The sequence below is a fragment of the Mustela putorius genome, unplaced genomic scaffold (assembly GCF_011764305.1).
Source record: "Mustela putorius furo isolate JIRA1106 unplaced genomic scaffold, ASM1176430v1.1 tig00003949_pilon_pilon_pilon, whole genome shotgun sequence".
Taxonomy (NCBI): domain Eukaryota; kingdom Metazoa; phylum Chordata; class Mammalia; order Carnivora; family Mustelidae; genus Mustela; species Mustela putorius.
In genome coordinates, this window is record NW_025422093.1 from 154165 (window position 1) to 226253 (window position 72089).

General features: G+C 39.8%; 1 protein-coding gene and 2 non-coding genes across 4 annotated transcripts; 2 read left to right on the forward strand and 1 right to left on the reverse strand.

The window, feature by feature from the left end:
* The first annotated feature begins 3133 nt into the window (after positions 1 to 3133).
* On the forward strand, positions 3134 to 38754 carry DNAJC12 (DnaJ heat shock protein family (Hsp40) member C12). Of its 2 annotated transcripts, XM_004777823.2 has the most exons (5): positions 3134 to 3369; positions 14556 to 14634; positions 25713 to 25852; positions 30017 to 30221; positions 38215 to 38754. In XM_004777823.2, the coding sequence occupies exons 1-5, from the start codon at positions 3292 to 3294 to the stop codon at positions 38307 to 38309; spliced, it is 597 nt and encodes a 198-aa protein (XP_004777880.1). In that variant the 5' UTR covers positions 3134 to 3291; the 3' UTR covers positions 38310 to 38754. The 2 variants fall into 2 exon arrangements, with proteins under 2 accessions (XP_004777880.1, XP_012904076.1); XM_013048622.2 differs by lacking the exon at positions 30017 to 30221.
* A 24456-nt stretch (positions 38755 to 63210) lies between these two features.
* Positions 63211 to 63315, forward strand: LOC123389130. Its single transcript, XR_006603658.1, has one exon. It is a non-coding gene; the product is annotated as a U6 spliceosomal RNA (small nuclear RNA).
* Positions 63316 to 69767: 6452 nt separating this feature from the next.
* TRNAS-UGA lies at positions 69768 to 69849 on the reverse strand. Its single transcript has one exon. It is a non-coding gene; the product is annotated as a tRNA-Ser (tRNA).
* Positions 69850 to 72089: the final 2240 nt, after the last annotated feature.

The following is a 72089-nucleotide window of genomic DNA, read 5'->3' on the forward strand; positions in this document are numbered from 1 at the left end:
TCTGAGTCGGGCTCTCTGCTCAGCGGAGAGTCTGCTTCCCTCTCTCTCTCTGCCTGCATGTGATCTCCCTCTGTCAAATAAATAAAATCTTAAAAAAAAAAATAAAAGATAGATGCCTTCTTCTTATAAACTCACAATACATTTTTCATAATATATGATTTGAAACATGTAGGTTAAAGTAAATCTTAAAAGTTAAATATTGTGAAGTCGTTTGATCATTTTGTATATTAGCAAATAATGAAAGTGTTACATTTAGGCATTTGATTAATTTATATATAATATATATACTCTAATTGCATGTTATATATACATATATGGACCCAAACTTATTTTTATCATTTTGGATTGTCATTTGGTGAAATTTAGGGTTGGTTTTTGTTCAGGCCTATGGTATATGATATATTCTATACAGTATATGGCATATTCTTGCCATTTTTCTATTTTTGATCACAACTTTAGTGTAGATAAAGCAATGCAATACTTTACCCTTAAAAGAAGTTCTGAAGTATTAAAAAAAAAAAAGAAGTTCTGAAGTATAAACATCATTTAGGAACAAAAAACAGGGTTTGGCGTTGTTTACCTTGCATTATGATTCTTGTAACTTACCAATCAGAAAAGATAGTAGCTGAGACACCTGTGAGAGGGGAAGCCCTGTGATGGGTGCATTCATTTTATTCTTCTTTGTCAACTGTACAGCACAGTGTTAGCTTCCCAGGATGAGTAAACTGGTTAATTACACAGCAGCACTAGGATGTACAACAAACCAAACTAAACCAAACAAAGAATAAACCTTCCGAGTTATCATCTCTATTAAGGCCATAAATAGCTGTGTGCTGTTTGTCATTTTGCAGTTTTTACTGACTTGTTTTTTATTGCTCCTTTTTTTTATTACAAGAATAATACCTGTTTATCTTAGCAAATGTAGATGAGTAAAAAGAATAAAATGTAAACCACTTGTGACCCTATTATCTAGTGATAACTGGTCTGTTTTGGTATATATGCGTTTTCATATTTTGTAAATACACATAACATATATTTATAAAACTGGCATTGTACCATATATATTTTTAAAATTTTACATGTTTTTAGGTTTTAAATTGAGATATAACTTTGACCCAGTGACATGTACAGTCTTCATGCTCAGTGAATTTTGACATAGTACATACTGGTTTCTAACTGTTTTTTCACGAAAAATTAGATGGTGAACATCACTCAGGCATTATTGATGTTTCTACATCATTTTGTTTTTTATTTTATTTTATTTTTTTAAGATTTTATATATTTATTTGACAGACAGAGATCACAAGTAGGCAAAGAGGCAGGAAGAGAGAGAGGAGGGGAAGCTCTCTTGCTGAGCAGAGAGCCGGATGTGGGGCTCGATTCCAGGACCCTGAGATCACGATCTGAGTCGAAGGCAGAGGCTTTAACCCACTGAGCCACCCAGGTGCCCCCATTTTGTTTTTTAAAGAATTTTATTTATTTATTTGACAGAAAGAGGGAGAGAGAGAGAGCGTGCTCACATGCTTGCACAAGTAGGGGAGGGGGAGGGAGAAGCAAACTCACTGCTGAGTAGGGATCCTAATGCAGGGCTTGATGCCAGGATCCTAGGATCATGACCTGAGCTGAAGGCAGACACATAACTGACTGAGCCACCCAGGTGCCGCTATACTTCATTTTATTTTTTCCTGTGTCAAACACTCGGGCTGCTTCTACCTTTTCGCTGTTGTGAATAACAATGTTATGAACATGGGTGTACAAATACCTGTTCAAGTCCTTGCTTTCTGTTCTTTCTGTTCTATCCCTAGAAGTGGAATTGTTGGATCATATGGTAATTCTATATTTAATTTTTTGAGGACTTGCCACCCTATTTTCCATAGCAGCAACTTCCCATGATTTTAAGGCCATTTGTCAGTTCTTCTGGTCAGTATTTTGTGATACCCAAGTAGGCCTCCGAATACCCCAAGGGATGTAAATTCCCCAGAACAAAAATAACTATACTTTTTAAAAACAAATTCCACACAGAAACGTAGTAAGAGAGGATATATAATGAAGACTTTGTAAAAATGGTGCTTCGGCATTTTATTTATTTTCCAAAATAAACCTTAAAGAAGATGTATATAGGTGAGCTCAAATAAACCATTTCTTTTTTTAGGTGATAATGTTTAAAGGGGTAAGGTGGTTAAAATGTTGCATCTGTGACCATTCACCTTCTTCTCTAAATCCTAGACCTGATCTGCAAATCATCCTAGGGCCAGATCGAGCTGAAACAAGTTCCCTAAACCCACCTTGGGCTGGACGCATGAGCCTGGAGAGAGCTCAGGAGGAAGGCTACAGTGAGACAAACCTCGTCAGCATACAGTTCTTCTCTCCCTGTCCTGTTTTATTTCCTGCAGAGTATAAATCACTATTTTAATTGATCTTGTTTGTCTGCATGTTTCTTGTCTGTCTCCCTCCATCAGAATGTAAGCTCCTGAAGAAGTGACTGGTGTGTCTGAGTGGCTCAGTTGGTTAAGCATCTGCCTTCAGACGCTGATGTCAGGGTCCTGGGATCGAGACTCTCAGTGAGGAGCCTGCTTCTCCCTCACCCTCTGCCTGATGCTCTCCCTGTCTGTGCTCTTTCAAATAAATAAAATCTTTAAAAAAAGTAAAAGAACTGACTGACTGACTTATCACATCTTTTCCCATAGTCACACTGGGCACAAATCACATTCTCAATAAATACTTGTTGAATGAATAAATTACCAAGTGATTGAAAATTTGCTCTCCTAGTCTATTTCCTTTTACTCCCAAACTATTTAAAAGATTATGAAATATTTTAAACACTCAAAAAATGCCCCCTACTCAGATTTAACAATTCTAGGAGTTTGATTATATTGCTTCAAATTTTCTTCTATCTCTTAAAACAAAAGGAAAAAAGATAAAAATACATAGGGAATGGAGAAATGGGTAATTTGGGGAGTACGTAAAAATAGTCAGTCTTTGTCAACCCATAAAATGAATGGTTCAAGTGCATTACTTACTGTAAACTCAAACTACAGATCCCAGGCAGCTTTGCAACAAACAGCTCGGCACGTGGCCTATTCTTTTCTCTTCCACAAACAGCCAATGAAAGGTAGAGTTTACAAAGGTCTAGGGTGACATCTGGTGTACTGACTGTGACCAGCCTTAAATCTCATTATTGCCATTTGGAACGTGCGGCTGAAAACAAGATCTAAAAAGGCTTTTCCGATTAATTCACAGCTTATTCTGTCTCTTGTTTCAGAGGGAAAAGAAGCTGATTTAGTAATTGAAATGGATGCAATACTAAATTACAGTTCAGAAGACACTGAAGATTTCTACATGCTGCTGGGATGTGATGAACTGTCTTCGGTAAGACTGTGGATAATGCTCTTCTTTTTCAAGTTTTTATTTAAGGTGGTAACTTTGAACTTTTAGTCAAATTGCCTAAAAACCTAATCTTATATTCTTTTAAAGCACATTTGACTTAGAGAAAGTTAAGGATTTAAATCTTGGGTCCTTAGTGGGGTAGTGTTCTTTTGTGATTTTTAGAGGTTTCTGACCAAATTTGTGTATTCTGGCACAGGGCCATAGACTCTACTTCAAATACACTAAAAATATGTATTTGAAATTTTATTGTAATGCTCTTGGCAGTGTTTAACAGAATACCTAAGTTGTATCTTCATTATGGTAATTTATACTAAAATTTAGATGAAATGTAATTTTCTAGTATTAGTGTTTTTAAAATGTTTTATTAAAATATGTACTTTTACACGAGCAGTTAAATTATATAAACCAAGAAACATTCTTTTATATTAACATTATAAATCATGTGTGAGAAATTACTTAAAAGGGTGGCTTCTGAAACAAAATATGTGAAAAGCTCTGTAGTTATTCACTGGATCTATAATAAAATAATATTTTTAAAGGACATAAAAAATGTTTTGAAGGCAGTAAAAGTTTTTTAAATTATGGAAAACTCATTTATAATTCTATTTCCCAGGAATAATGCTATTAATATGTGATTTATTAATCTTTAGTCTTTTTCTTATGTATATTTTTGGAGATATGTTTGGGAAGATACTATATATTTACTTGTTGATTCCTGCTTTTTACCCACTCCGGGATTTCTCCATATTATTGAACACTCTTCATACATATTTTAATGTTGCACATTTCATTTTATTGTTGTATCACAATTGATTGTTCCCTTATTGTTAAATATTTCATTTATTCCTAGTTTTTCAATGTTTTAAATACCATTGAGATGAATAGGAAGTACCTTTCAACATATTACTAAATATATTATATTTTATATAATAATTATTAAAAATTTTTTGCTAAAATATAGCTATTAATATCAAAATATTTTAAGGCAGAATTCTTTTCTATTTATCTTTGTTTCATAAGGCTGGAGTTTAGTAATAAAATATGCTTAATTTTGTTTGGAAAATAAAATGTGATGTTGGACTAAAGGATTAAAATCTCTATCTTCATCACACTGAGGGAGTTACCTTATGTATCTTGTAGTTAAACACACACACACACACACACATGCACACACCAGGTTATAATACTCCTTTAGCTGTATATTTCTTCTTTAGGGTAATATGTCACTCTTGTTTACTTTAGTGGTGGTTTACTTAATAGCTATTGAGAAAGCTTATTGACATTTTTACCACCTGTGTTATGAGTTATGCTATTGCCAAATAGTTTTTGAAGGAGCTTTTTAAAATCAAAGGAATATAATTTAACTTGATAAGCTTCACAAATTGGATTTAAAGAAATATTGTTATTCTAAGTTATGAAGTAAAGGTGATTATATCCCCATAATAAATATCTACACCCTTTTAGTCAGTCTTTTGTAGGTATGTTATTGTTTCCTCAGTCTACAAAGAAGGAAAAGGAAGATAAGTTTTGAATAGACTGAAAAAAATGATCCTATTGTTTATTTATAATGTTTATGACAGTCTCTTTCATTATGGCTAGCAAGTTTGTTACCAGTTATAGTCAAACTTCCCTGTATGTACTGTAGCATATATTAAAAGGAGAATAAAAGCATTGCCTTGCCATTCCTTCTTTACTGATTCTGCAAATGACATACCATGTTTAGATTACAATCATTTATCTAAAATGATCTGTCACAATTTTGTCAATTCTTTTTATATGTATCTTTCCCCTGTTTTCATATATATCTTTCCCATTAAAAATATTTAATTTTTCTTATTTGTAAGTAATCTCCACACCCAGTGTGGGGCTTGAACTCACAACCCCAAGATCAAGACTCACATGCTCTACTGACTGAGCCAGCCAGGCACCTCTGAAAATATTTTAATTCCATTTTTTGAGTATTAAGTGTGACGTTTCTTTTAGTTGATTTGTAGTGGATGGATTTCTTTTACTTTAGATATTCCTTGATATGATACTTTAAAAAGTTGACCAGAACTATTCATACTCAAAAGCAATTTACCAATTATCATTTCAAAGCAACTTATGCAACTTATATTTTGATTCTATTTATAACAACTGTGTTGACACACACACATATAATTCTTTTGCTTTAGTATATAATTCTTAAAATTTAAAGCTTCCATTGAAAATTAATGAAATGACATATATAAACCCTGGGACGATTTCCACAGTGTTGAGTGGAAAACAACATACCCTCATTTCAAAAACATTTACTGAAGGTTGATTCCAAGTTAGCTTTTTTGCCTTGAATCAGATTTTACACAAAAGACACATGTTATGAAATCTTCTAAAGTCCTTATTAATATATACACCACTAGTGTGTAAGGCATCCTCTGTGGTTTATACCTTACTTGATTTTTTGATATTTGGTTACCATTTCAGTAGTATTGATAAGAAGACATCCTGATTTCAAGATTTCACAGACTTGAAAATTGAGCATAAACTTGATAGAAAAATGGAGACACCTATTTTTTTCTTAGCATTTACTAGCTATGTGATCTTGGGAAATGGTTTAGCTTTTCTCTGCCTTTGTTTCCTAATCTTCAAATGGAGATAATAATAGTACCCACCTCATAGAGTTGTTGTGGGGATTAAATGAGACATGATAAATAAAGTCCTTAGAATAGTGCCTGGCACATTGTGGGTGTGGGCGTGGGTATGACCATTGCTTTAGCCTCGCAGTAATACTCTACACTTGGAACTTTGTAAGTTAGACTACTCCATAATTGACATTTTAAAAAATGTTTTATTTTGAAAAAGTTTTTCCTTTTTAAAAAATTTTTTTGAGTAAGTTCTATGCCCAATCTGGGACTTGAACTTAGGACCCCAAGATCAAGAGTCATATGCTCTACCAACTGAGCTAGTCAGCCAAAATGATCTCTTTTTAAAAAAATTTTTTATTTTTAAGTAATATTTACACACAATGTGGGAGAGTCCCACATTCCACTGACTGAACCAGCCAGGCACCCTCCAAAATGATTTTTTCTTTTTAAAAAAATTTTTTTAAAAGATTTTATTTATTTGTCAGGGAGAGAGAGAGAGAGCACAAGCAGGGGGGAGCAGCAGACAGAGGGAGAAGCAGGCTCCCTGCTGAGCAGGGAAGCAGATGTGGGCTTTAATCCCAGGGTATGGGGTTTGATCCCAGGACTGTGGGATCATGACCAGAGCCAAAAGTAGATGCTTAACTGACTGAGCCACCCAGTCATGCCCTAAAGATATTATTTCTTTATTTGAGAGAGAGAGAGAGAGAGAGAAGGAGAGAACACAAGGAGGAGTAGGGGAAAGGCAGTGGGAGAGTGAGACGCAGACTCCCCACTGAGCAGGGAGCTGGATATGGGGCTCCCTCCCTCCCAGGACCCCAAGATCACCACCTGAGCTGAAGGCACTTAACCAACTGAGACACCCAGGCATCCTCCCATCCCCCAAATGATTTTTAATACTCTTTAAGAACAGTTTTAGATTCATAGCAAAATTGAGGGGAAGGTATAGAGCTTTCCCCTATACTTTCTTCCCTCCCTTCATGCATAGATGCCCCTCTCCACTTGTTATCAATATCTCCACTAGAATAGTTCACTTGTTACAATGATGAACCTACATTGACACGTTGCTATCATCCAAAGTCCAGTTTGTATTATGGTCCACCCTTGGGTTTGTACATTCTATAGGTTTTTTTTTTTTAAAGATTTTATTTATTTATTTGACAGAGAGAGATCACAAGTAGGCAGAGAGGCAGGCAGAGAGAGAGGAGGAAGCAGGCTCCCCGCCGAGCAGAGAGCCTGATGTGGGACTCGATCCCAGGACCCTGAGATCACGACCCGAGCTGAAGGCAGCGGCCTAACCCACTGAGCCACCCAGGCGCCCCTGTACATTCTATAAGTTTGGACAACGTATAATACCATTTATCTTACAGAGTAGTTTCACTGCTCTAACAGTCCTCTGTGCTCCACATATTTGAATAATTTTTGATTTACAGAAAAGTTGCAAAAATAACATAGAATTTCTATATACACTGAATCTGGCTTCCCTTGGTGTAAACATTGTATTTACAATTATTGTGCACAGTAAAATTATGCAAATCAGAAAATTAACATTGGTACAAAAGTATTAACTTAACCAGGGACCAACAGGCTTTTTTTTTTTTTTTTTTAAAGAATGGATAGACAGTCAGGAATGGAGTGAAGAAAGAAGGGCACTTAGGACACAAATTTTTTTTCAAGGTTTTTTTTTTCCCCCCAAAGATTTTATTTATTTATTTGCTGGAGAAAGAGAAAGAAAGAGGGGGTGGGCAGCAAAAGCAGGGGGAGTGGCAGGCAGAGCAGGCAGAGGGAGAAGCAGGTTACCTACTAAGCAGGAACCTGGGATCAGGACCTGAGCTGAAGGCAGCTCTTAACCAACTGAGCCACCCACGATACAAAATTTAAGGATGCACTCTCACGGTCATGCAAGTGCAGAAACCTAAGAGAGAGAGAGAGAGAACCTCCTTAAACCTAAGCATCCTGCTTGTCTCACCCTGGTGCTGTCCCTGAGATAGCAAACATTTTACTTTATTTTATTTTATTTTATTATTTTTGAAAAGTAGGCTCCATGCCCAGTGTGGAGCCCAATGTAGGGCTTGAACTCATGACCTCGAGATCAAGACTTGAGCAGAGATCAAGAGAATGATACTCAACTGACTGAGCCACCCAGACACCTGAGCCACCCAGACACCTCCCCCCTCTTTTGAGCTAACAAATATTTTAGAGACTTATGGTCTCTGTCACAGCTACTCAGCTTTGCCAGTGCAAGAAAGTAGCCATGGGTAATATGTGAAATGAATGACTATGGCTATCTTCCAATAAAACTGTATTTAAATAACAGGTGACAGGCCAAATTTGGCCTTTGGGCCAGAGTTAGTCAACCGCTAATCTAAGGATAGTTCCCATTCTAATTTCATCAGTTTTTCTACTAATGGCTTTTTTTCTTCCAAGATCCAAGCCAAAATTCTTTATTACAGTCAGTTGTCTTGTTCCCTTGGTTTCCTCCACAGTGACAGTTTCTCATACCTTTCTTATCTTTCATGACCTCGACATTTTGAAAAGTAATGTTATTTTGTAGAATGTCTCTCAATTTTGTTTTGTTTTAGATTTTCTCTTTATTAGACTGAGGTTATGTGTTTTTGCAAAGAACACTGCTGAAGCCATATTATACTTTTTTCAGTGTATCACATCAGGACTACATGATGCTGTTATGCCTTATTGACCTGAACACATGGTTAAGGTGGTATCTGTCAGTTTTTTTCTACCAGGATCTTGCATTGTAGAGGCACTGGTTCCCCTTTTGTAATTAAAAAATATTTTTGGTGATGATTTTTTGAGACTATAGTGTGTCTCTCAGGCTTTTAGCATTGTTTGCTGGATTTTTTAAAAAAGATTTTATTTATTTATTTAAGAAAGAGAGAACAAGAGAGCACAAGCAGGGGGAACAGCAGACAGAGAGGGAGCAGGGAGCCCGATGTGGGATTCGATTCCAGAACCTCAGGATCATGACCCAAGCAGAAGGCAGATGCCCAGCTATGTGAGCCACTCAGGTGCCCCTTGTGGATCTTCTCTGTAAAAATTACTTACCACTATGGTGTTTGCCTATGGTGACTTTCTATTTTCCTCATTCATTTTACATTTATTACTAAGAATTCTTCCATAAAGAAAAGTTATCCTTTTCCCCATATTTATTTATCAGCTGTTTTTGTCCCTATGAATTAATAGTTATTGAATTTTTCTGGATTATAACACAATACTACCATTATATATTTTGTGGCTCAAATTGTTTCTCTGGCTTACGTTTTAATTGTCATTTGATTAGAATGATGTAGGATCATCTCATAGGATTTATTTCAGGGATATCATTAATATTTGGAGTTTTATGGGAAAAATCCAGTGTCACATAAGTGAACTGAAATGATGGATACTAATTAACTCACTTATTAAAATGAGCCTTCTCTTTTCTATAGCATATCAATTCCCATCACTAGAATCAATTCATTCTTTTAATGACTAAATCACAATTACCAGAAGCTCCTCTTATGCTATAATCATATTATTGAAAGAACTTCTGTCAGTCAATAATCAAGTATTTATTCAACACTTGGCATCTTGCCAGTACTGGAAGTGATGGGGGTAAAACAAAACAAAACGAAAAGGTGAGAAATAGTGCACGTGTGTAAGACACTTGGCAGCCAGCCGAGGAGGCAAAGCTAATACAAAGGAAACAATTTGAGAAAAAATAAATACTGTGCTGTGTGGTACTATTTATAAGTGCAACAGGAATTAAAGGAAGACTACCTGAAAAAATTTCGGAGAAGAGATGAGGGTTGAAGTGATCTTCCTAGGTCAAAATTTAGACACATGATGGGAGAGATGGAGGGCATTTGTGTGGCCAGGGAAATGTGGAGAAGATCCATTCAAGCGGGAATCAGATTAGTGCCTATTGCACAATAGAGTATTTCCTGACACAGATCCAAAGATTGTGCTAATATGCTATGGAAAAGGTACATTTTTTAAGTTTTGAAACTTCATTTCTAAAACTAATCTATTTTCTTCTTTTTTAAATTTTTTATTTTTTTAAAGGTTTTATTTATTTATTTGACAGATCACATGCAGGCAGAGAGGCAGGCAGAGAGAGAGAGAGAGAGGAGGAAGCAGGCTGCCCGCGGAGCAGAGAGCTTGACGCTTGACGCGGGACTGGATCCCAGGACTCTAAGATCATGATCTGAGCCGAAGGCAGCGGCTTAACCCACTAGCCACCCAGGCGTCCCAAAACTAATCTATTTTCAATAAAGAAATGTGCAGTAGGAAGACAATGGAGAAAAATGTTAACCTAATGCTTAAAATCTGGGAGTATGCCATATGCATGTGTGCACATGCGCTGTATTTATGTTTTTTTAAAAGATCTATTTATTTATTTTAGAGAGAGAGGAAGGGAGGAAGGGCAGAGGGAGAAGGAGAGAGAAAAACTCAAGCAGACTACATGCTGCGCATGGACCCCGAGGTGGGGCTTGATCTCATCACCCCGAGATCATGACCTGAGCAGAAACCAAGAGTCATACACTTAACTGACTGAACCACCCAGGTGCCCCTATTTATGTGTTATGTAAGTTCACGCACATATGTGTAAATATATTTTAAAAGATTTATTTACTTGAGAGAGAGAGAGGAAGATGGAGAGAGAGGGAGAGAACATGCACATGAGTTGGGGGAGGAGCACAGGGAGAGTGGGAGAGAAGTAGACTTCTTGCTGAGCATGGGGTCAAAACAATGACCCTGAGATCCGGACCTGAGCTGAAATCAAGGGTTGGATGCTTAACTGACCCAGCCGTCTAGGTTTCCCATGTGTGCATATTTGTAAGAGCATTTCCATACATATTTAGTGTCAGACTACCTTCATTCAAATACTGGCTGTGCTACTATGTGTATGGCCTTGGGACAGTTACTTAACTTTTCTATTTCTTGGTTTTCTAATCTGTAAAATGGGAAAAATAAAATAAAATATAATAATAAAATAAAATAGGGGCACCTGGGTGGCTCAGTGGGTTAAGCCTCTGCCTTCAGCCCAGGTCATGATCTCAGGGTCCTGGGATCGAGTCCCACATCGGGCTCTCTGCTCTGCAGGGAGCCTGCTTCCTCCTCTCTCTCTCTCTGCTTGCCTCTCTGCCCACTTGTGATCTCTCTCTGTCAAATAAATAAAATCTTTAAAAATATATATATGTATATAATATAATAAATAAAATAAAAAATACTACTCCCTTCATTGAGTGATTGTGGGAATTAAATAAGATATTATATACATAGTGCTTAGAGTAGTGTCTGGCATATAAGTCTCAATAAATCTTAGCTTGGGGTACTTGGGTGGCTCAGTCAGTTAAACTTCTGCCTTCAGCTTAGGTCACAATCCCAGCCTCCTGGAATTAAGCCCTGCATTGAGCCCCTTGCTCAGCAGGGAGCTGCTTCTCCCTCTGTCTGCTGCTCCCCCTGCTTGTGCTCTCTCTGTCATATAAATGTATCTACACACACACACACACACACACACACACACACAACATAATCCCTTTTAAGGTAAAACACTATGGTTTTATGCTGCATATAATGCTTTGTAGTTTACATTTCCTCATAGAAATACGTTACATAATTTTTCTCAGATTATTGAAAGTCTTCTACTACAAGATGATTTTTTAATGACTGCAACATATTTCAGCCTATAACAATATTTTAATTAATTTTAATATTTTACTACTGGACACATAAGGTTTTGTTTGAAATTTATAATATTTTATTCATTGAACCTTCTTATAACTAAATAATTTTCCCAACTCTATCTCCTTAGACAAATTCCTAGAATTGGAATTGTTATATCAAACAGTGAAAAAATTATAGGCTTTTCATATACAGATATACATATATATGTATATATTTTTATTATACATGTATTACATATTTATTTATTTATTTATTTCTAGGAAGTCTGCATCCTTACTGGGAGAGCAGGAAAGTGTTAATTTCTTTGCAGCCTGAGTGACACAGGTCATTATTATGCCCTGGATGTTTTGATTTATTTGATTTTGAGTAAAGTTGAACATTGTTTGTATGTTTATTGGCCAGCATAATCGGCAGTTTTCCAGACCATTGAGCATTGGGTCAGGAAGGCAGGACTCAGTGGACCTTGAAATGAGAGCCTCACTGGTCCAGGGGCTGTGGTTGGCACATGGGGTGGGGATGCTAGGAGATAGATAGAACATTCTCAAGACAAACTGACCCGCTGTACTCATTAGTTTACTCAGAACCAGCCCTACATAGGTGGCTTTGATAAATTTTGTGACACTAAAACTATAAAGAGTAATGAAAGACAGATATAGAGTATTCTTAATTTTTTAAAATATAAAATTGGCAAAGTAAAAAAAATATAAAGAAGAAACTAATAATCACGTACATTAGCACTTTTAAGAATTAAACATTTTTATTCATTTGCTTCCATGGGCTGTTACTAGAATGTTTTCTAATGGGATAGGAAGGAAAAAATAAAACAATAACAACAACACTCCCCACCCCAAGTTTCTACCTTTGATACATAGGTATAATTTTATCTATTTAGCTTATTAAAATCCTCCAATATATATACATAAATATGTGTATAAGTATGCAAAAAAAAAGTCTTGAAGGGGGGATGTTATTCTGGGGGGATGAAGAGTAAAGGGACTTTTACTTTTTGGTCTGTATTGATATAAATTTTTTCAAAGAGAGATTGTGAATATTTATAAGTAACCTAATTAAAAATGCTTACTCTCTTAGAATCTTTTGAGTTTTTAATATTTTAAAATTTAAAAACAAACTTCATTCTCACTTTTCTTTGTTATACGAGCAGTTTATGGTAACTGCTTTATGGTTAAAGGGAGTACCCAAGGAGAGGAAACACAATTAACTAATTAAGAGATAATTTACTTTCATTGATTAGTGGATAGTAAATATGGAACTTATAATAGGTCCCTAAGTCTGAAGAATTTGACTATATAAAACAGTAGTTAAGATTATTGGATTTGAGGGGTGCCTGGGTGGCTCAGTGGGTTAAAGCCTCTGCCTTCAGCTCAGGTCATGATCCCAGGGTCCTGGAATGGAGCCCCACATCTGGCTTTCTGCCCAGGGGGAGCCCGCTTCCCTTTCTCTCTCTGTCTGCCTCTCTGTCCACTTGTAATCTCTGTCTGTCAAATAAACAAAATCTTTATTAAAAAAAAAAAAAGATTATTGGATTTGAATCCAATAAGTCCAACTAAGTCCAGCTGCTTAGTTAACAAAAAATTCAGCTTTTTTAGCAACTAGCTAAATGATTTCAGGCTAGTTACCTAGCCACTGACCTTTGGTTTTAGGTATCATTGAGCTCTTACTATGATCAGGCTTTGTGTTAAAGGCCCTAATTCAATCCATAAGGAAACTGAGGCACATGGAAGTTACAAACTTGCCTCAAGTCTGGGCAGAAATGAGGTTTAAAAGAAAGCGATCAGGGGTGCCTGGGTGGCTCAGTCAGTTAAGCTTCTGTCTTCCACTGGGGCCATGATCACAGGGTCCTGGGATGGAGCCTGCATCAAGCCCTGCATGAAAGCCCCTCATGGAGCCCTTCATGGAGCCCCTCACCTGGTCCTGTATTGGGCCTCCCTGCTCAGTGGGGGGTCTTTTTCTCCTTCTCCCTCTGCCCCTCTCCACCTCTTGTGTTCTTTCTCTCATTCTTTCTCTCTCAAATAAATAAATAAAATCTTAATAAAAAGAATAAAATGAAGCAATCAGATTGCTGAGCCATATAACCATTGTTGTCTCCTGCTGCTATCACTGGAATTACAATGAACAAAGACAAGTCTTGCTGATGCATGGTAACAAGGATTAGAGGGCTGAGTGAAAGCAAATCAAATAAAAACACCTCTCCAGCCTCATGTTAGTTTGGGATGAAGTTTCTCTTTTCCCAAGGCTTCTAGCCACACTGTTAATTGGTAACAAAATTAACAGGTTTGAATTCTGTCCTTTTTTTAAAAATTGCAAAATCCTCTCTCTCTCTCTCTCTCTCTCTTTTTCTTTTTTGCAAAGTTCTTAATAAAGAAAAAAGAGGGGCAAAGGCAGAAAGAGGGAACTTATAATGGATAATTTATAAACTAGACAGTCATCCTTGAGTAATGAATGATGGCTAAGCATATTCTAAAGAGCTCAGATGATGAAAAAAAAAAGAACTCAGATGAGTGAACACATCTAAATTTATATATTCTTAGGATAGACATATCTGACCATTTTTGACATTTAAGTATATATTAGAGTCACAGGTGCCTTGGGCCATCATCTAAATGCAGTAGAAAGTTCAATTGTTATCACGGACTACTATTTGGATAGAAGTTTTCATTGGATGCTTTCTGAGTTTCATTATAGAGGAAATTACTTCTTAGAGTAAAAAGAATACAAATATAAAGATCAAAAGGAAAATTTGGGTGGAATATGGCTGTTTTGAGAAGGAATGATGCCCAGCTTCTTCCTTTATGCCATTTAAATTGGATTCCTTATTTTAAACATCGATTTTTATTTTAGGTTGAACAAATCATGGCAGAATTTAAAGTCAGAGCCTTGGAATGTCACCCTGACAAGCATCCTGAAAACTCCAAAGCTGGTAAGTATTTATTAATGCCTATTCCCCATGAAAATGAATAGCATCTAGAACTAAAAAGCTATTGAATAATAATTTAATTTCTTCTTGTATGTTATGCTCACACTTACTCTTTCATTCAATGCCCAAGAATGTTTTTGCACCATTGGATGGGAGGAGGGGAGCACCTGTGTAGGGTTTTTTTTTTCCCCCTAATAATATGGAACTTTCGTCTTTCTTTAGCTATCATGTGCTGCTTCCTGGTTTAAAATTTGACTATTTTATGCTTTATTTACTAGCTCTTGAGTGTTAACATGTCTTAAATATGTTTGTAACCAGGTGATTGCCTTGATGAGAACCTGGCTGTATTTCCTTCATTTGGGGGAACTGAATAATATGTCTCTATACAACATATGATAATACATTCATACTTTTGTTTTTTCTTTATCATAATTTAAATTCCATCATCATAAATTTTGACATAAATGCTTATGTGTATTTCAGCTTGAAAAAATACAAACCAATTATCTTTCCTTGACCTATCTCTCTCCTGTTCCTCTTCTGTTTCTCTTCTTCCTTTTAGAGCCAAACTTCCTGAAAAAGTTCACAGTTGATATTTCTACTTTCCTTCACCAATTTACAATTTATCCCAATCTGACTTTCCCCTCACCTTTCTTGGGAATGACTCTTGGAATAGCCGCCAAGTCCTCTGGGCTGGCAATTCAACAGTTACTTTTTAGCTCTTATCTTCCCTGTGTTTGCATCAGAAATTGGCACTGTTGACCATGCCTCCTGGAAACATTCTTTTCTCTTAGATACCAAAATACACACTCCTGCTTTTCCTCCAACCTCTTGGGCTGATCTTTCTGTCTCTGTTGTGACTCCTTCCCTCTTCCCTAAGGTTCCCCCTAAACTCTATTCTAGGCTTACTCCCCGCTTTCTCTCTGCAGTCTTGTCCTGTTGGGTCCGTAATCAAAGGAGCGAGACTGATACAAAGCGAAGGTCAAGCAAAGCTTTATTTCACTCCAAGCATTGAGAATCAAACCAGTTGGGGCTGCTGCTGACAGAGAAGGCGACCCCTCCCTGCCTTGCCAACTAACTTTTAAAGGTCAAGGGCCATGTGGTTGAGCCTGGCCACACACAGGTGGCAAATGAGGTTGCAACACACAGAGAAAGCTGCACAGTCATGCTAGATCACATGTGACCAACTGAATCACAATTTACTGTATAGTAGATATTTGAACTAGCCTATCACCTTGGTCAGAATTGGCCCCCAAAAGGCGGGGCCCACACTCCTTGGTAGCTAGGGAGAGCGTATGCACGCCCCACTGATCGGATGTCTCCACCTGGCCTGACCCACCCTTGTATTTGGGCTTTGTTACCTGGGACTGATTTCCCCGACTTGCTTTTAAGTAAGTCGCCTTGAGGGGGGCAGGGTTAGTTTAAGCTTTACTACAAAATCAACAAAATCACTGTTTAACTGGATGGAATTGCTCTGGCTAAATAGACCCTTACAGTCCAAATCTGTGATTTCAATTATCAGCTCTTTGTTGACGGCTCCCAAGTCAATCCTTAACTCTAGTTTTCACTGCTTCTTAGAATCCATTTGGAGACATTTCAGTCATCCTGTCAGAAACTGAACTCGTTTTCCTCTCACCCTCTCTAAAATCTTGCTCATTTTTCTGTGTTTCCCCATCTTAGTAAATGGCACCACCATCCATTTAGTTGGTCAAGCAGAAACCTATCACCCTCCTCTTCCCTATTCTACCACTGGTTAATTACTCAATCCTAGTGATTTACCTTCCACATTTCTCTCCTGGAGGTCCTCTTCCCTCCACCTTCACAGACCTTAGAGTAATAAGTCACCATCATTTCATGCCTGGATCCCCATAGCACTCCTTTAATTGCTTCACACCACAGGTAGTGGATTTCTTTTTAATTATGAAAAAAATATATAATATGTACAAAAAGGTCTAAGAATACTATAGCAAATACTCATATATGTATACCTAGCTTAAAACTTGACCAAAAAGCAGGGGTGCCTGGGTGGCTCAGTTGCTTAAATGTCTGACTCTTGGCTTCAGGTCACGATCCCAGGGTCATGATCTCAGTGTCATGGGGCTGAACCTTGTGTTGGGCTCTGTGCTGAGTGTGGAGCCTGCTTACGATTCTACTTCTCCCTCTGTACCTCCCCACTTGTGTGCCCTCACTTTCATTCTCTCTCTAAGAAAACAAAGAAGCAAAAACTTTACTAATGCATTTGAAGTCTTTTGTGTTTTTCTACCCTGATTTTATCCTCAGGGTAGGTAATACTATCTTAAATTAGGTGATTATATTTACTATATGTGCATACTACAGGTTTGTGTGTAGTATGCATATGTATATGACTTTTCTATAAGGAAAATATTATGATTAATCCACATGCCTGTCTTAATCCACATTACACAATGATAAAATTCAAACCCCTCTCCATTAAAAACATTTTCCCTTATATTATAGCTTTTTATTAATTTTCTCTAGAAGTTGTTGACCTGTATAACCAGGTCATTTTCCAATATATGAAGTCATTTCTTTGTTAGAGTTAACTATTATTTTCAGGCATTTGATTTTTACCCTACTTATTAAGGCATAATTTGCTTAAGGTAGTGTGAATGAATCGTAAGTATAAACTTGATAAATTCATCTATGCATAACCAGTTTAACCACTGCTCAGAGGAAGATGTAGAACATTTCTGGTACCCCAGAAGTCCCTTTTCACATCCTGTTTGTTTATTTATTTATTTATTTAAAAGATTTTATTTATTTGACACAGAGAGAGAGATAACAGTTAGGCAGAGAGGCAGGCGGAGGCGGGGGGAAGCAGGCTCCCTGCTGTTTAAAGTCAGCATCCTCTCCGATTTTTAGCTCTCTATTATCATTGATTAGTTCTTCATGGCTTTGAATTTCACATAAATGGAATCAGACAGTCCTCTTTTGTGTGCGGTTTCTTTGCTTTGCATTAAGTTTGATATTTGCCCATTTTGTACAGGTACCAGTAGTTCATTTCTTGTGATTGCTGGGCCTTTATGTACAAGCCCCTTCATGTGCTCCCGTCTCTCCATTTTCATCTTCTCTCCACCACCATGCCCACTATTCCATGTTTCTGCCACACAGGACTACCTTGGCTCCTTAATGTGCCCTGTTTTCAGCTCTTCATTTTTTTTTTTTTTTAAGAGAGAGAGGAGCAGGCAGGGGTAGGGGAGGGACAGAGAGGGAGAGCAGGGCTTCATCCCACGACCTAGATCATGACCTAAGCTGAAATCAAGAGTTGGATGCTTAACCAACCAACTGAACCACCCAGTTGCCCTTCCACTTCAGACCTTTATGCCTGCTGCTTCCTCTGTCTGGCTCCCTATGATGTCTGTACACTTCTCTGCTTTGCTTTGATTGGTTAGGTCACTCCTGTGTTAGGTTTCAGCTTAGCCATCACTCCCTCTGTTAAGTCATGTGAGCCCTACATACTCAGAGCACCCTATATATCATGCAGAAAACTGTGTATCACACTGTCTCCTTGTTGCGTATTTGCTTGTCAGTCATACTGAAAGCTCAGTGAGGCAGGTTTCCTGCCATCTTGTTCATAGTACTGTGTCCCATACCTCACATTGTACCTACCATGGAGGACACTTAATTTGTGCAAATCATTTATTGAATGACTGAGTGAATAAATTCATGAGCATTTCTTTAGGAGACATATTAATTACCTCTTTGAACTGGAGTTACTATTAAAATAGATGTCCTAGGACTCCTGGGTGGCTCAACTCTTGATTTTGGCTCAGGTCATGATCTCAGAGTCCTGGGATTGAGTCCGCATGGGGTTCTGAGCTCAGGTTGGGAGTCTGCTTAAGGATTCTCTCTCTCCCTCTCCCTCAGCCTCCCCCACCCCCAGCTTGCACTCAGTCTCCCAGTTAAATAAATAAATCTTTTAAAAAAAGTTAGATCTCCTAACATAAAAGTATAAAAATTTAATAAACACTTAAAAACAACCACAACCCCAGGTTATTCTTTAACTGGGTTCTTTTCTAATAAAGCGTGGCTTTGAGTTCTTTCTTTGTCCCTGGCAAGCAATTTCTATTTGGGATACATGATGAATCACCGTGCAATCATTGCCATTTTTGGTTGCCATAGTGATGGGTGTTTTCACGTATGGGCTATCTCAAGGCTTCTTGTTCAGAGGAACACTGAACTGTAAATATTGTTTAAAATGAAAGGTACACAGACATCAGTATCTTCCCCTGTCAGGCTTGCGCTTGATAGATGATCAACCTGTGGTAGAAATTGTTTTCAAATCTGTTTAAGCATCCATTTACTCAATTTGGATTGATACGACTTTCTGAAAATTTAAGTGGGTCTTTATACACTTGGGAAATGATTACAGGTACTGATAAAAGTATTTTAAAATATCAAATGGGGGGTGCCTGGGTGGCTCAGTGGGTTAAGCCGCTGCCTTCAGCTCAGGTCATGATCTCAGGGTCCTGGAATTGAGTCTCGCATCGGGCTCCCTGCTTCCCTCTCTCTCTCTCTCTCTGCCTGCCTCTCCGTCTACTTGTGATCTGTCTCTGTCAAATAAATAAATAAAATCTTAAAAAAAATATTAAATGGGGCACTTGGTTGGTTAAGTGTCCAACTCTTGGCTTTTAGCTCAGGTCGTGATCTCAGGGTTAAGAGATTAAGCCCCACATTGGGCTCTGCTCAGTGGGGAGTCTGCTTGAAATTGTCTCCCTTTCCCTCTGCCCCACCCCTACTCCCATGCATGCATATACTGTCTCTTTAATAAATAAATAAATCTTAAAAAAATAAATAAAATATTGGGGCACCTGGGTGGCTCAGTGTTCAGGAAGCCTGCTTCTCCCTCTCCCACCCTCCCTGCTTGTGTTCCCTCTCTTGCTGTGTCTCTCTGTCAAATAAATAAATAAACTCTTTTAATAAAAAAATAAATAAATAAATAAATAAATAAAATACTAAAAATATTTATATATTTTTTAAAGAATTCACCCAGATGCCAAATTTTAGTTTGGCAGAAATCCAGAATACATTAGGTAGATTTTGAAATCATTTCATCAAAGTGAAAGCTTATAGAGCTACTGCCGTAGGAGAAATTAAACTTGTATATATACCTTTTTGGTTCATTAAGTGTAGTCTCAACCATTTCCACTGAAATTACTAATCTGTTAGCATGATGGAATAGTAGATATGGAGAACAATCTTGTCTGTCCAGATTGCTCCTCAATCCCACTGATGAGCTAGTTGACCTTGGGCAATCTCTTGAGTGTCAGCATTCTCATAGGAAACCTGGGTAGACTCATAGTATATTGCTTCATGTATCTCCTATGAAGACTAAATGAGGTAGCTTGTATGCAGGAATAGCTCAATGAATGTTGGCAGTTATGATTCAATGGACTTTCTTTTCTTGTTTTTATGCAGCATTCCAAGATAAGTTTTTTTTTTTTAATTTTAGAAAGAAAGTGTGCATGCATTTGTGCATGAGAGTGGGTTAGGAGGTGAGGCAGAGAGAGAATCTTTTTTGTTTGTTTGTTTGTTTTAAGATTTTATTAGAGAATCTTAAGCAGGTTCCATACCCAGCGTGCTGCAGAAATTGTGCCACAGAGCACAAGAGCTCCTGGCTGGTTCTCATACCAGTCCTGTGTATCTGCATGGCAGGAGCTATTTCAGACCAATGCTTCGTATGTTTCTCTCTGACCCTGAAGAAAGGGATTGCAGACTAAATTAAAGATCTGTGAAATGGCATTTTTGTTATTGATATGTAGGCTGCAAAAACATTTGGATATTTGAGGGAGAGCTCCTTGTCCTTGCTAATGTATCTTTCCAAGTCTCCATGCTTTCTTACTTTAAAAACCCTTTATTGCATTTCCCCCTATGAATAAAAATAACATAACATGTTGAAAGTGAAAGTCTGCTCTTATCACTTCCTGCCAGGGAACCACTATTAATAGTGGTATATTTTCCTCCAGATTTTTTCGAAGTATGGTCTGACATCATATTTTTATTATTATTTTTAAAGTAAGTGTAAGTAGCCTACATTAAAAATATGACTATAACAATACAAATTCAATTGTGAAATATGCATTTAAAAGAACCTCTGTATTTTCAGAGTAGACCTAGGAGTTAAAATGGAATGTCTCTCAAAGGTCCCAGCATCATTTGCTCTTATAAGCTTGTAAAATGAGATCTCTCTTCCCAGAACGGGTAAATGTTTATCTTGTTGTGACTCATTTGATTAGCTGGTATATTAAAGGACAAATATAAACCCAAACTCATTTTTAATAAGTGTGGCGGAGAGGATGGAACAAGGAAAGGCCAGCTATCAGGAAAGATAAAGTATCTTTAGCTTTCTGCTTATCAGTTGTCGAGGGATTGAGAGCACAATAGTCCCAGGCAGGCTTCTTTCATTTTGCAGACTCTGGAAACCGGCTAACAGTAATGTGCAAAGAGCAGGTGACTCATAGATAAATATGTAAATCTTTATAAACACTGCTGTAGTAGGAACTGGAATGTGCATCTGTGGTGATAATTTAATGAGCTTTTTATTCCCTTTGGAAAAAGTGACATCTTATTTGTACAGTGGGATATTTAAGTTGTCCTCAGCAGTAGAAAGGATTACTCATTACAGCGAGCTGCTATGGCAAGATGCTTTTTATTAGCTTGTTTATTCTCCTGTAATTTCCAATAGCCCCAACTTTAGGGTCTTCCCTTTAACCCACTAATTGCTATACCTCCAGCAGCGATATTAGTTAATGGCTTATTAGGTTTTGTGCTGTCCAGCTTTGGGACAGGTCTTGGAGGGACCCTGCCATGGCAGGGAGCATCTCTGATTGTTGGGGGAACACTTAAAGTGGTGGTGTTTGGAGGAGGGGGGCTCAGGAAAAGCAATTATTTACCACCTGGGTACAGAAGAGCTTCAGTATTTTAAATTCTGTCAGTATAATTTTTTTAAGATTTTATTTATTTATTTGACAGAGAGAGAGATCACAAGTAGCCAGAGAGGCAGGCATAGAGGGGGGAAGCAGGCTCCCCGCCAAGCAGAGAGCCTGATGCGAGGCTGGATCCCAGGACCATGAGACTATGACCTGAGCCAAAGGCGGAGGCTTAACCCACTGAGCCACCCAGGCACCCCAATACTGTCAGTATTGATTGTACATTTGCCTCAATGCCTGTTTGAGAGACTCTTGATTACTTCCCATTTTTAAAAAATATTTTATTTATTTATTTATTTATTGTTAGAGAGAGAGAGAGTGCATGTGAGTAGGGGGAGGAACGAAGGGAGAGGGAGAGAGAGAATCACAAGCAGATTTGCACTGAGCATGTAGTGCAGAGGGCTAGACCCCATGACCATGCAATCATGACCTGAGTGGAAATCAAGAGTCAAAAGTTTAACCGACTGAGTCACCCAGGTAACCCCCCACCATGAGGTATTTTTAAACACTATCAGGGCAATTTAAATTAGTTTCCCCCTGACAGTATTAAAATATTCCTAATTCACAAAATGTTTTAATGATATGTGTCATTTTTTTGGTGGTTGGAGCTCAGGGAATAGCACTATATATTATCTTTCTCACACTCAAAATAGGAAGCATTCACTCATTGGTTCATTGAACAGACAGCTCTTGAGCACCTGCTATGCTGTTTCAGTGCAAAGGATATAGCAGAGACCAAAAATGATAAAGTCTCTGTTTTCACAGAGTTTATATTGTGGTAGAGGAGATAGATCATAAACAAAAAACTACATAATGGCTGATAAAGGCATGGTGCTGGTGGGCAGTCATTTTATACAGCATAGTCAGGGAAGACCCCCTCTGCAAGACAGGATCTGAGATGACATATGAGTGCCTGGTGTAAAAGTATTCTTTGCAGAAAGGATAGTAAGTGCAAAGGTCCTGGGGCTGGGGTGTCCTTGGTGTACTTAAGATGCATCAGGGAAGCTCCTATGGCTGTAGCAAGGGGAGATGGGGAGAATAGAATAAAATGAGGTCAGAGAAGGAAAAGATGGTAAAAGGCAGGCAGAACATATCAGACCTACTAGCCATGCCACTGGTGGTAAGAAATTGCAGTTTTACTGTAAGACAGCTGGGAAGTCATTAAAAGTCATTTTGAGCAGAGGAGTGATACTATGCCACTTATTTTTTAAAAGATCTCTCTAACTGTTTTGTAGAAAACGGACTGAGACAAAGGCAGGGAGACCAGCTGAGAAGCTAGTATAATACTCGAACCAAGAGAAGACAGTGGCTTGAACCAGAGTGGGGGTAGTGGAAGTGGCAACAAGGGGTCAGATCTTAGATATATTTTAAAAGTAGAGCCAGTAGGGTTTGCTAAGGGATTAGAAGTGAGACGTAAGAGAAAAAGTCAAGGATGATCCAAGTATAGAGAAAACTAATGAAATATTTTCTGACTCCCCAAGCGGAGAAGTCTTGCTTCTATATTTCTATCACATTAAATTTGAAATGATTTGCTTATATATCTGCTTCCTTATTAGACTCTGAGGTTCTCAAGGGCACAATTAGGATCTTACTGGTGAATGGTGACATTTTATTTTCTCTGGAGGTGGAGGAGAAGCTGTGGATTGGAGAGTAACATCCATTGCAAGAAAATGGAAGAAGCAGAAAGGCAGTCAGTGGAGTGCGGCAGCTGGGAAGCCTAGCAGGCTTGGGTTTGATTTGTGGCTCCATCACTTGAAGTTTTGGGACTTTGGATAAGTTACATTGACTCCTTTAGGCTTAGGTTCTGTAAAATGGGAATAATAATAATGATAATGATAATAATATCCACATCATAAGGTTGTTGTGAAGAAGAAAGAAACCCTGTACTCAATAGCAATCATTTCCCATTTCTCCATGCCCAGCCCCTGGTAACCATGAATCTACTTACTCTCGCTACAGATTTTTCTATTTTTTAAAAAAGATTTTATTTATTTATTTTAAAATTTTATTTAATGGAGAGAGAGAGAGGTGGAGATTGTGAGAGCAGAGGGGAGGAGGAAAGAGAGGGAGAAGCAGACTACCCACTGAGGAGGGTGCCTGATGAGGGACTTGATGATAGGACCCCGGGATCATGACCTGAGCTGAAGGCAGTCGCTTAACCAACTGAGCCACCCAGGTGCCCAGATTTTATTTATTTATTTATTTATTTGAGAGAGAGAAAGAGAGCATGAGCTGGGCATGGAGGGGTAGAGGGAGAGGGAGAAACAGACTCCCCACTTATGAGGAAGCCTGATGTGGGTTCGATCCCAGGACCCTGAGATCATGACCTGAGACGAAGGCAGATGGCTAATCGACTGAGCCACCCAGGCGCCCCTCATCCACTTTTTAAAAATATTTAATTTATTTATTTGACAGAGAGAGACACAGTGAGAAAGGGATCACAAGCCGGGAGAGTGGGAGAAGGAGAAGCCGGCTTTCCGCTGAGCAGGGAGCCCAGTGTGGGGCTCGATCCCAGGACCCTGGAATCATGACTGAGCCGAAGGCAGACACTTAACGCCTGAGACACCGAGGCGCCCCTAAAAGAAAGAAAACCAATTGACTGCAAATTTTGAGGGTTTATTTTTAGATTCATAATATCCCATTTATTTATGTTTACTCTAATGCTAATACCACACTGTTTCATTACTGTAGCTTTGTAGAAAGTTTTAAATTGGAAAGTGTGAGTTCTTCCAACATTGTTTTTGTTTTTCAAGATTGTTTTGGCTATTCTGAGTCCCTTACATGTACATACGGATTTTTAGGATCAACTTGTCAATTTCTGCTAAAAAAGGCACCTGGGATTTTGATAGAGATCGCATTAAATCTTTAAGCAGTTTGGAGAATATTACCATCTTAGCAATGTTAGGTCTTCTGATCCTTGAACATGCATATTTATTTATTTAGATATTTAATTTCTTCCAACAGTGTTTTATAGTTTTCAATATATAAATCTTGCATTTCTTTTGTTCAACATTTTTTTCTAAGTATTTTATTCTTTTTGATGCTATTGTAAATGGGATTCCTTCCCAGATTTCATTTTCAGATTGCTCACTGCTACGGTATAAAAACACAATTGATTTTTGCGTATTGTTCTATAGAAAGTTTGAACTTCATTGGGGAGCAGAAGGGACACTGGAAGTGTTTACAGAAGGGACACGGATGGTTTCTATTGTATGCCATTTGGTCAAATAGATCAGTGGCAAAGTTACCATTTATCAACTGCCCACCATGTTACTTCCTGTGCTTAAACCCTCCCAATAGCTTCTTACTGTTCTTACAGTAAGAAGAACAAAAAACAGACCAGAATCCTTAGGGCTCTAAGTTCCTGGATGACTGGGTCCTTGTCTACTCGACAGCCCCGTTCCTCATTTCCTCGTCATCCTTTCCCAGCCCTGTGTCCTCCAGCCACATGGTCCTTTTATATTTTTTTGAAGAAATATACATATATATATTTTAAAGATTTATTTACTTGACAGAGATCACAAGTAGGCAGAGAGGCAGGCAGAGAGAGAGGAAGGGAAGCAGGCTCCCTGCTGAGCAGAGAGCCCAATGTGGGGCTCGATCCCAGAACCCTAGGATCATGACCTGAGTTGAAGGCAGAGGCCACTGAGCCACCCGGACGCTCCCACTAGGGCCCTTTCTATTTTCTCTAAATCACTGTGCTCCTTCCTGCCTCAGGGTCTTCCTTTCCACTCTTCCTCTAGCCCGATTACTACCCTTCCTCACAACTACCAGTAGCAAAGGTAGTCGTCTTCCGAGTAGACAAAACTGTAATTTTTTTTGATGTTTCTAAATATCAATCCCACTAAATAGTTCGTGTCTATGCTTCCCACCTGTGTCATCAACACCCGGAATAGCACTGGCGCTCAGTAAAGAGAGTGGATAAACTGTGCGCCAGGAGCTGTACATACATGACCTCACTTGTCCTTGTGATTCATTCTACACATGAGGAAATGAAAGCTTGAAGAGGTGAACTGGCCCAAGGTCACATAGCCGGTAAATAACAGACCTGTTCCAGTGAGATCCCTTTGCTTGGGAGTTTAAAATAACTCCTTCAAGAGAGAAGTGCTCAACTTTTGATCTGTTTTCCAGTGGAGACTTTTCAGAAACTGCAGAAGGCAAAGGATGTTCTGACAAATACAGAGAGTCGTGCCCGTTATGACCACTGGCGCAGGAGCCAGATGTCGATGCCATTCCAGCAGTGGGAAGCTTTGAGTGACTCGGTGAAAACGGTGGGTTTCTCTTTGAGCCTGAATCTCAGGCTGCCCGTGGATTAGACTCACGTAGTAGCTTAAAAAGTCAATAGGCAGGAGGGAGAAGACCAAGAAGCTGATAGAATACGGATATGACTCCGTGTCCACAAACCCTATGGAGGGGAATTCAATGGATCAGTGCCAGAAGAGCTGATGACTGTGATTGTCACTCTGCTTGGCTGTTTGATTCCATATCTATACTCCTCACTGGCATTTATTGTTTTATACATTCTTTTTTTTTTTTAAGAATTTATTTATTTGACAGAGAGAGAGACAGAGACCACAAGTAGGCAGAGAGGCAGGCAGAGAGAGAGAGGGGGAAGCAGACTCCCCACCAAGCAGAGAGCCCGATGTAGGGCTCGATCCCAGGACCCCTAGATCATGACCTGGGCCGAAGGCAGAGGCTTAACCCACTGAGCCACCCAGGTGCCCTGTTTTATACGTTCTGACAACTGTGCTTCTCAAGTGGTTCATATAATACTCCTGAATTTTGAACTAGTGCAAATTCATCTCTTCCATCCTTTTAGTTCTTTTCGTAAGGCTTATAAATTCTATAAAAAACAGAGCCTGATTAGTTAAAGAAAGCTGTAAATTATTTTAAATTTATTCTTGTTACAAATTCTGGTGAAAGAGTCATTGTATTGATGTAGAGAGACTTTAAATCATTGCGTTCTCTTTCTTCATGCTATTAAAAAAACTAAATATAAAAGTCATCACCATAATTGCTGAGTTAGACACTTACTTTGTTCTTACATTTGCATTTATATATATATTTCAATATATAAAAATTATATTTATTTAAATATATGTTTAGGAGGGGAGGGGCAGAGGGAGAGAGAAAGAATCTTAAGCAGGCTCCATGCCTAGCGTAGAGCCGAAGGGGGGCTTGATGTCACAACCATGAGATCATGACCTGAGCTAAAATCAAGTCACACACTGACTGAGCCACCCAGGCGCCCCAACAGAGAAACTATGACTTGGGCTTGCTGCATGATCTCAGAGTCCTGATGCTGAGCCTGGCCATGAACCCTGAGCCCCAGGTGGAACCCTGGGTGGAGCCCCCACATCAGACTCAGCACTCAGTGGGGAGTCTGCTTCTCCCTTTCTTTCTGCTTGTCCTCTTGCTCATGCTCTCTCTCTCTCAAATAAACAAAACCTTTAGAAAAAAGAGTTAATAGGCACACATTTTTGGTGAATTGATTGTTTGACAAATTGATCCCTTCTGGGAAGGCTCTTTGGGCTCTTTGGTTACCCTCACGTGGATCTGTTTGTCCACTGATTGTTCTTGGGTTCCTGGGCTTGGTGAGGTGTCCTTGGGGTGAGTCCAGTTGGCTACAAATGAAAGGGGAAGCTTCCTACTATGCCCGTTTGGTTACCCTTTCCCCAGGAAACAGTGTGTAATTCAGTACCTTCTGGGCCTGTTCAGAAAACAGTCTGTCCTAAATGAATGTTATCCAAGAGCTTGTCAAAGATCACCTAGGCAAGTAAAAAATTTACTCATGTTGATCCAGAATAAAAACAGCTAGTCAATATTGAATAGCTATTTAGCTTATCCATGGCTCACGTAAATCAATTAATTTTTTTCTATTTGTCTATTTCTTTTCTTTTCTTTTTTAAAGATTTTATTTATTTATTTTTTGTCAGAGAGAGAGAGGGAGAGAGAGAGAGCGAGAAAGCACAGGCAGACAGAGTGGCAGCCAGAGGCAGAGGGAGAAGCAGGCTCCCTGCCGAGCAAGGAGCCAGATATGGGACTTGATCCTAGATGCTGGGATCATGACCTGAGCCGAAGGCAGCTGCTTAGCCACCTGAGCCATCCAGGCGTCCCTCTGTTTGTCTATTTAATATTTACTGGCATATAGGCACAATTTTTTATTATTAAACAAGGTTAGAATTAAATGAAATTACTTACTTTATTTATTTTAAAGATTTTATTTATTTGAGAGAGAGAGAGAGAGAGTGCACGAGCCAGGGGGAGGGGCAGAGGGAAGAGGAAGAAGCAGGCTCCCCGAGGAGCAGGGAGCCGGATTTGGGACTGGATAACAGGACCCTGGAATCAAGACTGGAGCTGAGGGCAGATGTTTAAGCCACCCTGGTGCCCGAAGGTCCAGAATTTTAAAAATGACTTCCTAGGGGAAAAAAACACATTAAAGAAAGCTGATAAACAAGTTAATGGAGAAGGTAAGAATAAACAACATACCAATTTCATAGACTATAGGACAGTGGCCTTTGCACCCAGGCTTGGTGTCTGTTTAGCATTGGTTCACCCACTGCACACAGTGAGTTTTTTGGTCTGGTGCATTTCATTATTTTGCTGCACAGACTGTCCTTTTCCTAATGTCCCTCTTAGTCTCTATCAACGACTATCATTTGATATTTATGCTGATGATCCTTCTATTGAACTGAGTCATTCCACACTAGTATCCTTGATGTTAAATGTTGTTCTGCCCAGTTAATATCTTAGGGGAGCTGAGAAATACGCTCTGTGAGCACAGAAATGAGGCCTAATTGTGTCCCAGCAAACCAGGCTGCCTAGCATCGCTCTTACATTAGTCCTTTGATTGAAGTGCAAAATATGAGAGGCACCCGAATTTGTGGTTAGATACCGTTTGGATTTTTCCCCTGTTTATTTCTTTAATTGGGATCAGCAAATATAGGGGCCTGATGTTAAAATATTTTATTCTTATAAAGTGGATGGATGAACAAAACTATTATCTCAGGATATCTTTGGCATCCATCAAAGCATTTACTGTAGGTAAGTCATTAATCCTCAATGCCATCTAAGGGAAATAGACACTTTTATCCTGAGAAGGAAGTACTGAGGCCTGGAGTAAATTCACTGTACAGGACACTTAACAGACTTGTGATGTTGAAGGACCACATTTTCAGCTCTCTGGGCCCTGAATTCTTGAATTTCTTATTTTCTATTTTTCACTAACCTTCCTGATATCCCTTCCCTGATGGATAAAACCACTGGAAAGCCTCTTCCACTCTGTGCACCTGCAGAAAAAGGAAGAAACCAAACTAAACAACAACAGACCCAAACCAACCAAAACAAAAGCAGATTTTTTGCACCAGCTAAGGCCACTGTCCCTTTTAAAAATTAACATTGAAAAAATATTTTATTTATTTATTTGAGAGAAAGAGCATGAGCTGGGGGGAAGGACAGAAGAAGAGGGATAAGCAGGCTCTCCACTGAGCAGAGTCAACTCAAGTGACTCAAGGCTCGATCCCAGGACCCCGAGATCATGATCTGAGCTGAAGCCAGTTGCTTAATGGACTGAGCCACCCAGGTGCCCCTAAAATTAATATTTTAAGAAAAGATTTCTTTTTTTTTGAAATTTATCTATTTTATTTTGCTTATTTATTTTTAAACGATTTTATTTATTTATTTGACAGAGAAAGAGAGTTCACAAGTAGGCAGAGAGGTAGGCAGAGAGAGAGGAGGAAGCAGGCTCCATTCTGAGCAGAGAGCCCCATGCAGGGGTCGATCCCAGGACCCTGAGATCACGACCTGAGCCGAAGGCAGAGGCTTAACCCACTGAGCCACCCAGGCGTCCCTATTTATTTTAGAAAGAGAGATGGGGTAGGGTCAGAGAGAGAGAATCCTCAGCAGGTTTCCACTAAGTGCAGAGCTGTATGCAGGACGCAGTCTCACGACCTTGAGATCTGAGATCATGACTTGAGCTGAAACCAGGAGTCAGACACCCAACCTACTGAGCCACCCAGGTGCCCCTTAAAGATTTTTTATTTTTAGGTAATCTCTTCACCACATTGGGGCTCAAACTTATAACCCCTAGGTCAAGAGTTGCATGCTCTACTGTCTGAGCCAGCCAAGTTTCCCATCTTTTTCGGTTCCTCCCTTCTTTTCTTCCTTCCTTCCCTCCTTTCTTCCACCTCCCCCCCCCCCCTTTCTCTTTAAGTAAGCTCTGGGCCAACCTGGGGCTCAAATCCACCACCCTGAGATAGTCACCTGTTCCACTGACTGAACCAGTCAGGTACCTCAAAATTTACATTTTTATTTTGAAATAAAAAATACAGAAAAATTCTTAATATTAGGTCAAGTTTTACCACACATCGAACTTTAAATACAGAATACTATATAATACTGATTTTATGTTTTGTGTCTACTTTTAATTAATGTAGTCAATGCACTGGGCTGTCAGAGGTAAAAAAGATCTGATGCTGGAAGAATCTGACCAGCCTCATACTGACAAGATTGAAAATGAGGAATGGAACAAGCAAGGAGAAATAAAGAAAGAGGAACTGGGTTCAACCACAGAGAAAATGGAGCAAAAAGAATCCCAGTCCTTGGAGAAGTCATTCTGGCCACAAAATCCCGATTCTCCAAGTAAGTCAAGTTATGTAGCTTTGCAGAACAAAGAAGATCTGAAATTAAAGGGCTTGGTTTGGGACACCTGGCTGGCTTAGTGGGTTAAAGCCTCTGCCTTTGGCTCAGGTCCTGATCTCAGGGTCCTGGGATCGAGCCTCGCATCAGGCTCCCTGCTCATCAGGGCTCTGGCTTCCCCCTTTCTCTCTGCATGCCTGTCTGCCTACTTGTGATCTGTCTGTCAATAAGTAAATAAAATCTTTAAAGGGCTTGGTTTATACTGCGTTTATTCTCAACCTCTTCCAACTAAACAGTAGTGCCAAATTGAAGGATTACTTTATCACCTTAAAAGATACTTACTTAGCACTGACACAGACACTGGAAGACACATTCCCCAATACATTCCTTGCAAGGGAAATTTGGGGCATTTCTGGGAGTGTCTTGTGCTAGACTGAAATAACACTGCCATTTATTGGGTGTTTACTGTGTATAGAAATGTTCTTTATGTGCATTACTTTACATGGATTATCTTGTCTTATGTTTAATTCATAGACAATTTATTTACTCCTCACTACAAACTTGTGAGGCGGGCACCATATTGCTCATTTTACAGATGAGAAACCTGACGTCCAGGGAGGTTGAGTGATTTTTCCCAAAGCTCTCCAGCTTGTGTGTATCAAGTGGGGGACTGAACGAAGGCAACTTGGCTTCAGAGTCTGAAGGCATTGCACTACCTTGAGAAGGTACATCTGGAAGTAGCTCTGGAGACATTCTGTGTGATAGACAGCTCCACTGAAGCAGGGCATTATAGAGATTAAGTTCCCAAGCTACACTACCTAGCTCTACCACTTGTGATCTGTATTACTTGGTAAAAGTGACTTAACTTCTCTAGATTTCAGTTTCCTCCTCTATAAAATCAAGATCTTGACGGTACCTTCTCATAGAATTATCATGAGGATTAAATGAGATTCATGCAAAATGCTTATCAGTGATTCGCCTACCCAGCCGGTCTTGGGTTAATGTCAGCTATTGTGATCATTTCTTTGTGTTTCCAGCCATTCCACTGTGTTGATCTTGTATAGGTGTGTTTTGTACACACACCGTCATTGTCCTTCAGAGTCTTGCTAGGCTCTCAGGGTTGTGATTCAGCATATCTTTAGAATTTAACCTTTAAACCAAAGGCTCCTGAAAGTCCTTGAATCCTTGAATATTTACTGAAGGAAAGAAGATAATTAGTTTGTGGTGAATTACAGTCTTTCTAGAAATAGTCACTTGAAATCTCCCTTTGGGGAGAACTTCTACATGCTCATTACCTGAAAGAATAAAGATTTTTAGGGTGCAATTCAGGTGTCTGTGCTGGTTACTCAAGATATCCTTTCGTGGAGTCCACATATCGATTGCATCAGCCTCATATCTGGGCATGGTTATAATGTAACAAGCTGATCAAAGCAGAAGACCCAATTTCAGAAAAAACAGTGTTTTAGGTAAATACACACATACCAATAGAGACCTACGCACAGGCACACACAGGTAAACATACAAATGTTTCTTTACTCAGCCCAGAGTATTCAGATCTGTGCTTCCTGAACCCCTGGGTCCTCCCTCTGCCACTCTGTTTAAGATTCAGACCTAGTCTGAATTCACTGGGGCCCGCGAGGGGGGCGGGGAATGGTGGGGGAGGGACATCTGATCACTTCAGAGCCTCAGGCTTGAGGCTGGAATCCCTTGCATCAGATTCTAGGAAATTTTCTCTTCCTTTAAAACACTACTTATTTGTGGGGCACCTGGGTGGCTCAGAGGGTTAAGCCTCTGCCTTCGGCTCAGGTCATGATCTGGGGAGCCTGCTTCCCCCTCTCTCTCTGCCTGCTGCTCTGCCTTCTTGTGATCACTCAAGAATTAAATAAATAAAATCTTTGAAAAAAAATCACTTATTTAGATATTTTTTAAATACCCCAAATTAATAGGAGTTTTTTTTTATTAGAGAATTCAAAGAAGCACATATAGATAGTGACTTGGTATCTTACCCCAGGTTCCCATCATTCTCTGCTTCTGTTTCCTGAGTAACCAATGCAGATGCCCAGGTGTGTCTCCTTTCATATTGTCCTCTATGCTAATACAAGCCTGAAGAAATACATGTTCACTTGTGAGTGCTTTAAAAATAATGGTGTTATACTGCTACACAGTGCCTAGAGCGCAAAGTCTGGAATCAGATCCTTGCTTTTCCACAGATGAGTTGTATGACCTTGTTCAAGCAAGTTAATAACCCCTCTGTATCTGTGTTTTCTTATTATATGGCCAGAACCTTAGTGTCTATGTCATATGGTTTTCTTGAATAATAAATAAATTATGTAAAATATTTAGAGGTACCTGGTAGGTGCTTTTTTTGGTGTTAGCTTTTATTATTATGGGGCTTCTCCTTAGACTCTTACATTTAGAATTAACTCATCCTTTTACTTTTTTTTTTATTATGTCCTTTTAAACAGCAGATAAGGATTCCACATGATAGATATATTATAATTTACTCAGAATAAATTGTGATGTCAGGTTTTTTTTTGTAATCCTATTTTATTATTATTAATTTTCAAATTCCAGTGTAATTAACATACAGTGTTATGTTAGTCCCGGGTATGTAGTACAGTCTGATATCAGTTTTGATGCCTTCCCATGGTAAAGTATATTCTCTTATGATGATGGAGGGATGAAAGGTGGGGGGAGCAGTGAGAGGAGGGTCACTGTTCTGAGAAGCTGTTGTTAGAGAATAAGAATTACGAAATTTTACTCAAGGCCACATTTACCATTTCTTAATGCTTTTTAAGAGATTATTGGCTGTAGGGGTGCCTGGGTGGCTCAGTGGGTTAAGCCTCTGCCTTCGGCTCAGGTCATGATCTCAGGGTGCTGGGATCGAGCCCCACATCGGGCTCTCTGCTCAGCAGGGAGCCTGTTTCTGCCTCTCTTTCTGCCTGCCCCTCTGCCTACTTGTGATCTCCCCGTCAGAGAAATAAATTTAAAAAAAAAAAAGAGAGAGAGAGAGAGAGATTATTGGCTGTAAAGAGTAGCACCGTAAAGTTGGAGTTTGATATACCAAAGTGCAGTTGTATGATTATTTGTACCTTTATTTTACTGCAGCGTAAATTTCTGTAACAGCCACACTTAAGAAATATTCATGTCTGCTTTACCGAGTCCAGAGTCACTTCTCACCTACTTTTTCAGCATATTCATTAATTCCTTCAAGCAGTGATTCATATTTACTTCGGAGTTTGCCTTTTGATGCCTCTTCTGTGATGGCCATCTGTCAAATAGTCCCCATCCTGTTCTGACTCTTCACTGCAACCAGGAAATATGGAGCACAGCCCCCGAAAACTGGTGTGTGAGACAGTCTCACTTTTCCTTTCTTCCACTTAAATATGCAATAAATATGGCTTCTGATCAATGCCATTCTCGAATAAAATGGTTTATGTAATGTTCTGGAATTAAAGAAAAAAGATCTTATGTAGCCGATGTGTGCTGCTCTGGACATCTCTGGACATCTGCCTGCCCACTGCTCACTCTGTGGTTTCTATCAGAGGGTGTTCTCTGGCGGTTGAGCCAGCGTGGCAATAAGTGCCAGGGAATAAACACCTTTGGATTAGCCATGGATATTGATGAATGTGAGTGGGAGGCTCCTTTACTTCTCAAACTGAGAGAACTCTGTGGGGGTTTTTATACTGTCTTCCAGGGCTCTCTAGTGCAATCAAGCCCTGGTTGCCCAGGGTAGCAATCTGCCTGATAACGTACCTGATAACTTGGTTCCTTTCCCTATTTTCTTACCAGGACATCCCTGAATCAGCTTTCAGATTAACCACTTATTGACCCTGGTGCAATCAGAAGAGCATGCAACTCTTTTTTTTTTTAAAGATTTTATTTATTTATTTGAGAGAGCGAGAGCTTGAACATGTGAATGTGAGCTGGAGGGAAGGGCAGACTGAGAGAGAGAAGCAGACTCCCCACTGAGCAGGGAGCCTAACTTGATCCCAGAACCCTGGGATCATGACCTGAGCCAAAGGCAGATGCTTAACTAACTGAGCCACCCAGGTGCCCCAGCATGCAGCTCTTAATCTTGGGGTGTGGAGCCTACTCAAAAACAAACAACAAATGAGCTACTTACATTGGAATTCTTGTTTGGGGCTCTATTTCTATTGGAACCCAAGCTAGAAAACACCTTTTTCAAACTGTAAAATAACAAGTATATTTATAGTAGAAATGTGAGAAATGTGGTCAAGCAAAAGGTAGAAAACACAAACTTGTAATCTTAGCACCTAGAAATGTATCTATTATTGATCTTTTGGTGTATTTATATATATGTTAGTATACCTAAAATTAAGAGGACCATACTGTACATGTTGTGTGTGTGTGTGTGTGTGTGTATTTCAATCACAGGTTGTCATAAATTTCCTTTTGCTTTTTCCTGAAAAGAAAATTCTTAAATTTGTTTTCTCTGATAATTCTAAAGAGAGTACAAACAGATCGTTTTCTTAAACGACCACTGTCAACTGTTCTGTGTGTATTTTTCTGATTAAATATTTAGATAATATTTTAAGATATCAATGGAAGCATATTTTGTATATTATTCTGTAAGCTTTTTTTTTTTTTTTTAAGATTTTATTTGTCAGAGAGAGAGAGAGAGAGGGAGCAGCAGGCAGAGGGAGAAGCAGACTGCCCACTGAACAAGGACCCCTATGTGGGACTCCATCCCAGGGCCTGAGCTGAAGGCAGACATTTATTGATTGAGCCACCCAGGCATCCCTATAAACTGTTTTTTTAAAATTGTTTTTAATTTATTTAACAGAGAGAGATCACAAGTAGGCAGAGAGGCAGGCAGAGAGAGAGGGGAAGCAGGCTCCCTAATGAGCAAAGAGCCCGATGCGGGGCTCGATCCCAGGACCCTGAGACCATGACCTGAGCTGAAGGCAGAGGCTTAACCCACTGAGCCACACAGGCACTCCTATAAACTGTTTTCTAACTATCTGTCAGTGATATGAGAATTTTTCTATGACCAAAAATATTAAAAAATTGTTAATGACTATATCAAACACTTTTTAAAATATTTTATTTATTTATCTGACAAAGATCACAAGTAGGCAGAGAGGCAGGCAGAGAGAGAGGAGGAAGCAGGCTCCCCACTGAGCAGAGAGCCCGATGCAGGGCTTGATCCCAGGACCCTGGGATCATGACCCGAGCCAAAGGCAGAGGCTTTAACCCACTGAGTCAGGCGCCCCAATATATCAAACACTTTTAACCAACTTTCCATTGCTGAAGATTTAGATTGTTTCTTGATTTTTAAAAACATTTATAAATCATGATAAATATCCTTATGGTTAAATCCTTGAGAACATCTGCGATTATTTCCTTAGGATAAATTTCTAGAAGTAGAATTATTGAGTTAAAATTTACACATTTTAATGAGTTTGATAAATTTTGCCAAATTGCCTATGGCAGATTTTTTGCCAATTTACCTTCCTTCTAGTAGAGAAGGAAAATGACCTTTTATGTAATTTTTAACAAAGTTGTTTAGAATTAAAGAAATCTTATTATTGTGGAATAAATTATTTGTTTTTCCAGAGATCCTTTACCATTGACCTTTTACTTTGGCAGCTATTTGAAAGTTGTTTCCAATTTCTTTGCAAATGAACTCCCAAATTCCCACCACTGGAGATATCTATAAATATTCTTTTATTGTTAATCATTTAAGCACAGAATGTCCTTTCATCCATGTAAACTAATTCTTGTTGATAAGAAGTCAAAAGTTGGCTCTACAAATCAAGAAGAGAAAGATCAATATTCCAAAAGTAAAAGGGCGGGAAACTTTATAAATAGGCAGTTTAAGGCAGAAAATATAGCAGCTTTTAAACATATAAAAATATTTCATCTCATTGTAATTAGTGAAATGATAACTTCTCTTAATGTATGCTTCTGTGAATCAGTGAGACATAGGATCAACCACTCGGTAAAAAAAAAATGAGCAGATAATTCATAGAACCGAAAATACACAAATAACCTTGGAACATATGAAGAGATGCTTTAACTCACTCATACCAAGAGAAAGGCAAATTAGAACTGCACCGTTTGGTACTCTGCCTGGCAAAGTTTACTAAGTTTGTTAATGTGGTGTTAATGATGGTGTAGGAAAATCAGCTGCTGCTGGGTCAAGCTTTATGAAGAACTGTCTGGCAGTGTCTGTTAATAACAAACTGCAAATGCACAATGACTTTGACCCAGCCATCCCACTTCCACAAATTTTATCCTACAGATCACCCATGTGCAAAATGACATGTGTGCCATGTTATTCACTGCAGAATAGCAAATAAATGCATTGTGTTTTTGTTTATCATAAATAGAATACTCATCCACTGTAAGAGAGAACGGGAAAGCTCTTTATATATAAAGAGCAACCATACATTAATGCCTGGATGGCTCATTGGGTTAAACCGCTGCCTTCGGCTCAGGTCATGATCCTGGGATTGAGAAAGGAAGGGTTCCTTGCTCACCAGGGAGCCTGCTTCTCTCTCTGCCTCTGCCTGCCACTCCCCTTGCTTGTGCTCTCTTTCTCCCTGATAAATTTTAAAAAAAAAAAAAAAAGAAGAAGAAGAAGAGCAACCACCAAGGTATATTAGAAACAGAAAGTCAAAAGGAGACTAGTGGGCCATCTGTTAGCATTTAGGATAAAGAAGGGGTGGGAAGGTGGGTTGGAGGATGTATGCATGTATTTGCTTGTATATACGTGGACTATCTCTGGAAGGATAGGCGGCAGCTGGTAACAAATTTGTCTACTGGGAACATCAGAGGAGAGGAAGGAGAAGACTTTTGGAGTAAATCTTTGTGCCTTTTGAATTTTAGCCATGTGAATATACTGCCTACTTGAAAAATAAATAACAATTTTAAATAGACAAAAATCAAAATAGATAAAGAGAAAAAGAAATTTGGGATCTATACCTCATTTTACTGTTTTGTGACCACACAGAAGTCCCCCCTTTTCTTTCGGAGTGGGGTCTCCCCATATATAATATATAAATAAATGAATATTTAATATCAAATATTCACAAGGGCTTTATAGAAAAATTAGCTGGGTAAGGAGACAGGGAGGGACGGAGGTTGGGGCTGGGTACTATTTGCATCAAGTGGTCAGGTAAGGAAGCTGCTTAGAAATCCAGAATTGGGGTGCCTAGGTTGCTCAGTCGTTAATGGTCTGCCTTAAGCTCAGGTCATGATCCCAGGGTGCTGGGATCCAGTCCTGCATCAGGCTCCCTGCTCAGTGGGAAGTCTGCTTTTCCCTCTCCCACTACCCTTGCTTGTGTTCCCTTTCTCCTGTATCTCTCTCTGTCAAATAAATAAATAAAATCTTAAAAAAAAAAATCCAGAATCTCAGTCTCTACTCCAGACATCCAGAATCAGAATCTCCAGTATAACAAGATCTCTAGATAATGACTATGCATATGGAAGTTTGAGACACCCTGGTCTAGCTAATTCCTACTCATGGTCACTTTGAATGTGACTTCCTTCTAGAAGTCTTTTCTCACTTTACCTCCTTTATTCTGCCAAGTCCACACTGAATGACTTTCTCTGGTCTCCCATTCTCCTATGTGTTTCCCTCCATATATATATATATATATATTTTTTTTTTTTTTCCACATCAATAGTTTTCTGGATTCTTATGTGACCCCCATCAGGAGACAGGCACTGCTGTCTCATGGTACTCAGCACAGAGGCTGGCAATATGTAATAGTTGCTCAAAAAATGTTTCTTTACAAATGAATAAATGAATGGGTGCACCAGGCCAAATCAAAGTGTGTGTGTATGGAAAAAAGAACTCGAATGTCTACTTAAGATAATCAGTTTCTATAAGATATTGGTAATCCATATTAAAGACTTACTTACATTTCATTTATTGCAGTGAAATCTTATCAGCAAGCCATTTTTGCCATGACACAGTTTTCTTTTGCTACCTCTCTGATTTTAAAAACTCTTCTGTGCTTTAAAGGTTTTTCAGATGGGAACTCTTGGCACCTTCGTTTCCGCTGGTCTGGGGATGCTCCATCAGAACTCCTGAGGAAATTCAGAAACTACGAAATATGAAAAGTTCCTGCTCAATTGGAGAAAGAGAAAGCAAGACCATTTCCTGTGTTGCCAACAAGGCTTTGTTTAAATCTTATAAATGTTACGTTTCTCTGTCATTTTTGTGAATCGCTCAGTACTGATTGGTTCCTCCATCCTTTAAACCCATTCAATCACAATGTGTTTTTTAAATGAGAAAAGCTTCAGACTAGTTTCTTTCAATATTTGAATACATTAAAGCTCTTAGATCCAAAGTTAGCTTGTATGGTGTGTATTTTCCTGTTAATGTTACTTGTAGAACTCTGTTTTAAAAAGCTATCTCTGTATTTAAATAATTCATTGATATACCATAATCTCTCTTAGTGCTGGTTGTATAAGAAATGTTTTCTGACTCTTGACTTAAAATGAAACGTGAAATTACTTGTCTAAATCCCATAGAGTGAAATAAATCACTTCCCAAAATTCACAATGAATTTGTAATTTAATTGTATTTTGAAAATAACTTGATTATCTATTTCTTTCTTTTTTTTTTTTTTGAGATTTTGTTTATTTATTTTAGAGAGAGAAATCATAAATAGGCAGAGAGGCTCCCTGTTGAGCATAGAGCCCGATACGGGGCTTGATCCCAGGACCCTGAGACCACAACCTGCACCAAAGGCAGAGGTTTAACCCACTGAGCCACCCAGGCGCCCCTGATTAGCTATTTCTATTTTAATGTTTATAAAATTAAAATGTTATTTATTTGAGAAGATATGTTTTGGGAGGAGAGGCAAGATGGCAGAGAAGTAGGAGACCCTGTTTCAGCCGGTCTTCTAAAGTGAGCTAATTAGCTACCAGAACACTCTCAACACCCATGAAACCAGCCTGAGATGTAGGATTATACACTTCTGGATCTCTATGGGGGCAGAAGACGCCAGTGGAGAGGTAAAGCAGATTGGGAACAATTGGACTGATATCAGAGGATAAATGGAAGGGGGAGGGAGCCACCAGAAGCAACCCACTGGAAAGTAATACCCCAACACGAAAGTGCCCTGTGGTTGGGAACCAGCATTAAAATGGAGTCTGGGGGCTCCTGAGTGGCTCAGTTGGTTAAGCGGCTGCCTTCGGCTCAGGTCATGATCCCAGTCTCCTGGGATCTAGTCGCACATTGGGCTCCTTGCTCGGCAGGGAGCCTGCTTCTCCCTCTGCCTCTTCCTACCACTCTCTCTCTCTCTCTCTCTGACAAATAAATAAAATCTTTAAAACAAAGTGGAGTCTGGTTAAAAGCACTCAAAAAGAGCAAAAGATCTTCACGGGCAGCTGGTGGAATGAGGCAGTCACAGGCATGGGCCTAAGCCCACGGACCTAGGTTGGCCACTACAAGTGACCACCCATGCCAGAGAGAGTGCGGTGGTGGAGCCTCTAGTTCCTGGTCCCAGACCCCTCAGCGTTGTGCGGCTTGCACCGCCACTCGGCTGGGGTGCACTCCTGCCCCCGTGAGGGAGTCTGGTGGGCGCTCTCTAGAACCACAGCCTTTTTGCACTCTGCTCTCTGCGAGACTGGGGTCTGAACTGTGCTCCCCACCCGCCCCCGAGAGTGCTCTTGGTGCTAGTCAGCGGTCTCTAGGATCTGCGGAGAGTCTGAACACTCCTAGCCCAGACTTGAAGGAACTACCCCAGAGAGCTGTCCTGGCAAAGGCAGCCACCTGAAGTGGGGCTCCCTGAACCAATATCGCTAGTGGTTTTAGTGGCATGAGGGTGCGGAGACAAGTGGGCGCTTTGGGCAACCCCTGAGACTGGCTGGGAACGGGCCCTGCCTGTGGGAGATTGCATGGCTCAGCAGAGTTTGTAGAGGAGGAGCTGGTATGTTCTGCACCACCCAGAGGGGAGCAGACTGAAGCTACTCTCTGAGGCAGAGGTCTAGGTACAGTTTGCTTTCCACTAAACCTCCAATAAGCCTCAAAAAGTCACCAAAGAACAAAAACTTCCAGAGAACAAAAGCCTATAAAACTGGTTTCCACAGAGCACAGCCCCTTGATAGGGAGCAGAAGGACTCAACCCAAGCAAGACTGACTGAAAAACAATGCGGCAGGCCCCTCCCCCAGAAGCCAGTCAAAAGAATGAGAGGACACCACCACAGGGTCCCCATAAAACTGTAAAATCCCAGTATCAGAGGAAAACAATATATTAAGCTCCCGGTATTGCCCTAAAACCTGTATATTTCATAGATACAACTTTTATTTTTCATTTTTTCTCACTATTCTTGTTCCTTAAAATTTTTTTAACCTATTTACCATTACAACTAGAAGTTAATACAACATATTCCATAATAACTTTTTAACTTAATTTTTTCATACATATACCTGTATTTTTCTTTTTCTTTTCTTTTTTTAAATATACATATAGATACAAGTTTCAAGGCAATCTTCCTTCCCTAAACAATACTACCCCTATATATTAACCAGTTTTACTCTCCCTTTATCTCTGGAAATTTGAGTCCTTTAACAAAGATATCAAGATACATCTAGGAAGAATCAAATGTCCTTGCCCACATTGAGGATTTATAACCACTCTCCCATCTTTTTCTTCTGTCCATGTTTCTGTGTATTTGTTTTTATTCTGGTATTATATAAATCTCATCCTTGAGGTCCATTTTGGCTGGGTTCTTTTTTTTTTCTTGTCATTTACTTTTGTCAGTCTTTTTGTTTGCCCGTTTGTGTTTGTATACCTTATAAATCTTACCTTGGGGGGCTATTCTGGCTGGGTCTTCTCTTTTTTTTCTGTCTCTCTTTCTCTCTCTCTCTCTTTTTCTTTTTCTTTTTTCTTTCTTTTTGGTGGTGACTTCCAATTGCTCAGAAGTGTTTCAGGGTGCACCTTGCCTGGATCGCAGTTGATATATTCAGCTACACATCCCCTCAATGACTTCTTACCAAAATGACTAGAAGGAGGAACACCCAACGAGGAAAAATTCAGAGAGTATGCCGTCTCCATCAGAGCTACTGGGTAGGGACATAAACAGTATGTTAGAAAGGGAATTCAGGGGCACCTGGGTTGCTCAGTGGGTTAAGCCTCTGCCTTTGGCTCAGGTCATGGTCTCAGGGTCCTGGGATTGAGCCACATCGGGCTGTCTGCTCAGCAAGGAGCCTGCTTCCTCCTCTCTCTCTCTGCCTACTTGTGATCTGTCAAATAAATAAATAAAATCTTATAAAAAAAGAAAAAGAAAGAGAATTCAGGGTAACAATTATCCAGGCAATGACTAGGTTGGAGGAAACCATTAGTGACAACATGGAATTGATTCAGATAGAAGTGAAAGCTGACTGGGAAGAAGTTAAAAATGCTATCAATGAGATTGAGTCTAATCTAAATACTCTAACATCTAGGGTGACCGAGGCAGAAGATAGAATTAGTGATCTAGAGGACAAATTGATGGAGAAAAAGGATCAGGAGGGGGACTGGAACAAATAGCTTAGAAGCCATAAAAACAGAATTAGGGAAATAAATGATGCCATGAAATGTTCCAACACCAGAATTATTGGGATCCCTGAGGAGGAGAAAGAAAAAAGACTAAAAAATATAGTTGAACAAATTCTCCATGAAAATTTTCCCAATTTGGGGGAATGGAACCAGTGTTCATGTCCTAGATGTAGAAAGAACACCCCCTAAGATGAACAAATCTAGAAAGACATCAAGGCACTTGATTGCAAGACTGAAAAATCATAATTTTAGGCAAGAGCTTTTGAGAGCAGCTGGGGGAAGAGATTCCTTATGTACAGTGGAAGGTCCATCAGAATAATGTCAGACCTGTCCACAGAAACCTGGCAGCCCAGAAAGGGCTGGCAAGACATATTCAGGGCACTAAATGAGAAGAACATGCAGCCAAGAATACTTTATCCAACAAGGTTGACATTCAAAATGGATGGAGAGAGAAAAAGCTTCCAAGACTGGCAAGGTTTAAAAGAGTATGTGACCACCAAGTCGACACTACAAAAAATATTAAGGGGTGTTCTATAAAAGAAGAAAGAACCCAAGAGTGTCAGAACAGAAATTTACAGAGACAATCTATAGAGACAAGGACTTCACAGATAACATGATGTCAATAAAAACGTATCTTTCAGTAATCACTCTCAACATGAATGGCCTAAGCACTCCCATAAAATGGCACAGGGTCACAGATTGGATAAAGCAACAGGACCTGACCATATATTGTCTACAAGAGACCCATTTGGAACCCAAGGATACATCCAGACTGAAAGTGAAGGGATGGAGAAGCATCTTTCATGCCAATGGGACTCAAAAGAAAGCTGGGATAGCAATTTGCATATCAGATAAATTAGATTTTAAACTGAAGACTGTAGTCAGAGATAAAGAAAGACACTACATCACTCTTAAAGGATCTATCCATCAAGAAGATCTAACAATTGTAAATATTTATGCCTCAATATGGGAGCAGCCAACTACATAAGACAACTGTTAATCAAGATAAAGAGTCATACTGATATGAATACATTAATAGTAGGGAATCTTAACATGGAACTCTTAGTAACAGACAGATCATCCAAGCAGAAAATCAATAAAGAAACAAGACCATTGAGTGACACATTGGACCAGACGGACCTCATAGATATACATAGAACCTTCCACCCTAAAGCAACAGAATACTCATTCTTTTTGAGCACACATGGAACTTTCTCCAGAATAGACAACTATTGGGTCACAAATCAGGGCTCAACTGATACGAAAAGATTGATATTATTCCCTGCATATTCTCAGACCACAATGCTTTGAAACTTAACTCAAGCACAAGGAAAAGTTTGGAAGGAATTCAAACACTTGGAAGCTAAAGACCATCTTGCTTAAGAATGTTTGGATTAACCAGAAAATCAAAGAAGAACTTAAACAATTCATGGAAACCAATGAAAATGAAGACACTTTGGTTCAAAACCTATGGGATACAGCAAAGGTGGTCCTAAGGGGGACATACATAGTTATCCAAGCCTCACTCAAAAAAACTGAAAAATCCAGAATACACCAGCTCTCTTTACACCTTAAAGAAGTGGAGAATCAACAACAAATTAAGCCAACCCCAGACACAAGGAGGGAAATAATTAAGATTAGAGCAGAGATCAATGAGATAGAAGTAAGGATGCAATAGAACACATCAACAAAACTGGAAGCTGATTTTTTGAAAGAATCAATAAGATTGATAAACTATTGGCCAAACTAATCCAAAAGAAAAGAGAACCCAAATTAATAAAATTATGAATGAAAAAGGAGAGATCACGACTATCACCAAGGAAATAGAAACAATCATCAGAAATTATTATCCACAGTTATATGCCAATAAGTTAAACAACCTAGATAAAATGGATGCATTCCCGGAAACCAAAAACTTACAAAACTGAATCAGGAAGAAATTGACAACCTGAATGGACCAATATCTAGTAACAAGATTGAACCAATGATCAAAAACCTCCCAAAAAACAAGAGCCCAGAACCTGATGGATTCCCTGGAGAATTCTACCAAACATTCAAAGAAGAAATAATACCTATTCTCCTGAAGCTGTTTCAAAAAATAGAAACAGAAGGAAAACTTCCAGACTCTTTTTATGAAGCCAGCATTAACCTGATCCCCAAATCAGGCAAAGACCCCACCAAAAAGGAGAATTTCAGACCAATATCCCTGAGGAATATGGATGCCAAGATTCTCAACAAGGTCCTAGCTAATAGGATCCACCAGTACATTAAAAAGATTATCCACCATGACCAGGTGGGATTTGTCCATGGGATGCAAGGGTGGTTCAACATTCACAAATCAATCAATGTGATAGAACAAATCAATAAGAGAAGAGAGAAGAACCACATCTTTCTCTCAATTGTTGCAGAAAAAGTATTTGACAAGATACAGCATCTGTTCCTGATTAAAACCCTGCAAAGTACAGGGAGAGAGGGAATATTCCTCAACTTCATAAAATCTATGAAAAACCCACAGCAAATATCATCCTCAATGGGGAAAAGCTGACAGCCTTTCCTCTGAGATCAGGAACATGACAAGAATGTCCACTCTCGCCACTGTTATTCAACATAGTACTAGAAGTCCTAACAACAGCAATCAAACAACAAAAAGAAATAAAAGGTAAACAAATTTGCAATGAAGAAGTCAAATTCTCTCTTCACAGATGATATGGTACTTTATATGGAAAACCCAAAAGACTCCACCCCCAAACTACTAGAACTTATGCAGCAATTCAGTAATGTGTCAGGATACAAAATCAATGTCCGGAAATCAGTTGCTTTCTTATACACTAACAATGAAAACATAGAAAGGGAAATGAAAGAATTGATTCCATTTACTATAGCACCAAGAACCATAAGATACCTGGGAATAAACCTAACCAAAGAGGTAAAGGATATGCACTTGAAGAACTACAGAACACTTGTGAAAGAAATTGAAGAAGACACGGAAAGATGGAAGAGCATTCCATGCTCATGGATGGGAAGAATAAACATTGTTAAAATGTCTATACTGCCTAGGGCCATCAATACTTTCAATGCCATCCCAATCAAAATTCCACTGGCATTTTTCAAAGAGCTGGAACAAACAATCCTAAAATTTATATGGAACCAAAAGAGACCCCAAATTGCTAAGGAAATGTTGAAAAAAAAAACAAAACTCGGAGCATCACGTTGCTTGATTTCAAGCTTTACTACAAACAGTGATCACCAAGACAGCATGGTACTGGCACGAAAACAGACATATAGACTAGTGGAACAGAGTAGAGAGCATAGATATGGACTCTCAACTCTATTGAGGACTCTGTGGTCAAATATTGACTCTATGGCCAAATAATCTTTGACAAAGCAGGAAAAAATATACAGTGGAAAAAGAAATTTCCTTCAATAAATGGTGGTGGGAAAATCAAACAGCTATGTGTAGAAGAATGAAACTCGACTATTCTACACCATACACAAAGATAAACTCAAAATGAATAAAAGATCTCAATGTGAGGTAGGAATCTATCAAAATCCTAAAGGAGAACATAGGCAGTAACCACTTCAACATTGGCCACAGCAACTTCTTTCAAGATATGTCTCCAAAGGCAAAAGAAACAAAAACGAAAATGAACTTTTGGGACTTCATCAAGATCAAAAGCTTCTGCACAGCAAAGGAAACAGTCAACAAAACAAAGAGGCAACCCACGGAATGGGAGAAGATATTTGCAAATGACACTACAGACAAAGGGCTGATATCCAAGATCTATAAAGATATCCTCAAACTCAACACACACAAAACAGATAATCATTTAAAAAAATAGGCAGAAGACATGAACAGATACTTGCCCAAAGAAGACATACAAATGGCTAACAGACACCTGAAAAAATGTTCATCATCATTAGCCATCAGGGAGATTCAAACCCAAACCACATTGAGATACCACCTTACACCAGTTAGAATGGCCAAAATTAACAAGACAGTAAACAACAAGTGTTGGAGAGGATGTGGAGAAAATGGAACCCTCTTACACTATTGGTGGGAATCTAAGTTGGTGCAGCCACTTTGAAAAACAGCGTGGAGATTCCTTAAGAAATTAAAAATAGAGCTACTTATGACCCTGCAATTGCACTACTGGGTATTTACCCCAAAGATACAGATATAGTGAAAAGAAGGGCCATCTGTACCCCAATGTTCATAGCAACAATGGCCACAGTTGCCAAACTGTGGAAAGAACCAAGATGCCCTTCAATAGATGAATGGATAAAGAAGATATGGTCCATACCTCCAACAGAAAGGATGAATACCCAACTTTTGTATCAACATGGACAGGACTGGAAGAGATTATGCTGAGTGAAATAAGTTAAGCAGAGAGAGTCAATTATCATATAGTTTCCTTTACTTGTGGAGCATAAAGAATAACATGGAGGACATTGGGAGATGGAGAGGAGAAGTGAGTTGGGGGAAATCAGAGGGGGAGACAAACCATGAGAGACTGTGGACTCTGAGAAACAAACAGGGTTTTGGAGGGGGAGGGTGGGGTGAACCTGGTGGTGGGTATTATGGAGGGCACGTATTACAATGGAGCACTGGGTGTCGTGCATAAACAATGAATTTTGGAACACTGAAAAAAACAAAATTAAATTTAAAAAAAGGATGAAAAGAAAAAAGAAGACGTTTTTACAGGATTTCTTTTGTTATATATAGTAAGTTATATATTTATAAACTATGTTCTCACAGTGAGAATAGGCCTGTTAGGTTGGAGTTATTGATGATCATGTATAGTCTGTGATTATTTTTTAGTTTGTAAACAAGTGAATGAAAAATTAAGAAGAAAAACATTCTACTTTACTTATTTTTAAAGATTTTATTTATTTATTTATTTATTTGAGAGAGAGAGAGAGAGAGAGAGAATGTACACACAAGCATGGGGAGGGTCGGGGAAGAGGAAGAAGCAAGCTCCGTGAGGCAGGGCTTATCCCAAGACTCTAGGATCACAACCTGAACCAAAGGCAGACAACCAATTGAGCCACCCAAGAGCCCCAAAGAAAAACAATTTTAGAGCAGGGGTTCCTTAGTCAATGATAGAGTTTTCACTAGTCAGTTACAGAGTTTTCACTGGTGTTCATAGCAAAATGAGAGAAAAAAGAATATAGAAAGTTTTTCAATTTTAATTTATTTATTTTTAAAGGTTTCATTTATTTATTTGAGAGAGAGAGAGAGACAGATAGCAAGAGAGAGCACGAGGGGGAGGTAGAGAGAGGGAGAGGGAGATACAGACTCCCCACCGAGCAAGGAGCCCAAAGGGGGTATAATCCCAGGATCCTGGGATCATGACCTGAGCCAAAGGTAGACACTTAACTGATTGAGCCATGCAGGCAGTCTAGTTTTGTTTTTGTTTTTCAAGCTACATTATTTAGAAATTATGTCCTTTGTGGTTTAAAATGTGCTTCGTTTTATGAAATAATATCATAGTAGATTGTGTTAGTTTGCAAGGGCTGCCATAACAAAATACTACAGACTGGGTGGTTTAAATAATGTTTCTCACAGCTCTGGAGCTAAAAATCCAAGATCAAGTTATCTGCAGGTCTTTAAAAAATTTGTTTGTTTGCTTGTTTTTTGAGATTTTATTGTGGGAGAGCACAGTTAGGGGAGTGGCATGCAGACGGAGAGGGAGAAGCAGGCTACCTGCTCAACAGAGAGCTTGTTGCTGGACTCCATCCCAGGACCCTGGGATCATGACCTGAGCTGAAGGCAGAGGCTTTAACCCACTGAGCCACCCAAAGGTCCCTGCAGGCTTGTTCTTTTTTCTGAGCCCTCTCTTCTTGGCTTGCTGCCTTCTCAGTGTGTCCTCACATGACCTTTCTGTGTGCACAAACACCCCCGGTATTTCTGCCTCCTCTTATGAGGATAGCAGTCATATGGGATTAGGGCCCCACTCTACAGCTTCCTTTCAACACATTCACCTCTTTAAAGAACTTATTTCCAAATAAGGTTACATTCTAAGGTGAGGAGGATTAGGACTTCAGCATATGAGTTTTGGGGTTATACAATTTAGTATAAAGGAAAACTTTGTTTTTCCTTTTTCTTGGATGAAACTTTTTTTTTTAAGCAAATACAATTTCGTGTTTGTTCCCTTAATTTTATTTGAATTTTTACCTTTTGTCAAATAAAAAATCAAAGCCAGCTGTTTAGAGAATTATTTCTATTAAAATTTTACCATTTCAGTAAAGTGTGATTTGGCATTGTTACCATACTGCAAATTTTTGCTTCAAAATAGAAACAGAGTAATTTTTTAAGGCATGTTTTAAATTTTATTGGAAAATAAAGTTTTTATTCAAAGAACATTAAAAGACTAAGGACCAGGGGCGCCTGGGTTGGCTCAACTGTTTAAGCAACTGACTCTTGATTTTGGCTCAGGTCATTATCTCAGGGTTGTGGGATTGAGCCCTGCTCTGAACTATTTGCTGGGGGGTGGAGACTGCTTACAATTTTCCCTCTTCCTCTGCCCTTCCCCACTCATTAAAAAAAAAAAGACAAAGGACCTGTGTGGGAATTGGTGTGAAGAGAAATAAATCTCAAGCTCAACTGGGCTGGACATGGGGCTCTTCTCCTGAGATTGGGGGGTCTCAGGGAAGGCCTGGTTGGGGTGCCGCTGGGTCTGGTAGAAGGTCAGGAAGCAGTCAGAGAGCACCAGGTCGCAGTGCGGAACTGGGGCCAGCGGTGGAGGTCAGCCTCGGCAGCCTTAGCAGCTCACCAGATACTTCCTGGAGGGTGAAGAAATAGAGCACGTTAAGTTAATAAAATGAACTTTTGGGCTACAGTTGCCTGTCATAAGGCTTGTGTGGCCCAGGTGAGCCCTCAAACAAATACTAGACTGAACAAGGGAATTTTTGAATCTAAGAATCAGGTTTTTAATTTTTCCCCCCTGTTTTCCACCAGACTGATTTACAGCACAGATGACTTTGAGCGCTTGTCGAGGGGCAAACCGCTCCCACTCCTGCAGTCCACTTCGTTTTTATTACGAATGCACTTCCCAGTTGTTGACAAGATTGAGAACAGCTCTTGTTCACTCTTCTCTCCCATGATGGCCTGAAACCTCCAAGTAAGAAATGAGAAATAGCTCCACTAGATTGTGAGTTTATGATGGGTCACGCTCTATATAGCACTTCCTGTACTTGCTCTCTTGTAACTTAGCAGGACACCTTTTATTCTTAAATACTTACATACTTTCCTGAAACCAAAGTTTATAAAGGGAGGAAACTGTGCTTTGATAATGTAGTTTTTCTCTTTGAATGAAAAATAAGGCGAAACCTGGACAAGTTTTTTTCAATAATTTGTTTGAATTCTCCAGTGTGTCTAGCAACTATGGTCACACGTATGTACAACAGCACATTTTCAAAGCCATTTATTTTTGGGTTATGGCTTAACTTCATGACATAGCAAACTGATGATGAAAAGAATTTTATTATTGAGTTCTTTTTTTAAAAAAAGATTTTATGTATTTATTTGACAGAGAGAGCATGAGCAGGGATAAGATCAGAGGGAGAAGCTGACTCCCCATGGAGCTGGGAGCCCAATGCGGGACTCGATTTTGCGACTCCGGGATCATGACCTGAGCCAAAGGCAGTTGCTCAATCAACTGAGCCACCCAGGTGCCTTATTATTGAGTTCTTAAGTCAGATCTAAATGATGAAGATAATTTGATTCTCTCATATTTGATATCGAATGATATTGAATGAATGAGTGAATGATAATGAACAAGACACATTTCTTTAAAACATTATTATGTGATATTGTGCTAGCATTTGTCTAAGATATAAAAATCCTTAAGTCATGTTTATGTTCTCAAGTAGCTAATAATCTAGTGAAATAAGACAGGCACATGAATGTTTTATAGTTAACAGAAGCATATCGAATTAGTTTAAAGAATGTGTTGTGTTTAGAATATTCCTGGCACATAGTAATCCCTGTGTGTTATTTACTATTCCTACTATATTATTAAGTAGGTATGCTCTAAGGAGTGAGCCAGCCAGCCACTCTGTTACTGTAACAAATAATAGAAGTGTGGCCTCTGTTCCCTGGACCACTCCTCTATCTCAGAAGCATCATTTCTTGCATGTCTTTTCTTGGATATCTTGTGCATTTACACACATACAAGTATTTCTTTTCTTTTCTTCTTCTTTTTTTTTTTAGATTTTATTTATTTGACTCAGAAACAAACTGAGGGTTTTGGAGGGGGAGCACTGGGTATGGTGCATAAACAATGAATTTTGAAACACTGAAAAAATTTTTTTTAATTTTTATTTATTTGAGAGAGAGAGCGAGAGAGCGCACGAGCAGTGGGGAGGGGCAGAGGGAGAGAGAGAGGCAGACTCCCTTTTGAAGGGGGAATCTGACTCATCTGAGGACCGCAGGGTCATGACTTGAGCGGAGGCAGACGCTTAACCGACTGAGGCACCCAGCGCACCTGTATTTCTCTTCTTTGCATAGATGGTAGCGTACTATTTACAGTGCCGCACGCCTTCATTTTTTCAGTTGCTGTATCTTGGAGCTTTTTCCTTTTTAGTGCATTAGTGCTAACTTGTTCTTTGTAGGTGCTTTATAACATTCCATGGTGTGGATGAACCACACAGTTTATTTAACTTGTCCACTATTCTATTTGATACCTTCCAAGGTTATTTACATTTTTTTATAACACTACAATGAATAGCTTTGCACATAATATTTCTTGCATGTGAAGTACACTGGTAGGGTAAAAAGTTAGCACCGGAATGGATCAAAGAGTACTTACGTCCATTTCAGAGTTGATTACCATATTCTTAAACAAACAGCTGATGCAATTTGGCAAGTTTTAAAGATCTTAGGGTCATTGGATTGGAAAACCCAGAAAATAGTGTTTGTTCATTGGGATTGTTGCCTGCAGGGTTTTTTTTGTTTGATTGTTTTTTGTTTTTTTGCTTTTTAAGTCTAGGCCATATTTGTTGAGTAACTCAGCTTGAAGCACTGTATTTATGGAACAACTTACCCAAAACCTTCCCAGACCCCTGATATCAGGGGGTGACCAAGATATAAAACAATAATAAAACCAGAGTACACTTTTCTTCCAGTAACTTCTCATGGAGCCAGGGGGAGAACAGAGTGTTTTATCAGTGTTAAAGCTTCCTGCTTTCTGGGTGTCCTGAGATGCTGAAATGTAATTGTGAAATATTGTTGCTCCTTTAAGCAACAGGCAACTCAACAGAGCAACTCTGAAAAACCCAGACAGAATCCACAATTTCCTGGGATCCCGAACAGTTTCTAGTCCCGAGTGAATAGAAGAACCCTGCCTGTCAAAAATACGTCCCTGGATAAGCAAATTAGAAATGCAAAAAGTCTTGAAGCTATTTCTTGTAAAAAGCGAGCTGGATAAGAAGAAGATAACATTGTTTTCCTGCTTATGAATTTTCATATCCTTTCTGGGCCCAGATCTGATGGTGGTTACGAGATCAATCACAGCAGCAAGTGCCGATGACTAATGCATTTACCGAGAGGGGTCTTTAATTTCCTGGAGGCAAACACCATTACCCGCCACGTCCACAGTGAGGATGAGGAGATGCCAGGACCACTGGGGAGTCAGTGATGGAAGAAATTATAAAACTGATGCAATTACTGAGAAAATGATGAAATGTGTCACAATGAAAGGCTTCAGTTCCCTTCAATTTCAGGTTTTGTGATATGCATCAGTATGGCTGTGTCTGCAGCATTATTACTTCTCAGTTGCCTATGTCATCTCACCCTCATTGAGAGAGAAAATTCTGCAGCAGGCAGCTCATTCTCATCCTTTCTCCTCCCATCCAAGGTCTTTCATTTCTTTATTTTCGCTTGGACAGTTTCTTGTATTAATTAGCTGCCCCGCATGAATGTTTTCATAGTGGAAGCTAGGTTAGGTTTACGGAGAACTAGGTCTTTCTCTTGTTCTAACGTGTGGGATATAGGGAAAAATCACTTGAGCTCTCAGATCCAGTTTCTTCTGCCTGTGGCTGGAATCTCCCCTTTGTAGAACACAAGGTCTCTGCCCACGACCAGGTCCAGAGCTGGCCCGCTTCGGGCCTCCATTGGCCCCATAGGTGTGGGCCCGAGAGGGAGTGTGTGGTTTAGAAGTCGAGGACTAGTGAGGACAGGGAAAGCAGAGATAGAGGATGTGTCTTCTCCATCCTTCTGATAACTTGTTCTTCCTTGATTTTTTTTTTTTTTAAGATTTTATTTTTTATTTTTGAGAGAGCATGAGCAGTGGGGAGGGGAGGGATGAGGAGGGGGAGAGATTGAGAGAGAGAGAAGTAGACTCCTGCTCAGCAGGGATCACCTAGGCAGATGAGGACAAGAGAGTCCATCAGGGTGGGGGATGTGTAGGGGGAAGAATTATGTGTCTCCACCAGCAGCAGCCAGCTAAAAATGCTGGTTTAGAAATTCCATCACTGCTTAAACAATAAAAATGTGACACTCAAAAATTTAGAAATAGTAATATCTAGGTGGCTCAGTTGGTTGGGCATCTGCCTTCATTCAGGTCATGATCCCAGAGTCCCAAATCGGGCTTCTTGCTCAGCAGGGAGTCTGCTTCTCCGCGCATCACCACCCCCCTTTTGTGCTCTCTTTCTCTCTTTCTGACAAATTAATCAGTACAATCTCAAAAAAAAAAAAAAAAAGAAAAGAAAATTTTAGAAATAAAACCTGATGTGGGAGAAAAAAATGCAGATGTGAAGGTTGTTCATCAGATAATACTTAAAGAGAAGTGATTGGCTATATGGCCTGAGGCAAGTTCTTTACTTTTATTTCTTTGAGCCCATTTCCTCTCTTATAAAATGAGAAGACATAAAACTCATTGTACCAGGAAGTGAAATGAACCCAGGAAAATTGTGAACCCAAACCAGACTGTTCTGGTTTTAATTTTCCTCTTCTGGTCTAAAGTCAAGGAATCAGGGATCTATGCATCAAGGCAAGGACTCGACATTGGCAGACATCCACAGTGATTTCATCCTTGGTGAAGATATGTGGTTAAGCGGTATCTCTGCAGAGAGGACTTAACCATCAGTATCACCTTGGGCAAGTTCACTAACGTCCTTGTGCTTCAGTTTCCTCATCAGTAAAATGGGATAGTAAATACCTTGATGTAGGACACAAATATTAACCACTAAAATATTAACTATTAATAGTAGCCATTGGGAAAGAAAGAGAGTGACTAAAACTTTTTTTCCAGCACCTTCTCAAACTTTAGAATGGTGCTCCAGCATCACTCAGGAACTTCATACAAAGGCAAATTGTGGGAGCCCTACTTAGATCTACGGAGTTAGAATCCATGAGGGATAAGGCCCAGGACTCTGTTTGGATTCTCTCTGGAATCTCCATGGGATCCTTATGGATGCTGAAGTTTGAGCAATACTGTTTTAGAACTTTGCTCCCCAAAGTGTGGTCTAAAGCCCAGAATCATCAGCATCACCTGGGAACTTATTAGACATGAATCCAGAGCCCAGTCTGATACGCTAAGTTGCAATCTGCATTTTAACAAGATCCCCAGGTATTTCTATGCATGTTAAATCTTGAGAAGCACTGCCCTAGAACTGTATTTCTAATACAGTAGCCACTAGCCTTAGGTGGCTCTTTCAATGAAAATTAAATTAGTTAAAATGAAATAATATTAGAGATGCAGTTCATTAGTCACACTAGCCATGTTTCACATGCTCACCTGCCACATGTGGCTAGTGGTTACTATTGGACAGTATAGATCACAGAACTTTTCTATCATCTTAGAAAGTTCTATTGGATGGTGCAGCTCTAGAATAATTATTCCAGGGCTTTTTTTTTTTTTTTTTTTTTTTTTTTTTTTTTTGTAGGCACAGAGCATCTAGATGGAGCAAATTGCCTGGGATAAGGATGACAAACTAATGTTTAAAAAAGCCAGGCAGGTGAAGTAAATGAGTGAAGTGTGTCAATTATAAGAGAACAATGAACATAAACACAGTGGTCATTGGCCAGTGATACTCAACCTCTGTGCTGGGATTACCATTGGGAATACTGGGGACTCTGTAAACTGGGAAAGCAGGTTCCAGCCGATGGTTACCATGAAAGAGGTTAGGCTCTGGCTATCCTAGACAGTTTTATTTTTGTTTAAGGAGGTAGAAATCTGGATTTTTATGTGGGTCTTAAATTTTGATTACTAAACAAACACCTGATTCAGTATTACCAAACACCTGATTTGACCTTGGTATTGTGGCCTGAAAATCAAGCTGTGTGGTTCTGCCTTGCCAAGATCAATTGTTTGCCTTATGTATATCATCCTTTATTGTCTCTATCATTTCTTCTCTTCTTTTGATTCCATCTTTGCTTTCTCTTTCCTTTTGTTCTTTTCTTTCTCATCCTCTAATTGTCCTTTCCTTCGGTAAGCATTTGCTATATGCTCTGTGCTGGGAACTGAGGATACAAAGATGAACTAACATTGTCTCTCTGCCTCAGACAGCCCAGTGCTTAGTGGGATACTCAGACATGAATTGAGGAAAAGATAGTGTAATTTGTGGGATGCCCCAGTAGTGGTGTATCCAAAGCCCTGCAGAGTGGTAAATAAAGGAGTGAATCAACTTTGACGTGGGAGAGGTCAGACAGGTCTTCACACGTGTGTGGACATTTGAGTTGGGTTTTGAAGGATGTGCAGGAGTTTTACACAGTGAAGAGCTGAGATAGGAGTGGGAGAGAGTATTTTTTAGTGGGAGGAGCACCTTGGAGACTTGACAATGCTTGGTTTGTTCGGAAGGAGAAAACTTCTGGATAGCTGATGTATAAGATATAAAAAGTTATTTACCAGAGTTCTCTGTTCTCATAGTCTGTCGGGTAGCCACTTCCCACCACCATTTGGGCCACTTGCCTCTACCCTCAGGCTCTTCTTACCACAGTCTTGTGTCCCCTGAATCTAAATCTTCCTTTTGAATCTTCTCCCACCCCCTACTGTCTTTTCATTCCCTCTACTCTCCTGCCTAGATCTCCCTCCATCCATTTAAAATTCAGAGTTCCCTTTATATATTCAAAATCATCCAGTGCTCAACTAATCAGAAGGAAAATAAAGATGCTGAGATTGTTAACTCACCTCTTAGGAAGGTGGTTTAAATGTCAATGGCTCTGAGAAACTTATTTGAATCCTGATTCAAACTTAGTGTTGAAAAACACTGAGAAAACTTGAGAGATGATTGGAAATTTCAACACTAACTGGATATTAATAATTGATATTTTTAGGTATGATAATGATATTATGGTTGTGTTGAAATAAGTTCTTATTTTTAGAGATGCATCAGATATTTTTGGATGAAATTATAAGAAGTCTGAGGTTTGCTTGAAAATAATATAGGAGGAGAGAGAGTGGATGAGATTCAGATGAGACAAGACTGGCTGTGTATTTATAATTGTTGAACCCAGGAAATAGCTACATAGGGTTCATTACACCAGACTCTATTTCTGCATATGTTTGCATATGTATTATGTTTGAAATACTGCATGATATTGGTTGAATTGAGTCCTTCAAAAAGATGTGTTAGGGGCGCCTGTGTGGCTCAGTTGTTAATCGTCTGCCTTCAGCTCAGGTCATGATCCCAAGGTCCTGGGATGGAGCCCTGTGTCGGGCTCCCTGCTCAATGGGAAGACTGTTTCTCCCTCTCCCATTAACCCGTTTGTGTTCCCTCTCTCTCTGTGTCTCTCTCTGTCAAATTAATAAATAAAATCTGTAAAAACACCCCCCCCCCAAACCCACAAAAAGATGTGTGTTAAAGTCTTAACTCTTAGAACAACTGAATATGACCTTATTTGGAAAATAGGGACTTTCCACATGATATCAAGCTAAAATGATAGGGTTGGTCCTAATCCAATATGATTGGTGTATTTTTATAAGAAGAGGAAAACTTACATGGTCAACTAATATTTGACAAGGAAGCCATGAGGGGGAAGGAGTAATTCTTAATAATCGGTGTTGGGAAAACCGGATGACTGCATGCAAAAGAATGAAATGATATCTCTGTCTTACACACTCACAAAAATAAAGTTGAAATAAATTAAAGATTTAAACATAAGATCTTCAACTGTGAAACTCCTAAAAGAGAATATAGGAAGAAAACTCCTTAACATTGGTCTTGGCAATGGTTTATTTTGGATAGGACACCAAACATAGGCAATGGAGCCAAAAATAATAACTGGAACTATATCAAACTAAAAAGGTTCTGCTCAGCAAAAGAATCAATAAAATGAAAATATGACCTACAGAATGGGAGAAAATATTTGCAAGTCAATTCCCAATAGTGAGTTAATATTCGAAATATATAAAGAACTCATACAACTCAATAGCAAAAACCTCAAATGATCCTTTTTTTAAAATAAAGATTTTATTTATTTATTTATTTATTTATTTGTCAGAGAGAGAGAGAGAGAGGACATGAGAGAGAGAGGGTGGGCTGCAGATAGAGGAAGAAGTAGGCTCCTTGCTGAGCAAGGAGCCCGATTAGTGACTCTGGGATCATGACCTGAGCCAAGGGCATATGCTTAACTGACTAAGCCACCCAGGTGTCCTAACAGAAGTAATCCTATGAAAAATGGGCAAGGGAACTGAATAGACAGTTTTTCAAATTTGTATCTTTATGCACTCCTATGTTTATTGCAAGATGATTCACAACAGCCAAGATATGCCAAGATATGCCAGATGACTGTCAACAGATGACTGGAAAAAGAAGTTATGATACACACACACACAAACACAGGCACACACACATGCACACCCATGCACACACATGGGAATATTATTCAGCCATAAAAGTGAAGGAAATCCTGCCGTTTACAACAACATGGATGAAACTTGAGGGTATTATTCTAAGTGAAATAAGTCAGACAAAGAAAGACAAATACTGTATGATATAATTCATATGTGGAATCCAAAAAAGCTGAACGCATAGAAACAAGAGTAGAATAGCATTTACCAGGGGCTGGGGGTGGGGGTGGGAGAAATGGGATGTTGGTCACAAGGTACAAACTTCCAGTTATGAGACAAATAAGTTCGGGAGACTCTAATATATAGCCGGTAATTATAGTTAATAATACTGTATTGTATACTTGACAGTTGTTAAGAGAGTAGATCTTCAAGGTTCTCATCACAAATAAGAAATGGCAATTATGTTACATGATGGAGGTGTTAGCCATCACCACTGGCGGTAAGCATTTTGCCACATACATGTGTAAGATATCAACACATAGTACACCTTTACTTTATGCAATGTTGTATATCAATTACATGTCCATAAAGATGGGAAGAAAGAGTGGGGTTTGGACAGAGACACACAGGGGGATGCCTTGTGACTGGCAGAAGCAGAGCCTGGAGTGATACAGGGGCAAGCCAAGGAATGTCAAGGACTGATGGCCAACACCAGAAGCTAGGAAGAAGCAAGGAAGAATTCTCCTTTCTAGCCTTTGGATGGAACATGATCCAGCTTACACCCTGATTTCTAGCCTCCAGAACTGTGGGGGAATAAATTTTTGTTGGGACAAGTCACCCAACTTGTGACTCTTTGTTATGATAGTCCATGGAAACGAATAACTTCTCAATAAAGTGAGGGGCTTGGGCTACACCAGGAAACCTTCCTTATCTACCTCACACTGGCTCAGGTGCTCCTTTTCCACCTGAACCAACCTGCTCCTACTGTACCAGGCATCATCCCATTTGTCCCTGGTTACCCTCTGTCACTGCCACAGGATTGTGAGCTCCTTGAGGCAGGGACTGTTTTGTTCACCACTGGATCCCCATGCCAAGTCCCTGGCTTCTCACTTAGTAGATGCACGACAGAAGTAACCTGTCACAACAACACTGTATTTATGGTAAATCTGTAAAATGGGTGGTAGAGGGGTGCCTGGGTGGCTCAGTCGGTTAAGCGACTTCCTTTCCGCTCAGGGTCTTGGGATCAAGCCCTGGGTGGGGCTTCCTGCTCAGCAGGGCAGTCTGCTTCTTCTATCCACTCTCCCACTACCCCTGCCCCTGTGAGTGCTCTTTCTCTAAGTAAACAAATAAAATCTTTAAAAAAAAAAAATGTGGCAGAATTTCCCTTTCGGAGAGATACAGAAGAAGCCATTTGTCTGCATGTAACTATTTTAACTCTTTGGACTCTGCCAGGTCCCTCTCTTCCATATCTTCTTTGGGATCAGTCTCCCTCATCCTTTCTCCCCTTCCAGAGGCTCCACCTCACTGTGTTTGACGTTAGAAATACATTTGGTACAATGCCCAAAACTGTGCTGAGGATAACTAACGTGCTCGCCTGGGGTAGATTTTTTTTTTTTTGGACTGTGTCAAAAGTTTCGTGCTTTTTAGTGATGAGAGTTAAGCCTTACAATTGGTTTCAGAGAGGAAACAAGAAAGAGGCAGAGTACTATCGGTGTAACAAGGCCTTCGAAGAAGGATTTTTCTTTGCTCAAGGGAAGACATCAGAACTGCAGATATGCATGTACAGTTGAAGCCCTGAAGAAAAATGAGCCAGAAAAAGCACTTCAAACACATATAGGTTGGTTTCTGCAGTGCCTATGGAATGAGATTTTTTCCTTAGGAGTGTTTCCATTTCGGAAATAAGGAAAATTTCGTGATGCAAAGTAACCATGTGAAGAATGTATAATCTGTTATACAGCGATTTTAGCAGAGTGATACATTAAGACAGGCATGTTGTTGGACTGGTTTTACAAACTGCCTGGCTGTTTCGCTATATGGTGGTTTTCAGGATTGTTTTTACTCTAAATTTCTATGCTTCTTTGAGTAGAATCTTTTCTATTCCACTTTCAAAATAATTCAGAGTATGTTCTACCCAGACTAAAAGTTTATGGAAGTTATGACAATGAAATGCAAAGCTTTTTTTTCCTCCCAGCAGTGTATTTGCATGGCCCTCAAGAAGTTTTCCTTCAAATCTTTAAGGTAGAGTCACCATTATTCCTCAGATGGCCACAAGATGGCAGCTTTGGGCTAATAGTAGTAGAAAGATCCACCCAAAAAGCATTTGCTGGTTGCTGTGATGGTGCAAAAAAGACTCAAGACCTGGTTGTTTCTTGGCCTCTCCATCTCCACAGTGTGCTTCCCAAGTTTTATATAAGGCAGAGTTCTGGCTATCTGTGTTGGTCCCTCAGACCCACCCTCTGCTGTCCTCAGCTGCAGAGGCTGACCAGTTACATTTGGTCAATGGGGGAGGCCCAGGCAGGGAACAGAGGGGACAGAAGAATGACGAGGGACAGTTATCCCCCTGCAGGATCACCTTGCACTACTTGTGTCCCCTAAAGGGAGGTCACTGCTCTTCTTTTCAGAATGTTTCTTCTGGGTCCCGGTGGCTGCTCCTTCCCCTCTTGGGAATGGTAAAAGCTTTTCTGTCCCCTTGTGGTTTTCCTGGACTTTCTCCTTACCTTTGTAAATTGTTCTGGGAACAGTGAGTAATACGCTTTCTTTCAGTGGCAGTCTTCTGATCTGTTGACCTCCCACACCTGAATAATAATAAAACCTACATTGTACTTATTTATTTATTTTTAAAAGATTTATTTATTTATGTTTAAGTAGTCTCCACCCCCAACGTGGGGCTCAAACTCATAGCCCTGAAATCAAGAGTCGCATGCTTCACTGACTGAGCCAGCCAGGTACCCCAAACCTACATTTTATTTATTTTTTTAACTTAAATTCAACTAGTCAACATATAGTATATCATTAGTTTCAGATGTGATGTCAGTAATTCATCAGTTGCATATAACACCCAGTGCTCACCAAATTACATGCCCTCCTGAATGCCCATCACCCAGTTACCCCATCTGCCCAGCCATCTCCCCACCAGCAACACTGTTTTTTATAGCTAACAGTCTCTCACGGTTTGTCTCCCTTTCTGATTTCTCCCTATTCAGTTTCCCCTCCCTTCTCCTTTGATCCTCTGCACTATTTCTTATATTGCACATATAAGTGAAACCACATGATAATTGTCTTTCTTTGATTGACTTATTTTGCTCAGCATAATACCTTCCAGTTCCACCCATGTCGATATAAACAGGAAGATTTCATTCTTTTTGATGGCTAATATTCCATTCTTTATATGGGCCACATTTTCTTTATCCATTCATCTGTTGATGGACCTCTGGGCTCTTTCCACAGTTTGGCATTGTGGACATTGCTGCCATGAACACTGGGGTGCAGGTGCCCCTTTGAAAGCATTTTCAAATATGTGGAAAGCATAAGGGAACTGTCATATACTTAACTCGAAGAAGGAACATTGTATGGAAAGTATTTTCAACTAACATCTTCTTGCATGAAGATAGAAGCATAAAACATACATTTTAAAACAGATAAAAGTGTTTTGATACTTTTATCATTTTTAGAAAGTGACTAGCTCTCCCCAGATCTGTGACATTATAGAAGAATAGTAACTGGGTAATGTTACAGCTCTGTGGGGGGGTTTCACTGGAAAGACGAAAACTTCTATTGTAATTTTCCGGTGCCCAAACATTCACCCCAATGAAAAATTCTCAAATGCTGTAGTAATAATAATAGATAATAAAACAGAGCCACTAAAAAAATTGAAATATGAAGATATGGCCTAGTCAGCAACGGGCCTCTCTCAAGAGAGAGTCTTGAGAAAATGGTGAGAGGGTTTTGTTTTTGTTTTTAAATGAAGCTTGAAAAGCACTGGGGAGGGGGAAACAAAGGATAATTTAGAAAGACATACTACTTGGGACGCCTGGGTGGCTCAGTTGGTTAAGCAGCTACTTTCGGCTCAGGTCATGATCCCAGCGTCCTGGGATCGAGTCCCACATCGGGCTCCTTGCTCAGCAGGGAGCCTGCTTCTCCCTCTCCCTCTGCCTGCCATTCTGTCTGCCTGTGCTTGCTCTCTCCCCCTCTCTCTCTGATAAATAAATAAAATCTTAAAAAAAAAAAAAAAAGAAAGACATACTACTTGAAGGTGGTATTGATATATTAATACATGTTAGAAAAGAGTGGCTCAGGAAGCATCAATCTGCCTGAGCAGTGGTCATTTTTCAAGCCTGGATGAATGTAAACAAAAATCAAATTGTCACAAGTAGATCTGAACGATATATTGGCTAATTTCCATGGCAAAAAGAACAAGAAAAGCAATAGATAAGAGGGTGTATGAGGCTCTTTGCTTGCATTTTAGAAATAAATTCGTTTCTAATGAGAATGCATCGTCAGAGAATGCACAGCAAAGCAGTGGGGACTGTGCTGTATTAATGTAGGTACTGAAAAAATTCAAGTCTTTCATCTCACCCCTGAAATGTTCTTCAAGTAGAAGTAGTAACCGAGAGTGGGTCCCACGGACCTCCCATCACTCCCTTGCCTTATAAATAACCTTGGTCATGCTGCAGGGAAGTTTCCAGACCTGCATTCTTTGTAATCCAGTCTTTCCTGTCCTTTTTTATGACCAGAGGCAGTGAGTACTACACCCAAAGAACATTTGAGTCAGTAGGGGCTGTAGTCACAGGAATTATTATTGAAGCGTCTTGAATTCTTAATAAGAATTCATGAAGTCCAATAGTTTCTGGTAGAATATGGAGAGAAGGACAGAGAGAGGAAACCGAAGTAGGAAGAAAAGAGACTGTTTCCAAGAACTAACTCATTTGGGATGATTTTTTAAAAAAAGATTTTATTTATTTAGGGTACCTGGGTGGCTCAGTGGGTTAAAGCCTCTGCCTTCAGCTTAGGCCCTGATCCCAAGGTTCTGGGATCGAGCCCTGCATTGAGCTCTCTGCTCAGTGGGGAGCCTGCTTCCTCCTCTCTCTCTCTCTGCCTGCCTCTCTGCCTACTTGTGATCTCTGTCTATCAAATAAATAAATAAAATCTTTTTAATTAAAAAGTCTTTTTAAATAAAGATTTTATTTATTTATTTGACAGAGAGATAGATAGACCAGGAACAAAAGCTGAGGTAGTGGGAGAGGGAGAAGCTTGCCTCCCACAGAGCAGGGACCCTGATGCAGGGGTTGATCCTAGGATCCTGAGCTGAAGGCAGATGCTTAACAGCTGAGCCACCCAGGTGCCCCTCATTTGGGGCATTCTTAGCCCTTGTTTTTCCCTAGAAATGGAATAGATTAGCAAAGGGGAGAATATCTTTTTCTTTTTTCTTTCTAGGGCATTTGTTTATACTTTTATTTGTTATCCTTTTCAGTTTTATTGAGGTTGGACCGTATTTTTAGAACTGCTCAACCACTGATTTCTTGTGTCCAGTTCCTGATATCTGCACAAAGGGCTGACTCTTCTCTTTCCATTCTGCATGACAGTAGATGACTGGGACTGAGATCCCTGTTTTCGAAAAATGTCATGGATACGAGATTTTCTTTGAAGCATTTCTTTTTTTTTTTTTTTTGTAAAATCAAAAGATTTGAAATAATTTTGATCGTCATAAATAGGGATTTGGTTAGATAAATCATGTTATTTTTATTCTGAGGCAGTGAGCTCTAGTTGCTGAGGGCATTTCAGTTAGCAGAGGCCATTTTTAGTGAGAAAGCTATTTCTACAGAAAGATGTGCAGGATATATTTTAAAATAACAAAATAAGGTTCAAGACATTTTATGTAGTGTGCTAACATTTGTATAAAAGCTATGTATATTCTTGCATGTGCATAAAGAAAAAAAAGATGAGAAACTGGCCATTGGTGGTCTAGGAAGGAGATGTTGGTGGCAGGAGGCGGGGGGGGGGCCTTATGAATTTGAACCATGAGACTATCTTACCTATTCAATAAGCAGTTAATGTGATTTAATTAAAAATTGGGATGAATTGGAGTTGGAAGAAGGAATGTCACACAGGCTGGGAAATTATATTTGTAAAACCAATAATGAACTACAAAAGACATAAAACCCCCCCCACAAAAAATCAGCCCAGCTAGGAGAGAATGTCAAAGTAACGACATGCCTCTGAGAGAAGGGTCTCATAAAGTTCTAAACACGTCCTCGGCCAGAGGAGCTCTGGGCGGCTTTGTGCATCAACTCCCAGGGAACTTGCTCAGTTCAGATAGTCTAGTTCAGAGAGACAATAAAGCATAAAAAATTCCACTCCAGTAATATGAATTAATAGCCTCTTTTGTTCCTGTCCAGGGGCTTCCTCAGGATGATCCCAGACACCTTTATGAAGGACCTGCTCTGGGTAAAGAGGAAAGGAAGTGACAGCATGAGATCTCTTCCTCCATCCCCAGCAGTAAACCAGTTGTGACCTGTTTTGAGGGTTAAAGGAGATAATGTATGTAAAGCACTTACCACAGTGCCTGGCCTATGGTTGGAGCTCAGAAAATGGCAGTTATTCCTGCACCGTGAAGTAGGAGTAATAATTATTATCACTTAGTAGATAAGGAAATTAGGTCTCAGAGAGGTTAAGTCACCTGCCTGAAGTAACACAGCAAGAAAGGGAAGGAGCCTGGATTTGAAATCTTGTGGCTCTGGGGTTCATTTCAGCAGCACATATACTGAAATTGGAATGAAACAGAGGAGATTAGCATGGACCCTGCACAAGGATGACACACAAATTCATGAAGCCTCATGGTTCTGACTTCAAAGCCCTTGTTCTTCCCACTCCCTCAAGATACTTCACAAATAAACCTGCCAATACGTATTCGAATCACATCCTAAGGTTCACGGTTTTGTTTGCAACAGCAGATACAGATAGAGCATTTATTTTTTTCAGAGCAGTAGCCTATGTTGCAAACTACAGAAAGAGGATCTGCACCCTTTCAGTCTCTTTAGTGAGTAGAACATAAGAGCATAATGCACAGGAGAAGATTCTAGAAGGTTCTGGGCTCTTCTGATGTATTGAGATAAAATGATCTTAGAAAACATTCACTCCCAGTTTTGCCTTATGTATTTTTATTGATGTCTTTTCTTGGTATCTTCATGTTAATGAAAATCTCAAGATTTTATAGCTATGTTAACTAGTCTCTTAACAGTGTCACAGTTAATCATATCTTAATATTATACTTGGAAAGACCTTTTTATTATACTGGGGTGAGTCCTCTGGCCGCTGGGCCAAATCCAGCCTGCTACCTGCCCTTGGAAATAAAGTTTATTTGGAACATGATCACACTCATTTGTATATGGCTTTTTTCCATGCTGCAAAGGCAGAGTTGAATAGTTACACAACAGAAATTACATGACCTGCAAAGATAAGAATATTTACTAGCTGACCTTTTATAGAAAGTTTGCTGATCTCTACCCGAGAGTCATGTGCAAAAAGTAAGCATGAAAAAGAAAAGTAAGCATGGCATTTCTGTGCTCCAACATTCTAACACACATTATTTCAAAACACTAAGTCTCTTTCCACTGATGTATATGTCTTCACATCTGGAAGCTAAGTCCCTTTCACATAGATACCATCTCTGGGAATGACTTGTGTTGTCAGGTAAACTGTGTCTAAAGTTCCTCACTAGACAAACACTCTGAGAATCTTAAATGAATATGAATATGTCTGGGGGGAAACATAGTCCCTAAAAGTCTTTGGGGACAAATGTGGTGTCAAGGAACAAAGGACTCTAAGATCCCTCCCATGGGACTATGGGACAGGAGCTAATCAGGTAGGGGGTGTGGCCAATCTCAGTGCCTGAGTGAGCTTACTAACCCCTGACTCTTCTTTACCCCTGACCTCAGGCAGCAGAAAGTAGAAGAGCATAAAGCCCACGCCCCGGGCCATGCTCTCTGTTCCTGGAGTTTTCTGAATGGCCTAGAGATGTCAAAGGAGACCTGGCCGTGCTTTCTCAAGCGTCCCAAGCAGCTCAATGCCAGACAAAAGCAGTGATGGTACATATAAGTCTATCATATCCTGTCTTTAGGTCTCAGAGTCCAATCTCTGAAAGCATGTCCCCAGACCTAAGACAAACGAGTAGATACTGGGGACAGTGGGAAGGAAGTGGAAATACCTCGTTTAACATGACATCTAGTCTATTAGCTTGGGTGAACTTGACAGATCAACTTCATGGAGGCTGGGAAGGAAACTAGCCATTATAAGAAGAGCTGAAGGCTTTAAGTTTTTCCAACAGTGTTTCAAATAGAACACGTCATCTCAAAATACCAATATCAGATCTTCTCTCTCTAACTCTGCAGGGGCTAAGACTTAGCTGTCTCTATTAGTTGTCTGCATTCTAGTCTGCAGCGAGGGCCTAAGATCCAGTGTTCTGGGGGACATGGCACACTTGAGGGCAAGATCTCCAAAAGTGGGCCTGGGGGGCTTGTCAAAACCGGAAAGGACTTGGAATACAAGTTTACACATGTCCTCTGCCAGCCCTATCTTTCAATCCTTTTTTTGCTGCCTCAGTAAACAGCACTGCCTCCATTAATGAAACCTCTGGAGATGAACCTCCTTTACAATGAACATGATGTGTTAAAACAAAATAACAGCTTCATAAATCACACTAAACAGTACTGCAATATATCAGGTGGCTCTGGTGCGATATTCCTGCTGATCTATGCAGTCAGGGCACAAATCTCTCCGGGCACAGTTTTGATTCATCTCCCAGAGCTGAAGGAAAACAGAGTGTATCCACCCTCATTAGAGACTTTATCTCCCACTACTTCAGATATTCTGAGACCTCTTGCTCTCTGACTTTCCCAACCACAAATTTTGTTCAACAGAATTATTGATTGAGGGCCCCTCAATCAATTGTCTGCCTCCCTGGCTCCAAGGGAATCCTGAAAAGCAAATTCGTGGCTTTTTCAGCTTCTGGGATGGGGCCCCCTAAGTACAAGATAAGGACATCTAGTGGTTAAAGGCACACACACACAGATACCCTGCACACATGTTCACACACAAGGAGAGATCAAGCAAATATTCATTCTAATGTATTACACAGTTTCATAAGTGTTGTGAAAAAAAATATAATAAAATGGTTTGAAATCATGTAAGCAGGGGACCTAACCAATTTAAGAGGAGGATGACACTGGAATGCGTAAAATTCCCAAGCTGAGAGAGTCAGGTCTCTTCAAGGAACTAAAAGAAAGGACAGTGCATCTGCTAGACAATGAATGGGAGAAGCCCAAGAGGTATGCTGCTTGGATCATTGGAAGACATGGGTTCATGCTAAGGGTTTTAAGGCTGTTTTGTTCAGAGTACACGGGCATCCCCAGAAGGGTTTTAAGGCGGAGGGTTATAAGATCAAACGTGCATTTTAAAGAAAATTTTGTTTTATGGACAACAGATTGGAAGGGAGGAGTGTGGAAGATAGGAGGCTGAGAAGTGGTGGAGGTGAGAGGTGGTGTTTAGACTGGGTGGTAGAGGTAGATTTGGTGAAGGATGGGAAGTATCAGGCTGATTCCAAGTGGGTGTGTCCTGCTCCAAGGCTGGAGATGCCACAAACTGGGTGAAGAACTTGGAGAAGAACCTGGATCTGGAAGGGAAGGGATGATTATGAGTTCTGCATTTGCAAACAATTCACTGCAGTCTATTTACATTTAAAACCTTTGGCTTCTGGGAAGTTGCAGGATTTATCTTTTATTATTAGAAATGAGTTGAGAAAGATTTAGGTAAAAAGGAGACTTTGGTGTCATATTTATAACCTCCTCTGCCTTCTAAGGGGACGCTTTTTAAATGCTGGGCACACTGAAGTCAATGCACAGAGAATTGCTCTGTATCATAAAGCAGTGAAAAAGTTGGGGACTGTAGGGCCAATCTTCAAGATCATGAATCTTGTGAAGTTGGATTGGAAACAGCAGGCTCCAGGGGATGCACAGGAGGGTGGGAGGGCAGGAGGACTCTGGAGGAACGGAAATGGAAAGAGAAATGGAAAGAGGAATCAAGTAGTGTCTTTCCTCTGAGGAGGGCAGAACCTCTTCCACATGTCCCCTCTGAAGTCTTCCATGGATTTTCCTTTCCGTGATTCTCAGCCATGGAGAGACCCGACATCAGGTTACATGGAGGTTACCAGGGTGACAGTGAACCACTCTCAGGGAGATGGGAATGGGAGTTGACCCACCGAGGAAAAGGTGCTGCAGGTGCTTGCTTCCTGACTCAGTCTGCCCTTTCAGGGCTAGAAGACAAGGGAATGGAAGAAAAAGTAAAAGAAGACGAGAAAGACATAAGAAAAAGGAAGACAATGGGAAGGGAAGGAGGGATATGTTGTTGGGGTTCTGTTCTCTCTCCTCTTCAATTAAAAACACCGAGAGAAGGACAATATATACTGTTATCTCATACTAAAGCAAAGGTCAGTGACTCTCAAAAGGAAAATGGCTGTTGACCTCCTCCATCCCCTTCTCTGGGGTCTTCTTGGGGGGGACTGTGGATTTGTGTGCTTACTCCTATATTTATTCAGTCCTTTATCACAAATTCATTGAGTACCTTTTCTGTGCTAGGCAAGGGTATCACGATGAGAAACACAATCCCTTTATATATTTGCAGGGAAATTAGCACTTAGTGGGAAGACAGACAAACGACAGAAATATTTCAATGTGACCCTTGCTATTATAGGGAATAGGAGAATACACAAGGGTCTTATGAGTCAGCCTGGGGGATTGCAGGAATGTTTTACCCCCAAGGTAATACACTGAAGAGAAATCATGAGTTTCCATCATGTTGGTGGTGTGAGGAGGGAAACGATACCTGGTATTTGGAAGAGAGAGAAAAAAAGACTGAGGCTGAAAGCAGAAAACTTACCGACCTACTCTAAGGATTTTGAATAGTTCATAGAATTATCAGGAAGGCTGCAAAGTCACTTTTGGAGAATGGGAGAGGAGTAAGTTTGTTAGGCATAATCCAAGATCATTTCAGAATGACAGCACAAAACCAGTCTGGTAGAGACAGGAGGGTCAGTGATGCTCAACAGCTACAAACCCCAGTTGCAGCCTCGGTGCTGCTGCTGTTAGCAATGCCTGCGGTTGTTGTTATCGTGGCCTTAGCTCACCACCACCAGGATGAACCCTTATCCTCTCTGTTTCTTTGCATGAATGACTCAGATTGGAAGTTGCAGGTGGGCACGTTTGATTGTCTGCCTCCCTGGCTCCAAGGCAATCCTGAAAAGCCAATTCATGGCTTTTTCAGCTTTTGGGATGGGGCAGTCACATACCTGGATTCAAAAAGAGAAAGTCCTCCAAATAGAAAGGGAGTTCAAATCATGGGCAGCCCTCTTTTCCTAATAAGAGGAGAGGGATGAAGGCAAGACAAAGGTATCCCAGGTAATTGTATGTGAGTATGTAGAAAGGTTCAAAGGCATGAGCTAGCATGCTGTGCTGCCAGGCCTGCTAGTAACTCAAAAATAGATGGGAGAGAAGGGAAGGAGGGCTAGGAAAGCGGACAGGGGACTTGTTTTGAAGGCTTTATGCCTACAAGTTTGGCTTTCCTGTTAGAGGGTTGTGGCAGGTTCGGCTAGGTGTCCACTCACTATCCATTGATGTTTCTTCCTTACCAATGAAATTCTAGTTTTGATTTGGGTAGCTCTACAGCCAGCGATACTTCCTTGTAGCTATCAGTGATTGCCATATTCACCGTTCAAGTCAATGAGACATAAACCGAGGATTCTTGTTTCTCCCTTTCCTAACTAAATACAGCTGTGAGCTCTGGAGGTATAGCAATCAACTTAGGATGGTAAGACAACCAGCAGGGAACGAGGCCCATGTATTAAAATGGCAGAACAAGAAGATGGAAAGAGCCCAGTTCCCGGTTTCATCTGAGACTTGCCTACTCCCAGATTTCTTGAGACACGCCCCACGTGTTTTAAAGTCACTAGAGTCGTATTTTCTGTTATTTGCAGCTGAATGTGATCCTGAAGGAGACCAGATAGGACACTAATAAAATCATTTATAAGTGACTTCAGTGGGGACAGAAGAGGTAGGATTGGGCAGAGAGGATAGACTGAGGATGTGAATGTGGTGAATGTATATGTTCAGCCATGTCTCAAACGGGATGGGGGCTATGGGGGTGGAATTTACTTCAGGTACCACAGAAAACTATCCCCAGCATTGAAGTGTTAGGGAACGTCATGAGAACACCTGGAAAGCATGGAGTGAAAGCGGGTGAAAGGGAGCAGAATGGGGAGGTGTATGGTCTCAAAGACTAACCTCACAATATTTTTTTATTATTAAAAAATTAAAACATACAAAATACAACAAACAAAATATATTGGGTCAATATACAAATTTTAGAAAACTCAGTTAAGCAAAAAAGTGTCCGTTAAAAATATTAAAACCCTCCCAAATTCCACTACCCAGAGGTAATAATTACTTCTAACATTTTGATTCTTTGCAGCCCCCATGTAGTCCTTTTTTCCCCATTCTTACCACAAAAATGATTCTATAAATAGTTTAACGAAAATGTGACCATAATATGTATTGTTTTTCAATCTGTCCAACATTTTGCATTTGACAAAACTGAGAAGGGCTTTTTATGTCACTATCACTGTAGTGGCTACATGCAGTGCTCCATTCTGTGGATGTATCTATCATGGTACAGATATCAAACTTTTAAACATTCTTATTTCTCATTTCATGCAGGGGGGGGAATTGTTAAAGGTAATTCTGGGATTGAAGTAGTAGCATTAGCTTTGCCATCAGTTTTTTTTTTTTTTTAAGTTTTAATTTTAATTCTAGTATAGTCAACATACAATGTTTTATCAGTTTCAGGTGTAAAATATAGTGATTCAACAGTTCCATACATGACCCTGTGCTCATCATCTATTTAACCGCGCCCCCCCCCCCCATCAGTTTTAACGTGATAGCTTCTTTGGGCTGTGACAGCCCCCAAAATTGCGCCAATATTTATCTTATTTTATTTGTATTTTGTCAACTTTCCTTCACATTGTGGAAAAAGATCCTAAAACCGTTACCTTGCTGGTCAGGACAAAGCAAGATTTTTCCCTTTGGTATAAACAGTACGTTTGCAGAGCTGACATTTACTAGCTTTCCTTTAACACTTTAGACTTCTCTGTAGGTGAGCCATTTAGCTTGCAGGCAAGGAAATGCAGCAGTTAGTAACGATTATCATTTAATGGCATACATTGAAAGAGGAAAAGAGAAGCTGCCGGCTTCCGCAGCGAGCAGGGTTCGAACCTGCGCGGGGAGACCCCATTGGATTTCAAGTCCAACGCCTTAACCACTCGGCCATCGCTGCTACGGAGGCGAAACGATCGCAGAGACACTTTAGTGCAATAACTGCGCGCACGCGCGTCCAGCCTACTAAGAGGCGGAGCCTACAAACTCCCCAGCCCAGTTCAGAGAGGCGTCAGAGGGTTCACCGCTCAAATTGTGTGAACTATACCGTGGAAACAGAGAAATAACAGAAACTCCCTTAAGTAGTTTAAGTAAACTTTAAGTAGAAGGTCTGGGAAACCCTACCCTTCGCTGAGCTCCGAAAATCCCAAAGTTGCCTGGCTTCTGGTCGCCGACCATATTTTTGCCCGCCCACTCCCTTATTAGGTAATCGAGGTAGCTGTGAAACAAAGACCTATCCCATTCAGTGCTGCGGGCCTGCGCTCTGGGAAATTTCTGCGTTTCTGCGGGGGCGTGCGTCTTCGGCGCTTTCCTGAGTTGACCGCGTCGCTTTGACCCCTCCTCTTTGAGCGGAAAGGCGGGAGGCGGGAGGACTCGGGGTCGCTGTCTGTGGTCGCACCTGTCCCGAGCTTCTGCCCAAGCAGCCCTCTCTCATTCTTCCTCCAAGGGTCCCTGCTGGAGGAAATCCGGCCCCAAGTTGTCTCAGGTCTTTGAAGTGTTGAGCATTGGACGTAGTTTGAGAACCAAGTTCTGCGAATTAGGTCTGCTTTCTACCTTTAAATACCATTATTTTCTCCCTTCAGCACTAGCCCTCCCCTGCCCCCCCCCTTTTTTGAGTTACTTAGTTAAAGGTCTCAGAAGCGGGTAGGTCGGTACTATGCCGCTTACTTCAGACAACAGAAGCCCGGGACCCGCCCTTGGGTTTGGGCTGCCGACTCCAGGGCGCACGCGCGGCTCCCCATCCGCGCACGTGGAGGACGCCGCCCCCTCCCCCCAGCCGGTTCTATCTGTTGATGCAAGATTTGGTGACAACAGCAGTAACAACAGCAACAAGAAAGGCGACCTTTTACTAAATTTCTAAATTTCTTCTTAAATTTAAACTTTTAAAATTCTAAAAGTGTTCCTGGAAAGAAATGTCACCTTCTCTCCAATAGTGTTACAGGAAGGCAAATCCTTGCCTTTTGGAAACCCGGATGTTGGGTGACCTCACTTTATGTGTGAATTTTCTTGAGACTTTTCAGTGCCATTTCTTTTAACCAAATTATGGTGTTAGGTGTCTAAACCTATTTAATTGCAGAAGGGGAGTATAATACTTAAGAATTTTAAGAGTGCTTTCTATTGGGTTTGAAATGGTTTTTAGAATATTTATCATTGTTTTTAATTTGGCAAAAACTACGGAAATGGTCCCAGTTTCTCTGTGAATCCTATATGGGAACAAAGCTATTCCCGACAATCCCAGGCATAAGTTTTGTCATGTATGTGAACTTTATTTGGCCTTTTCCAATAGAGACTATCTAAGAAGGCATAAATTTCTGTCCTTCATTCTTGTTCTTAGATCATACATGTGCTGTGCGATAACCTTCATTTAATCTTACTACATTAATTTACCTTGATTAGGAAGTCTTTTTAAAAATTTCCCGTGCAGTGAAATGGTAATATTTACTGAAAGCTCTTTCTCTTCCTTAACTTTCCCTTCTCTTAGGAGTACTCCTCACTTGCTTAAAAGCATGACAGTAATGGGAATTGATTATGGTTAAAATAGTTTAACCAAAAAATCTACCCAGAAGGTTTCATGCTCATTTTTTGGTTTGATTTTGAGGGGAAAGGAAGACTGCAAAGAAAAGAATCTATTACACATTAATGTGTATTGGTGAGAACCACTGTGATTAAAATTTCTTTGCAAAATTTCAGAAGTGAAATAACTACATTAACGTTTAATTTTCAGCTTATTTGAATTAATGTAGGCTTTTCAAAAATGAAATTGCCTTTTTCCTGATTTACATATTACAAAAATGAGCCAAGAGATCAAAATAATTACAGGTTTTCAAATAGCATGAATTCATAAATGAATTCTTTCAGATTCCACCTTAGGTTTTTAGCATTGCCATTTAATGCAATGTGTGGCAGCTAAGGGAAGAAGAAGCAAAACACATGTTTCCGACACAATTATAACATAAGTGTTTTATGATTCATGACAGTAACATCATAAAACATTAATTTTCAACCATGAACATTTTACTCTGTAAAGTTCCCCTGGTGATTCTGATTACCTCCTCTTCTACACTAACCCCACATTTTTTATTTTTTAATTTATTTTTTTCAGTGTTCCAAGATTCATTGTTCATGTACCACACCCAGTGC

Bases quoted from the DNA above. Each gene is read 5' to 3' on its own strand.
- DNAJC12 (XM_004777823.2), top strand. From the start codon at position 3,292: ATGGATGCAATACTAAATTACAGTTCAGAAGACACTGAAGATTTCTAC. The intron at 3,370-14,555 runs GTAAGACTGTGG...TTTTTATTTTAG, and splicing joins GATGTGATGAACTGTCTTCG to GTTGAACAAATCATGGCAGA. The intron at 14,635-25,712 runs GTAAGTATTTAT...TCTGTTTTCCAG, and splicing joins TCCTGAAAACTCCAAAGCTG to TGGAGACTTTTCAGAAACTG.